The 72,089-nt window shown below is 49.3% G+C and overlaps 1 protein-coding gene across 2 annotated transcripts; it reads right to left on the bottom strand.

Moving 5' to 3' along the window:
* Positions 1–18,355: 18,355 nt before the first annotated feature.
* LOC142243796 (lymphocyte antigen 6E-like) lies at positions 18,356–60,617 on the bottom strand. 2 transcript variants are annotated; one of them, XM_075315998.1, is made up of 4 exons: positions 60,414–60,617; positions 23,252–23,394; positions 18,761–18,880; positions 18,356–18,604 (listed from the first exon to the last, which is right to left on the bottom strand). In XM_075315998.1, exons 2-4 carry the CDS (start codon positions 23,301–23,303, stop codon positions 18,405–18,407), a joined length of 372 nt encoding a protein of 123 aa, XP_075172113.1. In that variant the 5' UTR covers positions 23,304–23,394; positions 60,414–60,617; the 3' UTR covers positions 18,356–18,404. The 2 variants fall into 2 exon arrangements, with proteins under 2 accessions (XP_075172113.1, XP_075172112.1); XM_075315997.1 differs by lacking the exon at positions 60,414–60,617 and adding an exon at positions 53,337–53,399.
* Between the last annotated feature and the right edge of the window lie 11,472 nt (positions 60,618–72,089).

Here is a 72,089-nt window from a genome sequence, read left to right as displayed (position 1 = left end):
CCACTGCAATAATACAACACAAGGTAAGGGAATCAGATGAGGGAAATAGACACAAAAAGGAGAACACTCAAAGTTTCTTCAATGCAGCAATACACTGCAACTGCTACAGTCACGACACATCAGCTTCTTCCAAAGACAGGCGCCTTCCAAAGTTATAAGAATAAGATTCTATAATCGGCATCAGATGATAAGACATGTGACTTTTTATGACAAAGGAGAGTGGCCTCAACAGAGCTGCAGCTATGATTAAAGCTACAAAGGAAATCCACATAGGAGAGAGTCCTTAACCCTTACAGCACTAAAAGAAATACCAAAGAAAAATTTTGGGGGAAAACTTTAAAAATGACTATGATCTTTATTGAACAATCATTAAAAATACATAAAAAAGAACGGCAGAATAAATACAGAAGGTACAAAGGGGCAGGAAATCATACATGTAATATTCAGACACACTTAGTTTGCATACGTAACCGCCCACCTGTTGTATCAGTGTGCTCTGCGTTCTGTGCCGTGGCACTGGGTTTCCAGGGCATTGCTTCCTTTTAGCCTTGCGTGTCCAGGCTCCTCTCTCTGACATGGAGGCAGTGCCGGATAAATTAATGCCCCTGGGGCTGCAGGACTACTTATAGCCCTGACACAAACCACCCACTTATATTCCTCATGAAGAAACAATAAGCGAAACGCGCGTCAAGGGACATGGTACGTGTGGCTAGACTCTACATTGGTATTTACTAATTTTTTATCACTTGTCCACTTTGGGATCGTTTTATATATTATTTTGGTTTAGGTTTGCTGTTATGTTATCTGTCTATGGATAAACACCGATTCTTATTAGGAATTTTTCCCATTTGCAGGTATATGGGATTTTTCGAGATTTACAGAAACATACTGTATTTTTGGTGTTGGTTATTTCTTTTAATTAATTAATTTATTTAGGGAATTTGTTCTTTTCTATATATATACAGTACAGACCAAAAGTTTGGACACACCTTCTCCTCTCTAGAACAACTGTTAAGAGGAGACTTTGTGCAGCAGCCTTCATGGTAAAATAGCCGCTAGGAAACCACTGCTAAGGACAGGCAACAATTAGAAGAGACTTGTTTGGGCTAAAGAACACAAGGAATGGACATTAGACCAGTGGAAATCTGTGCTTTGCTCTGATGAGTCCAAATTTGAGATCTTTGGATCCAACCACCGTGTCTTTGTAGAAGAGGTGAATGGATGGACTCTACATGGCTGGTTCCACCGTGAAGCATGGAGGAGGAGGTGTGATGGTGTGGGGGGGGCTTTGCTGGTGACACTGTTGGGGATTTATTCAAAATTGAAGGCATACAGAACCAGCATGGCTACCACAGCATCTCGCAGCGGCGTGCTATTCCATCCGGTTTGCGTTTAGTTGGACCATCATTTATTTTTCAACAGGACAATGACCCCAAACACACCTCCAGGCTGTGTAAGGGCTATGTGACTAAGAAGGAGAGTGATGGGGGCTACGCCAGATGACCTAGCCTCCACAGTCACCAGACCTGAAACCAATCGAGATGGTTTGGGGTGAGCTGGACCGCAGAGTGAAGGCAAAAGGGCCAACAAGTGCTAAGCACCTCTGGGAACTCCTTCAAGACTGTTGGAAAACTATTTCCGGTGACTACCTCTTGAAGCTCATCAAGAGAACGCCAAGAATGTGCAAAGCAGTAATCACAGCAAAAGGGGGCGACTGAAGACCCTAGAATATAAGACATATAGTCAGTTGTTTCGCACTTTAAGTATTTCATTCCACATATTCTAATTCATAGTTTTGATGCCTTCAATATGAATCTACTGTGACGCCCTGGACTAGCCAGGTTGTCACAGATAACACTCACACCCCCCCCACCCCCCAGACAGTAACATTAGCCAAACAAAAACCCTTGTTGCCTCCCTCCAGGGTCTGATGTCCACACCAGGTGGGGCGGAGCCAAGCGGTTGGCCCCACCCACTGAGGAGTTCACAGGCCTGGAGGCGGGAAAAGTGTGAGATCAAGTTTGGAGGTTGAAGTGAGAGGAGTGAGCACTTGGGTGTCTGGGTTTGTGGCCCAGGCACTGACAGCAAGGTTGGCAGACGATGGTGGCCGTCTGCAGGAGTGGTGAATCGACGCGGAACCGTAGGACCGGGGTCGGGCGTTGGCCCGCCGGTACCGACCGGGAAGCGAAGTGAAGCCAGCACACACAGGCAGGGCCATCGGGCCCCGACCAGGCTTGGAGCCACCGGCAATAGTCAAATCCAAATGTAACCCGAACCCTAAGGGTTTCCTAACAACCAAAGACCCGATAGAAGGCAACCGCCCACACCGTGAGGGTATACAGCTACCGCCTAAGGCTAGAGACCCAAGGGCCAGCGCCTGCGGGCAAACGGGCTCCTCCGGCATCCATACACCTTGGAGCGGACTACCGTTGGGAATCCATCGTAGTCTAGATTACAATATTGCACTCTCAAAAAAAAGAAGAACAAGATTTTTTCTTTGCAATTCTTGTATTTTTATTTATATAGAAACGTGACAGGGGAACGTTTCGGCCCAATAAGGCCTTTCTCACGCCTAGTCACTAGGATGAAGAGAAAAATGGTAATCAGTTTTATACAATAATATACAATATTTACATATATACAAATAAATAACACAAAAACCACAAAAAGTATGGTCTTGATGCATTTGAGACAACGAAAAGAGATAAAAGAGAAAACAATATGTATAGAAAGGAATAAGTAAATAGCTTAGTCTGAGAGAAGAATGAAAGAAAGAATGAAACAAAATTTGGGGGAAGGGGGGAGGGGAAAGAGAGGGGAGAGACGAACAGTACGGGGCCTAGGCATACCTTCAAGTAGGAGATTTGGCTTATATGGAGCAGATTGTGCTAGATGCAGGGGTAAGTAAAATAGAAGAGGTCCACCAAAATATAGCAAGGTTGAGCTGACTGTACACAATTTCTGTAAATAAATGTAATATGGACATATGATTGGTCGTGTACATGACTCATGTATAGAATCTTCAGTATGTGTGTCAGATACCTGTTCTGTTGCTTATAAAGGGTTTATGTATCCCAGGAGCTTTAAAAGGATATAGTATATGTGGCGCCTAGAAAATATAGACTACACGAGAGCCATATGTAACATACATTTATTTCTACATCCGTCTGGTCAATTACCTTAGATCTCCTGCAAATATAGGAAATAGTTTCTAGTGTGATTCTAGCTATATAGCAAAAAGAAGAGGAATTTCCATCTGAAACATATTAATATAGATGAGCAGATTTCAGCAGTGAGGTCTGTATGACATGGTATAGGGGTATGGAGAAGTGAAGCATCATAGTGGCCAGGGACAACTCATAGTATAAACTTGCAAGACTGATATTCAGTCTGTCTATAGCAAAGAAGCTGCCATACCTGCGGCTTGTATATCAGATATTATACTGCTGTGGTGGACTGGGTCCTCTAAAGAAAAAAAGATCGCAGCTTGTTTTAAAAGCTTGTGCTGCAATCTAATGGTTCTCACTCAAAGCGCTGTAGACGTACCTTGTTGCCTCCTTCCCAGGATGTGGCCGAATGCAGTGTGTGTCAGGTTTAGACGGCTATTTAACGCCGTTAACCGGAAGTGCCTGGCGCCCACCGCGCATGCGCGCTAGGAGTTTGAGTCAGTATTAGATTAAATGTGGTACCGCTAAGTCTAGAAGAGAGGTGCCCGCGCATGCGCATTGCGTTGTATTAAGGACATAGAATAGAAACGCAGCACTAGAAATGTGCTGACTACATATATCTGGAATTAAGTACAGTAGTAGAAGGAAGGCAGGTGAAGAGAGGGAAGCGCAACATTCATATCGCTAAGGTGAGGGTTACAACCGTATATGAGCAATCTGTAAGAGTCGAACAACATGATTATTACGTTGTTATTATAGGAGTATCACAGAGCCAGGGCTCAGAGAAGTAGTGTAGTATATATACATCTCCAATTACCAAGAGAAACACCAGACAGTAAAAGCATTGCATGTTTAGTAATAAACGTCTTTCTTATTCCAAGAGGACCCGGAGGAGAGTTGGAGCTGTAAAAAATGCTCATTTAAATGCATACAATTTCATCTTTTTCTATTTAATCACTGTTTATATGATATTACTATATATAAGTGGCAAAGGGTCCCAATATACTACCAGGTGGGTTATTGAATTATATGATTATATAGAAGTGCCGATTTATACTTTACCATCTATTGGAAGGTGTGCGATGGAAGAAGAGAGACAGATGGCAGAAATGCCTATTTTCAGGGTTTCTGTAAATAATATACATTAGTTAGTATATAGATAGGAGAAAAACACATGCTGGAAAAGGAAAAATGAAGTTAATCATAAAGGCCAATCAATTTCCCTATTGAGGCCTTTGGGAGAAAGTGTCTGCAGTTTATGTATCCAATAACTCTCCCTTCTTTTGAGTAATTCAACATGGTTGCCACCCCGTCTAGGTCTATGCACTTTCTCGATCACTTGGTAACGCAATTGAGCTACCATATGCTTAGCCTCATTGAAGTGATGGGGGATTGGTAACCATAGTTTGCCACACCTGATTGTGGATTAGTGGCTAGCAATGCGTGCACCCACATGCTGAATTGTTTCCCCGACATAAAGAAGACCGCATGGACATTTAATAAGGTAGATTACAAAATTACTCTCGCAGGTAAAATATTCATTGATACGGAAACTCTTGCCTGACCTTGGATGAGTAAAGTGGTCGCCCTTTATGACGTTGGAGCAGGCGGGACAATTTAAACATGGAAAGGTGCCCGTGCGTCTTGTTGCCAAAAAAGTCTGTGTGTCGGGTTTAGTATTACTCCCTATGTCAGCTTTAACCAAAGAGTCTTTTATGTTCCTGGGTCTTTGGTTACACATGAGAGGTGGGAGCATAAACGGCACAATTTGTGGGTAAGCTTTTTTTAAAAGAGGCCAATGTCGAGTAATAATATTATAAATTTTGGGCATTGATGGGTGATAGGTGTGAACAAAAGGAATTCTCTCTGTTGGTGTCATGTTTCTGTCAATTGAGGTAGAGGCAGTTGCTACTTCTTTTTCCGTTTTTAATAATGTGTTAGGATATTTTCGCTCTCGAAATCTATCTGTCATTTCATCTAGTCTGTCTCGCTGAGTGGTTATGTCGGATACAATCCTGGTTACCCTTTTAAATTGGGACCTGGGTAGACTATTTTTAGTTGATCGTGGGTGGCAGCTACTGTACAACAACATGCAGTTGCGATCTGTCGGTTTTCGGTATAGGTCTGATGACAACTGGCCAGATGCATCCATTTCTATACTGGTATCTAAGAAGTTAATTTTGTCACGACTATGGTTAAGTGTAAATTTCAGTTCTGGCCATATGGTATTGATATGTCTGTCAAACGCTAATAGGCTATCCATGTCACCTCGCCAGATGCAGAACACGTCATCTTTGTATCGGACCCATAGATGAGACAGTTGATCAAAAGATGGATAGGAATAGATGTAACGTCCTTCAAAGTAGTCCATGTATAAATTAGCATACGCCGGGGCCATGTTCAAACCCATAGCGGTCCCTTGTGTCTGTACATAGAAATCGTCCCCAAAAAGGAAGTAGTTCTCATGTAAAACTAGGTTAAGAAGGCCTATTGTGAAATCAATCGATTCCTGATTCAGTTTAGAACTGTTGAGGGCTAGTTTGGTGGCCCTAATACCCTTCTCATGTGAAATTGACGTGTACAGGCTGCTGACATCCCATGTACACAGGATACTGTTAGGGGGGATACGTCCCAATTCTCTAATTTTTTGTAAAAAATTATTGGTGTCCAAAATGTATAATCTGGTGTTTTTTGTTAATGGGGTCAAAATCTTCTCCAAATAAATGGAGAGTGGTGCTAGAACTGAATCTGTCGAGGCGACAATTGGTCGGCCAGGAGGGTTTGTGAGTGATTTATGAATTTTGGGTAGGATATACAATACTGGGGTTATGGGATGTGATTTGGTCAGGAAGGTACATGTAGTGTTATCAATGGTACCCTTGTCTAAATAGGCCGATAGAAAGTCTTTGATTTTCTGCTGAATTTTGAAAATAGGGTCAGCGGAAATTTTCTGATAGGTGGTTGTGTCCTCTAATTGGCGTTTGATTTCCTTGACGTAGTCACAAGTATTCATAACCACAATAGCTCCCCCTTTATCCGCCGGTTTAATCGTGATTTCCTTATTGTTTTTTAGGGAATCAATGGCCATTCTTCCAGATGTATTGAGATTATTATGTGTAGGAAAAAAGCCAAGTGCATGCTCATGAATATTATCCTTTATGTCTCGATGTACCCAATCTATGAATGTTTCTACTGCATGGTGTGTCTTAGGAGGCATAAAGTGACTCTGGTTTCGTAGCCCTAATGTTTTAATGCTTGTTTCTTTAGGTGGTGTGGAAGAATCTGTAGTTTGGTTAGGGTTCAGACCAAAATGTGTTTTTAATCTCACTAGTCTATAAAATTTCTGTAGATCATTTTGTAGAGAAAAAGCGTCCCACTTAGGCGTGGGGCAAAAGGTGAGACCCTTATTTAAGACAGAAAGCTCATTAGGTGCCAAGGTGTAATTTGATATATTAGCCACTAAATTGGGACCCTCACCTGTGAACGAAGGGTCATTCCCCAGTCTCCTCCTCCTCGACCTCCTCGTGGGTTGCCTCTTTTTCTCTCGCGACCTAAAAAAGAAGTGGAATTTACTCTGCTGCCGCTGGACTCGCTCCCTGAGCTTGGTGATTGGTTGTAAGCACTTTGTCTTTGCCATTGTCTTGGGGCACTGAATGATCGGTCGTTCCACCTATATACTCGGTTGTGTAAATAGTCCTCGGTATCCCTTTGGAACTTTTGTCTTTTTTTATCTTCAAGATTTTTCTTAAACTCTTTTAGTGTTTCTTCTGTTTTGTTCTTGAGAGTGGTTAAATCACTAGGGGTCAGGCTATCAGCTAGCTGTGTTTCAATAGTAAGAATCTTTTCTTTAGATTCTTTGATGGCAGTCTGCAGATATTCGATAGTAAGGACTATTAGGTCCAATGAGCATTTATTCAAAATTTGCTGATATTTTTTGCAGTATTCATCAATATTGGCAAAGAGTGTGGGTTTCAGGTTGCTTCTCAGACCCCTAGGAATCCGGTTTTGTCTGTGGTATTCCGCTAACGTTGTACAGTGTAAATCCAAGGATATGAACGTGCGGTTCTCTCTTTCCCAATCCCTTGATCTGACCTCCCGGATTGGGGTTTTTAGGAATTCTGTGGAATTGGTGACTTGTGCCAAAATATTATGGCTTGTTGAATCGTCATATGCAAAAGTATCCGATGACATGGGTAGGCTGGTGCAACAACCAAGAAAAATACAATTTAGGAGAGCTATGGTGTGCACACGGCCAGTCAAGGAGGTTGAGGTGCAGATGTGAGGACCAAAGTCCAGTAATATAGTCTAGATTACAACATTGTACTCTCAAAAAAAAGAAGAACAAGATTTTTTCTGTGCAATTCTTGTATTTTTATTTATATAGAAACATGACAGGGGAACGTTTCGGCCCAATTCTAAACTGAATCAGGAATCGATTGATTTCACAATAGGCCTTCTTAACCTAGTTTTACATGAGAACTACTTCCTTTTTGGGGACGATTTCTATGTACAGACACAAGGGACCGCTATGGGTTTGAACATGGCCCCGGCGTATGCTAATTTATACATGGACTACTTTGAAGGACGTTACATCTATTCCTATCCATCTTTTGATCAACTGTCTCATCTATGGGTCCGATACAAAGATGACGTGTTCTGCATCTGGCGAGGTGACATGGATAGCCTATTAGCGTTTGACAGACATATCAATACCATATGGCCAGAACTGAAATTTACACTTAACCATAGTCGTGACAAAATTAACTTCTTAGATACCAGTATAGAAATGGATGCATCTGGCCAGTTGTCATCAGACCTATACCGAAAACCGACAGATCGCAACTGCATGTTGTTGTACAGTAGCTGCCACCCACGATCAACTAAAAATAGTCTACCCAGGTCCCAATTTAAAAGGGTAACCAGGATTGTATCCGACATAACCACTCAGCGAGACAGACTAGATGAAATGACAGATAGATTTCGAGAGCGAAAATATCCTAACACATTATTAAAAACGGAAAAAGAAGTAGCAACTGCCTCTACCTCAATTGACAGAAACATGACACCAACAGAGAGAATTCCTTTTGTTCACACCTATCACCCATCAATGCCCAAAATTTATAATATTATTACTCGACATTGGCCTCTTTTAAAAAAAGCTTACCCACAAATTGTGCCGTTTATACTCCCACCTCTCATGTGTAACCAAAGACCCAGGAACATAAAAGACTCTTTGGTTAAAGCTGACATAGGGAGTAATACTAAATCCGACACAGACTTTTTTGGAACAAGACGCACGGGCACCTTTCCATGTTTAAATTGTCCAGCCTGCTCCAACGTCATAAAGGGCGACCACTTTACTCATCCAAGGTCAGGCAAGAGTTTCCGTATCAATGAATATTTTACCTGCGAGAGTAATTTTGTAATCTACCTTATTAAATGTCCATGCAGTCTTCTTTATGTCGGGGAAACAATTCAGCATGTGGGTGCACGCATTGCTAGCCACTAATCCACAATCAGGTGTGGCAAACTATGGTTACCAATCCCCCATCACTTCAATGAGGCTAAGCATATGGTAGCTCAATTGCGTTACCAAGTGATCGAAAAAGTGCATAGACCTAGACGGGGTGGCAACCATGTTGAATTACTCAAAAGAAGGGAGAGTTATTGGATACATAAACTGCAGACACTTTCTCCCAAAGGCCTCAATAGGGAAATTGATTGGCCTTTATGATTAACTTCATTTTTCCTTTTCCAGCATGTGTTTTTCTCCTATCTATATACTAACTAATGTATATTATTTACAGAAACCCTGAAAATAGGCATTTCTGCCATCTGTCTCTCTTCTTCCATCGCACACCTTCCAATAGATGGTAAAGTATAAATCGGCACTTCTATATAATCATATAATTCAATAACCCACCTGGTAGTATATTGGGACCCTTTGCCACTTATATATAGTAATATCATATAAACAGTGATGAAATAGAAAAAGATGAAATTGTATGCATTTAAATGAGCATTTTTTACAGCTCCAACTCTCCTCCGGGTCCTCTTGGAATAAGAAAGAAGGGCAGTGAGCCCCATAGGGGTGAATAGGCCCCATGACGATCGGGAGGGTTCAGGGTAGGAAAGGGTTAAGGTATATGGCTAGAAGGTTGTATATGGGGCTTTTGGATTGGTGGGAGAAATGGCAAAGGGGATTGGGGGATAGACTGGAAGGGGTGGGGTGTTGCAGGGGGTATAAAAGGGGACGTGCATAGGTCACTGCCTCTTTGTCCTACAACCAATGTGTCCCACCTGTGCTGCTGCCTCGCTGACCTGCAAGATGGCGGCCCTGGCTGCACTGCTGGTGGGGCCTCTGAAGTCAGTGAAGGGGACACGCTGCAGGAGCAGCTGGCGGCGGTCTGGTGGCTGGAGCGGTTAGGCCTGCTGCTTCTGCTCCCGGGCCGGCGCTGCGCGCTCGGCGGGCGCGACCGCCGGAGCGCTACTCCCCTGGCGGGGGGAGGAGGAATAGATCTGGGAGCCCCCCCCTTGGGGACCCTCCGGGGCAGCGGAGCTCTCCTCACCTGTCTGGAGAGTCACCAGCCGCCGGGAGGAATCCTCGCCGGAGATCCCGTAGGCCGGAAGTGGGCGGAGCTTCGGCAAGGCCTACTTCCGGTTTGCGGCCTGCACGGCCCCGGACCGGAGCGACGGCAGCCCCCAGTGAAGAGCTGGCTGGGGGTGGTGCCCAGCGTGGTGGAGCGGGAGCGGAGAGCTCCTGCAGGCGGCAGGGCAGCGATTGTTGCGTGAGGGGCGGCGCGGATCAGAGCGGCAGCCGGAGAGGACCGGGAGCAGGGCCCTGCAGTCCACAGGGCCGGATGCTCCGGTCAGTAATAACGGTCCCCCCCCAGCAAGGATCCGGCTGGGGGGAGTTCCCTGCATACGTCGGAGTGGCACGGCCTCCCTGCAGTCGGCAGGGAGGGAGACCCATACAAATGACTGAAAGGGGGGGATGGCGCAGCAGGCAGGAGTGGAGGCAGCGAAGAAGAACGGCGGCAGGAAGCCGCGTAGCATAAAGACAGAGGCCCAGCAGGAGACGCCCGGAGGAGCAGGGTTAGGTGACCGTGGGGGTTGACGGCCGCTGGAGGCAGGCTGTCCCCCTCGCTGGTCCCCCCCTGTGGAATTCAGCGGCGTTTCTGAAGCCGGCGAGGAAGAAGGATTGGAGGAGGCGGCTGAATGGATGGAGCGGCAGCAGAACGTTTCGTGTTACGGCTGCTCGGTTCAGAGGCAGCTCGGTAAGAGGACGACCACTATTGTTTGATGTTGTGGGTAGCGGGGATGGGGGTTCCTCTGCGGGGGGTAGTATGCTGGGGGCGGTCAGTCGGTCGGTGTTACCCGGGGCGGAATTTTTGGGCTTAGCTGTTGGGGGGTATTGCAGGGGTTGTTGGTGGAACGGTTAGGTCAGAGTGGGCCTGGGTCCGACGGGGGGGCTTCGGGTGTGTTGCCGGTGGTGCCGGTGCGCGAGGTAGAGGCTCAGGAAATTGTGCTGGGTCAGGCGGACGGCGTGGCGGCTGAGGCGGTGGTTAGCAAGGACATGGAACAGACAAAAGGAAAGAAGGACGAGGTTGCGCGTTTGGGCGATAGGGCACGGAGTGCAGTAGCAGTATACGTGGGTGTTGGAAGTCCGTTGGGGGTACAGTAAAAAAAAAAAAAAAAAAGAGGTAAGGGAGAAGATACGAAAAGGGGAGTATGTGAAAAAATTTTCCCTGCTTCCCTTGGAAAAGTTTAACGTGGACAAAGGAAGTGAGTGATTCCAAGAAGGAAAAGGAGGAGGAGGGGAAAAGGAAGTATAGGTTGCTCATTGTTACTAACGGGCTACAGTCCTTTGTGGCCCTAGCCAGGGTGATTGAGAAAAAGGAGCCGGAGCGTTCCACCCCCCCCCCCCTTTTTCCGGTTACATGGACTCGATCGGCGAGGCTAACGGAGGGTATGGGGGGTTTAGGCTGGCTGTGATATGATGCGCAGTTCCGGCAACGGAAGGCTCTGCGGCCTGGCATCCGGTGGGACCGCAAAGATATTTCTTTGTGGATGCGGTTAATGACGGCCTCGGCCCAGCCCTTTCGAGGGGGTGCCGGGAGCTCGGGGGGCGAGCGGCGAGTCCCCGGCTGGTCAGAAATAGGTCCAGGCTGGCAATTTAATGAGGGGCAAGTGAGTTTGGGGGCGTCGTGTCGGTTACAATACGAGTGTTCCGGGTGTGGAGGCTCCCGCTCTTTGGCCAGGTGTTTCGACCAAGGTTAAGGAGAAGTTGGGGGAGGGGTCTGGAAAGGGAGGCCGCCAGTGAGGGTAGAGGCGATGCGCCCCTATTTAAATAGATATCCGTATGTTCGGGCGGTGGAGCTGTTGGCGACAGGTTTTAGGGAGGGTTTACGGATTCCGTTTGAATCCGAGGCGCCGGTGTTTCGCCCGGGTAATTTGAGGTCCGCTAAGAAACATCTGGAGGTGGTAGGGGGAAAAGCTGCAGAAGGGGGTGGAGTTGTGGATGATGGCGGGCCTGTTCAAGGACCCGCCATTCTACAGCTTGAGGATTTCGTTACTTGGGATGGTGCCCGGGAAGGAGCCGAACACCTTTTGGCTCATTCATCATTATCCTATCCGGCAGAGTTGTCAGTGAACGATGGGTTTTCACCTGAGTTGTCTGTGGTCTGCATGTCTCGTTTGACACGGCATGGGAGTCACTGCGGGTAGCCCGGCAGGGGGGGCCCTGATGGCCAAGGCGGATGTGGAAGCAGTTTTGGTTAATTCCGGCATCTGGAGAATTTTCAGCTTTCAGGGTGCAGGTGGGATGGTGAATACTATGTGGATCGGTGCCTGCCCATGGGGTTGTTCCAGTTCATGTGTTTATTTTGCAGCGTTAGTTCTTTTGTGGAATTGGTATTCAGGGATGTGGCAGTAGTCCATGCGGTGATTCACTATTTGGTTGATTTCTTTACGTTGGCCCGGTGGGCTCCTTAGTTTGTTCCTTGTTGATATTTACGTTAGAGCGGATAGCGGGAAGCCTAGGTATTCCGTTTGCAAAGAAAAAGCGGGAGGGCCAGTGATGGCTCAGGGTTTTCGGGCAACGGAATGGATACGGGGGCTATGGAACGCCGATTGCCGGTGGGGCAAGCTGCGTGATTTGAAGGCGTCAGTGCAGTTTTGTCTTAGGCTGGGAAGGTGCGGTTGCGGGATTTGCAGTCAGTGCGTAATAAATTGAATTTTGCTTGTCGCATTATGCCGATGGGGCAAATAGTTAATAGGCGATTGGCGAGCGCAGCTACAAGGGTGACTGCTTCGGATCATTTTTGTCATAGTGACGAAGGGATGAAAGGAGATCTGCTGGTGTGGGATGCATTTCTTGACCAATACAATGGAAAGATGTTAGGGATGGGCAATGGCATTGTCAAATAAACAGCTGGAATTCTTTACGGACGCGGGGGGGCGTCGGGTTTGGGGCAATTTTTCAAACACATTGGTGCGTTGAAAATGGCCACGGCTTTGAGTAAAAAAAAAAAAAAAAAAAAAAGGGGCTTGTAAAGAATCTTGCGCTGCTGGAATTGTTTCCCATCTTAGTGGCAGTGGAGTTGTGGGGCCCCGAATTTGGAGGCAAGAAGCTTGGCATGTATGGTGATAACATGGCGGTGGTGCATTCTAGCAATTCACTGTCGGCTAAATCACCTCCAGTAGTGGGGCACTTGAGGCAGCTATTGTTGCGTTGCTAGGCGCTTAACATTGGGGTGGTGGCGCGGTATGTGCCGGGGTTCAAAATGAAGTGGGTGATGCGCTATCTCGTTTGCAGTAGCACAGGTTCCGGTGACTGTGACGGGAGCAGACGAGGATGGAGTGCTATGCCCGTAATGGCTGTGGTACCTGGTGTCGGTGTAGCATTTGAGGGAATTAGGAGATCGGTGTCCGAGGCTACTGGTTGCCGGTATCAGTCGGTGTGGCAGAAAGGGGTAGAGTTGGTGAAGGCGGATGGGATGGAGCCTGGTTACACGGGAGGAACGTTGGGGGTTTTTTGTCGTTGATTAGTGGGGAATTTTCTGCAGGTCGGTATGTTCGGCCATAGGTTACAAGTTGGAGGCGTGGGCTTTCTTGTTTGAAATGCAAGGGGTCGGGACGCGACAAAGGTTTTTCTGGAACGGCAGGCGATGAAGGGGTGTTCGAAAGGGGGTGCGGTCGCGGGTCACAAGGCGGCCTATAGCGTTCCCATTGTTGGTTCGTTTGGTGGGGTGTTGTGGGGATATATGCTCGTTTCCTTATTAATGAGCCTTGTTCACGGTGGCCTTCGTATTGGCGTTCTTTGGGCCTTTCGCATCGGAGAATTGGTTAGCCCGGCTGGGCAAGCAGGAGGCGGACTGTTGGTGGAGGGTGTGATGCTTGGGATGGATAGAGCGGAATGCTGGCTACGGTTTTCAATGACAGATCAAGTGGGCCGGGGATGCCTGGTGGTGTGTTTGAATTTCCAGGGCACCGGCTATGCCCGGTGGTACAAGTGAAGGAGTTTTTTGAAGGTGGGGTGGTTACCCTGTTGTTTTCCTTAGGCATGGGGATGGATCCGCTTTATAGCGATTCCAGTTTATCGCAGTGCTGAAGACGGCTTTAGTACGGGTGTGGGAGGAGACAAGGGATTGAGGGTCCCACTCCTTCCGGATTGGGGCAGCGACTGAAGCCGTTAGGTGAGGTCTGAGTGAAGAATGGTTTCGGCAGATTGGGAGATGGTGGGAAGCTTTGCGGGCGGATGGCACCGGGACGGTCGGCAGTTTGGAGTGGCGAAGACGGAAGCCCGTCTGAAATGGCTCGGAAATTGGTCATGACCTGGGGGAGAGTTCGCCTTGAGGTGGTGTTTTATAGCTGTATTGATCAGGAACCGGATGCGTTAATTCAGCATGTGGGAGGGAATGACCTTGGAGTGAGGGTGGCGACAGAGTTGAAGAGGGATATCAAGTTTGACTTGTTTTAATTGTGGAAGGCGTTCCCTGGTATTTTGATTGTAGGGTCCGGTATAATAGCCGAAAGCAGTGGCGTTTCGCGAGGTCGGTGGATCATATTAACAGGGCCCGGGTACAAAAATTGAACCGGGCATTGGCAGGGTCGGAGCGCGAAATTGAGGATTGGTGGTCCGACAGGGAGAGCTGGAGGAGTCCACCGAGCATTATTTGAGGCGAGATGGGGTTCATCTCACGGGCAGAGGTTTGGATTTGTGGATGTTGGTTTTGAAGGATGGCTTAAAGCAAACAATGGGGGTGTGGAGGGCCCGGGCCAAGTAAGGTGTCACTTGGCCGGTCTGTGGCGGGGTGATAGGTCCGTTCAGAGAGGTTGGAAGTACCGACAGTCGGTTTGTTGGTATGAAGCCACTCAGGGGGAGTGGCTTCGGTTTGGATGGGAACTTGTGGGCGGAGGTCCTGCAGGTTCTGGGGAGGGGTAATTAACGATGGAACGTTATTACCCCACATCTCGGGTCGGTTGGTCACGGCCGAGGTGGTCCTCTGGGCTGGTTGGAGGTTACGGCCGGGGGATAGGAATGATGGTTTGGCCTCTCGGACGGATCTATCAGGTGTGTTTTGTGGAGAATAAGTATATATGTACAGGTTATGTGTTATTAATGGGTGGCATGTGGAGCCACGAGTTTGGGTACATATATACTGTTAAATAAAGCTGTGGCCATTCGTGCAATAAAGTCGTAGTCTGTGTCATTATTTTAGGTACGGTTGTTAAGGGAAGTTTTACATTGGAGACCCGCTTATCCCTATAGATACGTCAAGACGTTTATTACTAAATATGCAATGCTTTTACTGTCTGGTGCTTATCTTGGTAATTCGAGATGTATATATACTACACTACTTCTCTGAGCCCTGGCTCTGTGATACTCCTATAATAACAACGTAATAATCATGTTGTTCGACTCTTACAGATTGCTCATATACGGTTGTAACCCTCACCTTAGCGATATGAATGTTGCGCTTCCCTCTCTTCACCTGCCTTCCTTCTACTACTGTACTTAATTCCAGATATATGTAGTCAGCACATTTCTAGTGCTGCGTTTCTATTCTATGTCCTTAATACAACGCAGTGCGCATGCGCGGGCACCTCTCTTCTAGACTTAGCGGTACCACATTTCATCTAATACTGACTCAAACTCCTAGCGCGCATGCGCGGTGGGCGCCAGGCACTTCCGGTTAACGGCGTTAACTAGCCGTCTAAACCTGACACACACTGCATTCGGCCACATCCTGGGAAGGAGGCAACAAGGTACGTCTACAGCGCTTTGAGTGAGAACCATTAGATTGCAGCACAAGCTTTTAAAACAAGCTGCGATCTTTTTTTCTTTAGAGGACCCAGTCCACCACAGCAGTATAATATCTGATATACAAGCCGCAGGTATGGCAGCTTCTTTGCTATAGACAGACTGAATATCAGTCTTGCAAGTTTATACTATGAGTTGTCCCTGGCCACTATGATGCTTCACTTCTCCCCTATACCATGTCATACAGACCTCACTGCTGAAATCTGCTCATCTATATTAATATGTTTCAGATGGAAATTCCTCTTCTTTTTGCTATATAGCTAGAATCACACTAGAAACTATTTCCTATATTTGCAGGAGATCTAAGGTAATTGACCAGACGGATGTAGAAATAAATGTATGTTACATATGGCTCTCGTGTAGTCTATATTTTCTAGGCGCCACATATACTATATCCTTTTAAAGCTCCTGGGATACATAAACCCTTTATAAGCAACAGAACAGGTATCTGACACACATACTGAAGATTCTATACATGAGTCATGTACACGACCAATCATATGTCCATATTACATTTATTTACAGAAATTGTGTACAGTCAGCTCAACCTTGCTATATTTTGGTGGACCTCTTCTATTTTACTTACCCCTGCATCTAGCACAATCTGCTCCATATAAGCCAAATCTCCTACTTGAAGGTATGCCTAGGCCCCGTACTGTTCGTCTCTCCCCTCTCTTTCCCCTCCCCCCTTCCCCCAAATTTTGTTTCATTCTTTCTTTCATTCTTCTCTCAGACTAAGCTATTTACTTATTCCTTTCTATACATATTGTTTTCTCTTTTATCTCTTTTCGTTGTCTCAAATGCATCAAGACCATACTTTTTGTGGTTTTTGTGTTATTTATTTGTATATATGTAAATATTGTATATTATTGTATAAAACTGATTACCATTTTTCTCTTCATCCTAGTGACTAGGCGTGAGAAAGGCCTTATTGGGCCGAAACGTTCCCCTGTCACGTTTCTATATAAATAAAAATACAAGAATTGCAAAGAAAAAATCTTGTTCTTTTTTTTGAGAGTGCAATGTTGTAATCTAGACTATATGGCTATGTGTCCACGGTAGAATGTACCTGCGGATTTTTCTGCCTGAAAATCCGCGATTTTCGCAGCAAATCCGCGAATTTACCGCGGATTTTGATGCGGATTTTTTTTTTTTTTTTCCCCATTCAAAACCAAAAATCCGCACCAAATCTGCACCAAACAATTGACATGCTGCAGATTTTTCCGGATCAAAATCCGCGGCAAATCCGCAGCGGAAAAATCCGCAGCATGGACACAGCATTTCCAAAATGCCATTGAAATGGCTTGGAAGTGCCGCTGCTGCAGATTTTCGGGAAATCCGCGGCAATCCGCGGCAAATCTGCGGCAAAATCTGCGTTAAATCCGCAGAGTGGGCACATAGCCTATTACTGGACTTTGGTCCTCACATCTGCACCTCAACCTCCTTGACTGGCCGTGTGCACACCATAGCTCTCCTAAAGGGAATCCATCGTAGTCAAACAAGTACATCAAGGTGCAGGGAAAGCCTCCACCATCACCTGTCCGGGGAGAGACACTGCAGCCGGCTGCGGGACCCGTCCATCCAGCCATTTGGTTTACCGAGGACTTCGTGCATCTCTTACTGAGTGAGTACACCCGTGCCATCCGGCACCACGCCGCGCTGTCCCTGCAACCCTGCACCTCACCAACCCTGCCTCCCCATCACACCACCGGGCCCCAGGTCCACCAACCCCTACCCACGGAGGGGGGAAAACAACATCCTAGCTGCTCCCTACCATCGCTCTCGGGATCCCCGTCACCAGCAGCGGTGGTGCCCATCTTCACCACGACCCGTGGGTGGCGTCACGGACTAAATCCCCCAAACCAAACCACCCCTTTCACTCACGGGCGAGGAGCGCTGCTCGAGTCCCCGGATCCGGCCCACCGCTCGAGCCACCGAGCAGCAGCTGCGGCAGCGCCGGACCCGAGCGTTAGCGAGCGTGCGGCGGCGGCGTCCTCCCCGCCCGCGACACTACAATTTTCAGTCATGAAAATAAAGAAAACTCATTGAATGAGAAGGTGTGTCCAAACTTTTGGTCTGCACTGTGTGTGTGTATATATATATGTATGTGTTTTTATGCATGTAGCACTTGTCACTATTTTTGCACTGCACACAATAGTATTTATTTTTTTTGTTTTTTTGACACATTAAGGTTTATTTTTGATCGTCACCTAGTAGGATCTATCCAAGTGATCTGTGAAAACAGGCTCTGTAGGGGAAGTGAGGGAAAACAGGCTCTGTAGGGGCCTCTTGTTAAATTTGTTGCTCTGGGGGGGAACTGCAACAATCTTGGCTGTGTTGGTGTACTCTAAAACAGGATATGTAGGGTATCTCTTAAAATTTTGAGTTTCTTCAATTACAAGCTATGTAACCATGATTGTTTACCTGACAGAAGCCCTTTTCCTTCTTTTCCCTTCTCACATTTGTGTGCAGGGCAATTGTCCTGCTCTTACCCCCATTTTGCCTCCTTTTGCAGCCCCCCTAGCCCTTACAATGCCCATTCTACAGCACAGATATTTGGGTCTCCATTGATTTATATGGGGTTCAGGGTTCAGGGTCAAGTTCAGATTCCGAACCAAACGTTTTTTTGAAGTGCAGCCAAGTCTGGTGAAAACAAACAACAACGTGTCGCTCTTCACTGCCCTGCTGTCCTGAGAGTTTGTTACAATGTATCAGTGCAGGTATTAGTCTGTTTCTGCACGATACGATTGTCACAATCCCTCAGTGGTAACAATTATTAGGTCTTTAGTTTCTAAACAACAATATTTCCATTCACTGTCAGCAAGCAGAGATCTTGGGAGGAATAATGAAACGTGTGTCGGGGAGTTACAATCTCTTTATTTGTGTATTCTGCGCTCGTGTTACATCTGCGGTTACAGGACTGAGCTCTTCAGGATTGTCAGCAGCGCTCCCAGCGCCAGTATGATGGGGACACAGCTGGCGGTGATGCTGGCGCCCGTGCCGCTGACGTTACACAGGTCAGTGCTGCAGCAGGAGACGCTGGTGGAGAATCCTCTGATCTTCGAGCAGAAGGAAGCACAAGCCTTTGTATAGGTTGATGTGTAGGTCCCGGCTGCAGGGAAGAAAACCAACGTGATCATCCGATTGTCCCTGGTCATGTAAGTGATCAGTGACAAAGGGGCGGGGCAAAAACCTGTCAGTCATTATCAGCTGTAGCTGAACGAGTGACTACAACTCCCATAATCATAAAACACGATGAGGATCTCACCGATCTTGAATGTTTCCATTGTCGTCTTACAATGCGATTCTCCATCCGGGCAGATCTCTGGAGTCAGACACTGAGCATTGCTGATCTGTGACATACAGGTGTAGCACCTGAGCGAGTGCGCTGCGGGTGAGAGAAGATCATATATAGCTGCATCTAATCCTACAGTGTGGGATACTGTGTGCTGAGCCATGTATCTAATCCTCTCCTGTGTGATACTGTCTGCTGAGCCGTGTATCTAATCCCCTCCTGTGTGATACTGTCTGCTGAGCTGAGTATCTAATCCTCTACTGTGTGATACTGTCTGCTGAGCTGTGTATCTAATCCTCTCCTGTGTGATACTGTGTGCTGAGCCGTGTATCTAATCCTCTCCTGTGTGATACTGTCTGCTGAGCCATGTATCTAATCCTCTCCTGTGTGATACTGTCTGCTGAGCTGTGTATCTAATCCTCTCCTGTGTGATACTGTGTGCTGAACCGTGTATCTAATCCTCTCCTGTGTGATACTGTCTGCTGAGCTGTGTATCTAATCCTATCCTGTGTGATACTGTCTGCTGAGCCATGTATCTAATCCTCTCCTGTGTGATACTGTCTGCTGAGCTGTGTATCTAATCCTCTCCTGTGTGATACTGTCTGCTGAGCTGTGTATCTAATCCTATCCTGTGTGATACTGTCTGTTGAGCTGTGTATCTAATCCTCTCCTGTGTGATACTGTGTGCTGAGCCGTGTATCTAATCCTCTCCTGTGTGATACTGTCTGCTGAGCTGTGTATCTAATCCTATCCTGTGTGATACTGTCTGCTGAGCCATGTATCTAATCCTCTCCTGTGTGATACTGTCTGCTGAGCTGTGTATCTAATCCTATCCTGTGTGATACTATCTGTTGAGCTGTATATCTAATCCTCTCCTGTGTGATACTGTCTGCTGAGCTGTGTATCTAATCCTCTCCTGTGTGATACTGTGTGCTGAGCCGTGTATCTAATCCTCTCCTGTGTGATACTGTCTGCTGAGCTGTGTATCTAATCCTCTCCTGTGTGATACTGTCTGCTGAACCATGTATCTAATCCTCTCCTGTGTGATACTGTCTGCTGAGCGGTGTATCTAATCCTATCCTGTGTGATACTGTGTGCTGAGCCATGTATCTAATCCCCTCCTGTGTGATATTGTCTGCTGAGCTGTGTATCTAATCCTCTCCTGTGTGATACTGTGTGCTGAGCCGTGTATCTAATCCTCTCCTGTGTGATACTGTCTGCTGAGCTATGTATCTAATCCTATCCTGTGTGATACTGTGTGCTGAGCCATGTATCTAATCCTCTCCTGTGTGATACTGTCTGCTGAGCTGTGTATCTAATCCTCTTCTGTGTGATACTCTCTGCTGAGCTGTGTATCTAATCATATCCTGTGTGATACTGTCTGCTGAGCCGTGTATCTAATCCTCTCCTGTGTCATACTGTCTGCTGAGCTGTGTATCTAATCCTCTCCTGTGTGATACTGTCTGCTGAGCTGAGTATCTAATCCTCTCCTGTGTGATACTGTGCTGAGCTGTGTATCTAATCCTATCCTGTGTGATACTGTCTGCTGAGCTGTGTGTCTAATCCTCTCCTGTGTGATACTGTCTGCTGAGCTGTGTATCTAATCCTCTCCTGTGTGATAGTGTCTGCTGAGCTGTGTATCTAATCCTCTCCTGTGTGATACTGTCTGCTGAGCTGTGTATCTAATCCTCTTCTGTGTGATACTCTCTGCTGAGCTATGTATCTAATCATATCCTGTGCGATACTGTCTGCTGAGCTGTGTATCTAATCCTCTCCTGTGTCATACTGTCTGCTGAGCTGTGTATCTAATCCTCTCCTGTGTGATACTGTCTGCTGAGCCGTGTATCTAAACCTCTCCTGTGTGATACCGTCTGCTGAGCTGAGTATCTAATCCTCTCCTGTGTTATACTGTCTGCTGAGCTGTGTATCTAATCCTGTCCTGTGTGATACTGTCTGCTGAGCTGTGTATCTAATCCTATCCTGTGTGATACTGTCTGCTGAGCTGTGTGTCTAATCCTCTCCTGTGTGATACTGTCTGCTGAGCCGTGTATCTAATCCTCTCCTGTGTGATACTCTGTGCTGAGCCGTGTATCTAATCCTCTCCTGTGTGATACTGTCTGCTGAGCCGTGTATCTAATCCTCTCCTGTGTCATACTGTCTGCTGAGCTGTGTATCTAATCCTCTCCTGTGTGATACTGTCTGCTGAGCTGTGTATCTAATCCTCTCCTGTGTGATACTGTCTGCTGAGCTGTGTATCTAATCCTCTTCTGTGTGATACACTCTGCTGAGCTGTGTATCTAATCCTATCCTGTGTGATACTGTCTGCTGAGCCGTGTATCTAATCCTCTCCTGTGTGATACTGTCTGCTGAGCTGTATATCTAATCCTCTCCTGTGTGATACTGTCTGCTGAGCTGTGTATCTAATCCTCTCCTGTGTGATACTGTCTGCTGAGCCGTGTATCTAATCCTCTCCTTTGTGATACTGTCTGCTGAGCTGTGTATCTAATCCTCTCCTGTGTCATACTGTCTGCTGAGCTGTGTATCTAATCCTCTCCTGTGTGATACTGTCTGCTGAGCTGTGTATCTAATCCTATCCTGTGTGATACTGTCTGCTGAGCTGCGTATCTAATCCTCTCCTGTGTGATACTGTCTGCTGAGCCGTGTATCTAATCCTCCCCTGTGTGATACTGTCTGCTGAGCTGTGTATCTAATCCTCTCCTGTGTGATACTGTCTGCTGAGCTGTGTATCTAATCCTCTCCTGTGTGATACTGTCTGCTGAGCTGTGTATCTAATCCTATCCTGCGTGATACTGTCTGCTGAGCTGTGTATCTAATCCTCTCCTGTGTGATACTCTGTGCTGAGCCGTGTATCTAATCCTCTCATGTGTGATACTGTCTGCTGAGCCGTGTATCTAATCCTCTCCTGTGTGATACTGTCTGCTGAGCTGTGTATCTAATCCTATCCTGTGTGATACTGTATGCTGCGCCGTGTATCTAATCCTCTCCTGTGTGATACTGTCTGCTGAGCCGTGTATCTAATCCTCTCCTGTGTGATACTGACTGCTGAGCCGTGTATCTAATCCTCTCCTGTGTGATACTGTCTGCTGAGCTGTGTATCTAATCCTATCCTGTGTGATACTGTATGCTGCGCCGTGTATCTAATCCTCTCCTGTGTGATACTGTGTGCTGAGCGGTGTATCTAATCCTCTCCTGTGTGATACTGTCTGTTGAGCCGTGTATCTAATCCTCTCCTGGGTGATACTGTCTGCTGAGCTGTGTATCTAATCCTCTCCTGTGTGATACTGTCTGCTGAGCTGTGTATCTAATCCTATCCTGTGTGATACTGTATGCTGCGCCGTGTATCTAATCCTCTCCTGTGTAATACTGTGTGCTGAGCTGTGTATCTAATCCTCTCCTGTGTGATACTGTCTGCTGAGCCGTGTATCTAATACTCTCCTGTGTGATACTGTCTGCTGAGCCGTGTATCTAATCCTATCATGTGTGATACTGTCTGCTGAGCCGTGTATCTAATACTCTCCTGTGATGATACTGACTGCTGAGCCGTGTATCTAATCCTCTCATGTGTGATACTGTCTGCTGAGCCGTGTATCTAATCCTCTCCTGTGTGATACTGTCTGCTGAGCTGTGTATCTAATCCTATCCTGTGTGATACTGTATGCTGCGCCGTGTATCTAATCCTCTCCTGTGTGATACTGTGTGCTGAGCGGTGTATCTAATCCTCTCCTGTGTGATACTGTCTGTTGAGCCGTGTATCTAATCCTCTCCTGGGTGATACTGTCTGCTGAGCTGTGTATCTAATCCTCTCCTGTGTGATACTGTCTGCTGAGCTGTGTATCTAATCCTATCCTGTGTGATACTGTATGCTGCGCCGTGTATCTAATCCTCTCCTGTGTAATACTGTGTGCTGAGCTGTGTATCTAATCCTCTCCTGTGTGATACTGTCTGCTGAGCCGTGTATCTAATACTCTCCTGTGTGATACTGTCTGCTGAGCCGTGTATCTAATCCTATCCTGTGTGATACTGTCTGCTGAGCTGTGTATCTAATCCTCCCCTGTGTGATACTGTCTGCTGAGCCGTGTATCTAATCCTCTCCTGTGTGATACTGTCTGCTGAGCTGTGTATCTAATCCTCTCCTGTGTGATACTGTCTGCTGAGCCATGTATCTAATCCTCTCCTGTGTGATACTGTCTGCTGCGCCGTGTATCTAATCAATCCTCTCCTGTGTAATCCTGTGTGCTGAGCTGTGTATCTATTCCTCTCCTGTGTGATACTGTCTGCTGAGCCGTGTATCTAATCCTATCCTGTGTGATACTGTCTGCTGAGCTGAGTATATAATCCTCTCCTGTGTGATACTGTCTGCTGAGCTGTGTATCTAATCCTATCCTGTGTGATACTGTGTGCTGAGCTGCTGTATCTCAGCTGTCCCCAGTGCTGGGGTGTTACCTGTGGCTGCGCAGAGGGCGATCACCAGGAGGAGGCTTGTGTGCACTGCCATTGTGCGGAGTGATCGGGGGTCTCTGCCTTCTTTATACACTGGAGATTGTGGGGTCTTCTGGGGTCTTTTTCAGCAGATGTTTCCCTCCGCTCTGGAGGAAGAAATGATGTACAGATTGTAGGTGACCGCGATGTACACGTGTGTGAACGACATCGGCCCCCCGGAACCAGCAGGTCAGTCTTGAATTTGGGGAGCGATCATTCCTCAGCCCCAGGATGTAAGGCATATGCCTGCAAGACACAGGCACAGGTGAACAGAATGGTGGAGGCGGGAGCCATCAGATCAGATGTAGAGGACCAGTAATGGGAAAGGACACTGGGATAAGTGTAATGAGTGAGTGTGCGCCACTATGACGACATCATCTGTGTGTGGGGGGAATGTACTGTGAGGATATCATACTGTGTGTGGGGGGAATGTACTGTGAGGATATCATACTGTGTGTGGGGGGAATGTACTGTGAGGATATCATACTGTGTGTGGGGGGAATGTACTGTGAGGATATCATACTGTGTGTGGGGGGAATGTACTGTGAGGATATCATACTGTGTGTGGGGGGAATGTACTGTGAGGACATCATACTGTGTGTGGGGGGAATGTACTGTGAGGACATCATACTGTGTGTGGGGGAATGTACTCTGTGTGGGGGAATGTACTGTGAGGACATCATACTGTGTGTGGGGGAATGTACTCTGTGTGGGGGAATGTACTGTGAGGACATCATACTGTGTGTGAGGGAATGTACTGTGAGGACATTATACTGTGTGTGAGGGAATGTGCTGTGAGGACATTATACTGTGTGTGGGGGGGAATGTACTGTGAGGACATCATACTGTGTGTGGGGGGAATGTACTGTGGGGACATCATACTGTGTGTGGGGGAATGTACTGTGAGGACATCATACTGTGTGTGGGGGAATGTACTGTGAGGACATCATACTGTGTGTGGGGGAATGTACTGTGGGGACATTATACTGTGTGTGGGGGGAATGTACTGTGAGGACATCATACTGTGTGTGGGGGAATGTACTGTGAGGACATCATACTGTGTGTGGGGGAATGTACTGTGAGGACATCATACTGTGTGTGGGGGAATGTACTGTGGGGACATTATACTGTGTGTGGGGGGAATGTACTGTGAGGACATCATACTGTGTGTGGGGGGAATGTGCTGTGAGGACATCATACTGTGTGTGGGGGAATGTACTGTGGGGACATCATACTGTGTGTGGGGGAATGTACTGTGGGGACATCATACTGTGTGTGGGGGGAATGTACTGTGAGGACATCATACTGTGTGTGGGGGAATGTACTGTGAGGACATCATACTGTGTATGGCGGATGTACTGTGAGGATATTATACTGTGTGTGGGGGAATGTACTGTGAGGACATCATACTGTGTGTGGGGGGAATGTACTGTGAGGACATTATACTGTGTGTGGAGGAATGTACTGTGAGGACATCATACTGTGTGTGGGGGAAATGTACTGTGAGGACATCATACTGTGTGTGGGGGGAATGTACTGTGAGGACATTATACTGTGTGTGGGGGAATGTACTGTGAGGACATCATACTGTGTGTGGGTGGAATGTACTGTGAGGACATTATACTGTGTGTGGGGGAATGTACGGTGAGGACATCATACTGTGTGTGGGGGGAATGTACTGTGAGGACATTATACTGTGTGTGGGGGAATGTACTGTGAGGACATCATACTGTGTGTGGGGGGAATGTACTGTGAGGACATTATACTGTGTGTGGGGGAATGTACTGTGGGGACATTATACTGTGTGTGGGGGGAATGTACTGTGAGGACATTATACTGTGTGTGGGGGAATGTACTGTGAGGACATCATACTGTGTGTGGGGGGAATGTACTGTGAGGACATCATACTGTGTGTGGGGGAATGTACTGTGTGTGGGGGGAATGTACTGTGAGGACATCATACTGTGAGTGGGGGGAATGTACTGTGAGGACATCATACTGTGTGTGGGGGGAATGTACTGTGAGGACATCATACTGTGTGTGGGGGAATGTAGTGTGAGGACATCATACTGTGTGTGGGGGAATGCACTGTGAGGACATCATACTGTGTGTGGGGGAATGTGCTGTGAGGGCATCATACTGTGTGTGGGGAAATGTACTGTGAGGACATCATACTGTGTGTGGGGGGAATGTACTGTGAGGACATCATACTGTGTGTGTGGGGGGAATATACTGTGAGGACATTATACGGTGTGTGGGGATAATCTGCTGTGGGGACATCATACTGTGTGTGGGGGAATGTACTGTGGGGACATTATACTGTGTGTGGGGGAATGTACTGTGAGGACATCATACTGTGTGTGGGGGTAATCTGCTGTGGGGACATCATACTGTGTGTGGGGGGAATGTACTGTGAGGACTTCATACTGTGTGTGGGGGAATGTACTGTGAGGACATCATACTGTGTGTGGGGGAATGTACTGTGGGGACATTATACTGTGTGTGGGGGAATGTGCTGTGAGGGCATCATACTGTGTGTGTGGGGGAATGTACTGTGGGGACATCATACTGTGTGTGGGGGGAATGTACTGTGAGGACATCATACTGTGTGTGGGGGAATGTGCTGTGAGGGCATCATACTGTGTGTGGGGGAATGTACTGTGAGGACATCATACTGTGTGTGGGGGAATGTACTGTGGGGACATTATACTGTGTGTGGGGGAATGTACAGTGGGGACATTATACTGTGTGTGGGGGAATGTACAGTGGGGACATTATACTGTGTGTGGGGGAATGTACAGTGGGGACATTATACTGTGTGTGGGGGAATGTACAGTGGGGACATTATACTGTGTGTGGGGGAATGTACTGTGGGGACATCATACTGTGTGTGGGGGGAATGTATTGTGTGTGGGGGAATGTACTGTGGGGACATCATACTGTGTGTGGGGGGAATGTACTGTGAGGACATCATACTGTGTGTGGGGGGAATGTACTGTGGGGACATCATACTGTGTGTGGGGGAATGTACTGTGAGGACATTATACTGTGTGTGGGGGAATGTACTGTGAGGACATTATACTGTGTGTGGGGGAATGTACTGTGAGGACATCATACTGTGTGTGGGGGGAATGTACTGTGGGGACATTATACTGTGTGTGGGGGAATGTACTGTGGGGACATTATACTGTGTGTGGGGGAATGTACTGTGAGGACATTATACTGTGTGTGGGGGAATGTACTGTGAGGACATTATACTGTGTGTGGGGGAATGTACTGTGAGGACATTATACTGTGTGTGGGGGAATGTACTGTGGGGACATTATACTGTGTGTGGGGGAATGTACTGTGGGGACATTATACTGTGTGTGGGGGGAATGTACTGTGGGGACATTATACTGTGTGTGGGGGAATGTACTGTGAGGACATCATACTGTGTGTGGGGGGAATGTACTGTGAGGACATCATACTGTGTGTGGGGGGAATGTACTGTGGGGACATTATACTGTGTGTAGGGGGAATGTACTGTGAGGACATTATACTGTGTGTAGGGGAATATACTGTGGGGACATTATACTGTGTGTGGGGGGAATGTACTGTGAGGACATTATACTGTGTGTGTGGGGAATGTACTGTGGGGACATCATACTGTGTGTGGGGGGAATGCACTGTGAGGACATCATACTGTGTGTGGGGGGAATGTACTGTGAGGACATCATACTGTGTGTGGGGGAATGTACTGTGGGGACATTATACTGTGTGTAGGGGGAATGTACTGTGAGGACATTATACTGTGTGTGGGGGAATGTACTGTGGGGACATTATACTGTGTGTAGGGGGAATGTACTGTGAGGACATCATACTGTGTGTGGGGGGAATGTACTGTGGGGACATTATACTGTGTGTGGGGGAATGTACTGTGAGGACATTATACTGTGTGTGGGGGGAATGTACTGTGAGGACATTATACTGTGTGTGCGGGGAATGCACTGTGAGGACATCATACTGTGTGTGGGGGAATGTACTGTGGGGACATTATACTGTGTGTGGGGGAATGTACTGTGGGGACATTATACTGTGTGTGGGGGAATGTACTGTGAGGACATCATATTGTGTGTGGGGGAATGTACTGTGGGGACATTATACTGTGTGTGGGGGAATGTACTGTGAGGACATCATACTGTGTGTGGGGGAATGTACTGTGGGGACATTATACTTTGTGTGGGGGAATGTACTGTGAGGACATTATACTGTGTGTGGGGGGAATGTACTGTGAGGACATTATACTGTGTGTGGGGGGAATGTACTGTGAGGACATCATACTGTGTGTGGGGGGGAATGTGCTGTGAGGACATTATACTGTGTGTGGGGGAATGTACTGTGGGGACATTATACTGTGTGTAGGGGGAATGTACTGTGAGGACATCATACTGTGTGGGGGGGGAATGTACTGTGGGGACATTATACTGTGTGTGGGAGAATGTACTGTGAGGACATCATACTGTGTGTGGGGCAATGTACTGTGAGGACATCATACTGTGTGGGGGGGGAATGTACTGTGGGGACATTATACTGTGTGTGGGGGGGAATATACTGTGAGGACATTATACGGTGTGTGGGGATAATCTGCTGTGGGGACATTATACTGTGTGTGGGGGGAATGTACTGTGAGGACATTATACTGTGTGTGGGGGAATGTACTGTGGGGACATTATACTGTGTGTAGGGGAATGTACTGTGGGGACATTATACTGTGTGTGGGGGAATGTACTGTGGGGACATTATACTGTGTGTAGGGGAATGTACTGTGGGGACATTATACTGTGTGTGGGGGGAATGTACTGTGGGGACATCATACTGTGTGTGGGGGGAATATACTGTGAGGACATTATACGGTGTGTGGGGATAATCTGCTGTGGGGACATTATACTGTGTGTGGGGGGAATGTACTGTGAGGACATTATACTGTGTGTAGGGGAATGTACTGTGGGGACATTATACTGTGTGTGGGGGGAATGTACTGTGGGGACATCATACTGTGTGTGGGGGGGAATATACTGTGAGGACATTATACGGTGTGTGGGGATAATCTGCTGTGGGGACATCATACTGTGTGTGGGGGGAATGTACTGTGGGGACATTATACTGTGTGTGGGGGGAATGTACTGTGAGGACATCATACTGCGTGTAGGGGGAATGTACTGTGAGGACATCATACTGTGTGTGGGGGGGAATATACTGTGAGGACATTATACGGTGTGTGGGGATAATCTGCTGTGGGGACATCATACTGTGTGTGGGGGGAATGTACTGTGGGGACATTATACTGTGTGTGGTGGAAATGTACTGTGAGGACATTATACTGTGTGTGGGGGGAATGTACTGTGAGGACATTATACTGTGTGTGGGGGAATGTACTGTGGGGACATTATACTGTGTGTGGGGGAATGTACTGTGGGGACATTATACTGTGTGTGGGGGAATGTACTGTGAGGACATTATACTGTGTGTGGGGGAATGTACTGTGGGGACATTATACTGTGTGTGGGGGAATGTACTGTGAGGACATTATACTGTGTGTGGGGGAATGTACTGTGGGGACATTATACTGTGTGTGGGGGGAATATACTGTGAGGACATTATACGGTGTGTGGGGATAATCTGCTGTGGGGACATCATACTGTGTGTGGGGGGAATGTACTGTGGGGACATTATACTGTGTGTGGTGGAAATGTACTGTGAGGACAGTATACTGTGTGTGGGGGGAATGTACTGTGAGGACATTATACTGTGTGTGGGGGAATGTACTGTGAGGACATTATACTGTGTGTGGGGGAATGTAGTGTGGGGACATTATACTGTGTGTGGGGGAATGTACTGTGGGGACATCATACTGTGTGTGGGGGAATGTACTGTGGGGACATTATACTGTGTGTGGGGGAATGTAGTGTGGGGACATTATACTGTGTGTGGGGGGAATGTACTGTGGGGACATTATACTGTGTGTGGGGGAATGTAGTGTGGGGACATTATACTGTGTGTGGGGGAATGTACTGTGGGGACATTATACTGTGTGTGGGGGAATGTAGTGTGGGGACATTATACTGTGTGTGGGAGTAATGTAGTGTGAGGACATTATACTGTGTGTGGGGGTAATGTACTGTGAGGACATCATACTGTGTGTGTGGGGGAATGTACTGTGAGGACATCATACTGTGTGTGGGGAATGTACGCCAATGGAGGTGGATTGGGTGCATCCGGCAAAGCTCCATTGAGTGGTCCGTTGCACCGGGGAGGGGTGCTTCTACTGTGAAAGTCCTTCTCACCTCATCCAGTTCTGTCTTAGAAAGATGGGCGACGTCCAGTCCAGGGTGCGTGGCAGAGGCTACCCGAGGTGAAGGCGAGTCCTCTTCACCCTTAACCATGGACGTGTCCATGTCATGTGGCAATGCCTGGTTCACTGGGTCAGGCTTTCTGGACTCTGGCCCTGCCTAGAACCTATACGTCAGGCCATTGTGGACTGGCACCGGACTGCCATCCCTTGCCTTCATTTTCCCATAGTGGCGATGTTTGCGGGTGGACAGCCTGTGACAGAGGCTTCGGGTGGTAATGCTGCCCAAAGAGACAATGGCTTTCCACCTGTTACCAGGGATGTGGCAGCCTCTGCTATGGGGTCTCCCGTGGCTTCAGGACTGGAGATCTGGTGACGGGGTCACTCCTGTCATGAGAAGGGCCTCTCTCCGGTCCCTTTGTGATGACCGCCAATCTTTCGGGCCTGCCATCTTCCTACTGGGTGTACACAGATGTGTTTGACAAGGAGGCTGAGACAACCACCGCATGGGCCATACCATTGCCCAACCTAGGTCCCTGTTCCTCACCTCCACGGGGCGAATGTACCCTCTGTCAAAGGCGGAGACCCTCGCCATGTGTAGATACATCCAGGCGATGCTGGCGAGGGGCTTCATGCAGACGTCCTCCACACCGACAGGAGCTAGGCTCGCCTTTGCTCCCTGCACCCCTGTGTGGTCTATAGAGGCCTCAGCCAGGTCATGGTCAAGAAGACAAATTTGCATCCTGCGTCTCCGAGGTTCAAGAATCTTCTCCAAGCGCGACCGCTAGGAATCCTCCAATGCTGTCTGTGTACACTCGGGAGACGAGTGGAAGACGGCCTTTAACCCCTATATGGCCAAGGACATAACTGTACGTCCTTAGTCACGTTGGTGTGATCACCGCCGGCTGCTGTGGTGAGCCAGTGATACATGCACATGTCTGCTGATTTATACATGTGATCCACCCACGCCTGTTAACCCCTTAGATCGTGCTGTCAAAATGTGATAGCGCGATTTAAATAGCCGTGTTGGGGAGTGCGCCATTTCCTGCTGCCATTAGAGGCCTTGTGACGCAATCACAGGGTGCCATCGGTTGCTATGGTAGCAATGGGTCATGTGATGACGCCTGACACTATCATGGTGTAGTTCCTGTTACAGCCGGCAGGGAAGCATCTGTAACAGGAGAGCAGCATTTCTGCTGATCAGAGCTGCGCTGCTCTGATCAGGAGAAACGAATGAGCGATCAGACAACTGATCCTTATAGTCCTCCAGGGAGACTAGTAAAATACAAAAATGTAAAAAAAAAAAAAAAGTTTTAAAAAATGACAAAAAAAACCCCACAAAAACCTCAAATTACCCTTCTTTCACCCCATTGAAAATAAAACAGTTAAAAAAAATATATATAATCATATTTGTTATTTCTGCGTTCAGAAATGCCCGATCTATCAAAATCAAATTATCTGATTAATATACGGCGTGGCAAGAAAAAAATTCCAAATGCCAAAATTATGTTTTTTGTTCTCCGCCTATAATGTTTAAAATGCAATAACAGGCGATCAAAGCGGCGCAAATAATGGAATAATTAAAACCATCAAAAAATAAGCCGCCTGATCCCGAAAAATGAGACGCTACGGGCGCAGAAAGTGGCCACAAAAACACAATTCTTTTTTTGGACAAACTTCTGAATTTTCTTTAACCCATTAAATAAACGTTAACCTATTCATGTTTAGTGTCTATGAACTCGCACCGACCTCAGGCATCGCACCCACACATCAGTGTTACCATACAGTGAGCACCGTGAACAAAGTATCCCTAAAACTTTCACGCAACTGCACTTTTTTTGCAGTTTCACAAGACTTGGAATTTTTCCCTATTTTCCAGTGCACTATTGTGGCGCCTCGGAGGGTCAGGGGCCACGGGGTACTACAGCTAACCCCGGATTCATGGAAGACCCACACACACACAATCCACCCCTTCTCCCCAGACTGGGTCACAGGCTAGAGATGGACCTGACGGGTGGCCACCGATTGGCTGGGACGCATCCAATCCACTAGTCAGAGACCTGGGAGGAGGAGGGGCTAGGGAGTGAAGTGGTCGGACGACCAACATCTTGTGAGGAGAGAGTCTAAGGAAGGAGAGAAGAGTCTGTCAGCAAGTGTAAAGTGACTGAGTAGAAAGGAGTACAGTCGCTGAGAGAGTACGTGTGAGTACTCACAGGACCGAGCACCGACGGGGTGCAGAGCCCTAGTTCAGGAGGACGCTTCAGGCTCATCTGATAAATCTGTCCGGTGAGGGGACCATCAAGGACCTCACCAACATTAGTGTCCAGGGCACAGCAGAGAGGGAACCTGGGAACGGGGACAAAGGTCCGATCCAAGAGAGGTTCAAGCTGCCTGCCATACAGGCCAAGATGGAGACACCAGGAGGGGACCCCAAAATGCTCCAAGCCACGGGGACCACCCACTACAGACGGGTGCAAGGAAGAACAGCTCAGCAGGTCACCACACCGGCACTGGAACAGGGAATACCGGATCAGTAGAGACCAGCAGCAGCCGGGGGGCAGCCACTGCAAACCAAAGCACAAGGTACACCGGACCCCTGTGTGCTCTGACGTCTTCCTGCACCTCTGCATCTACAGACTACAACCACCATCATCCTCCGCTGGGGCCTAGCTCCACCCGCGGAGAGCCATCACACCTAAGCTGCCCAATACCACCAGCCCCAGCAGCGAGACCGTGCAGCGGCGGCTTTCCCCATATACCGCAAGAGGCGGCACCAAAAACTCTATATTTATTATTCCCTTGTACAAATCCCCCTTTAAAACGACTCCCAGTGTGCAGTGTATAGCGGTGTGTGCAGTGTATAGCGGTGTGTGCAGTGTATAGCGGTGTGTGCAGTGTATAGCACTGTGTGCAGTGTATAGCAATGTGTGCAGTGTATAGCAATGTGTGCAGTGTATAGTGATGTGTGCAGTGTATAGCAGTGTGTGCAGTGTATAGCAGTGTGTGCAGTGTATAGCAGTGTGTGCAGTGTATAGCGATGTGTGCAGTGTATAGCAAAGTGTGAAGTGTATAGTGATGTGTGCAGTGTATAGCAATGTGTGCAGTGTATAGCAGTGTGTGCAGTGTATAGCAGTGTGTGCAGTGTATAGCAGTGTGTGCAGTGTATAGCGATGTGTGCAGTGTATAGCAAAGTGTGAAGTGTATAGTGATGTGTGCAGTGTATAGCAGTGTGTGCAGTGTATAGCGATGTGTGCAGTGTATAGCAGTGTGTGCAGTGTAGAGCGGTGTGTGCAGTGTAGAGCGGTGTGTGCAGCGTATAGCAGTGTGTGCAGCGTATAGCGGTGTGTGCAGTGTATAGCGGTGTGTGCAGTGTATAGCGATGTGTGCAGTGTATAGTGATGTGTGCAGTGTATAGCGATGTGTGCAGCGTATAGCGGTGTGTGCAGTGTATAGCGGTGTGTGCAGTGTATAGCGATGTGTGCAGTGTATAGCGGTGTGTGCAGTGTATAGCGGTGTGTGCAGTGTATAGCGATGTGTGCAGTGTATAGTGATGTGTGCAGTGTATAGCGGTGTGTGCAGTGTATAGCGGTGTGTGCAGTGTATAGCAAAGTGTGAAGTGTATAGTAATGTGTGCAGTGTATAGCGATGTGTGCAGTGTATAGCGATGTGTGCAGTGTATAGTGATGTGTGCAGTGTATAGTGATGTGTGCAGTGTATAGTGATGTGTGCAGTGTATAGCAATGTGTGCAGTGTATAGCGGTGTGTGCAGTGTATAGCAGTGTGCGCAGTGTATAGCAGTGTGTGCAGTGTATAGCGGTGTGTGCAGTGTATAGCAGTGTGTGCAGTGTATAGCGATGTGTGCAGTGTATAGTGATGTGTGCAGTGTATAGTGATGTGTGCAGTGTATAGCGATGTGTGCAGTGTATAGCGATGTGTGCAGTGTATAGCGATGTGTGCAGTGTATAGTGATGTGTGCAGTGTATAGCAGTGTGTGCAGTGTATAGCGATGTGTGCAGTGTATAGCAATGTGTGCAGTGTATAGCGGTGTGTGCAGTGTATAGCAAAGTGTGAAGTGTATAGTAATGTGTGCAGTGTATAGCGATGTGTGCAGTGTATAGCGATGTGTGCAGTGTATAGTGATGTGTGCAGTGTATAGTGATGTGTGCAGTGTATAGTGATGTGTGCAGTGTGTGCAGTGTATAGCGATGTGTGCAGTGTATAGTGATGTGTGCAGTGTATAGCAATGTGTGCAGTGTATAGCGGTGTGTGCAGTGTATAGCAGTGTGTGCAGTGTATAGCAGTGTGTGCAGTGTATAGCGGTGTGTGCAGTGTATAGCAGTGTGTGCAGTGTATAGCGATGTGTGCAGTGTATAGTGATGTGTGCAGTGTATAGCGATGTGTGCAGTGTATAGCGATGTGTGCAGTGTATAGTGATGTGTGCAGTGTATAGTGATGTGTGCAGTGTATAGCAGTGTGTGCAGTGTATAGCGATGTGTGCAGTGTATAGCAATGTGTGCAGTGTATAGCGGTGTGTGCAGTGTATAGCAAAGTGTGAAGTGTATAGTGATGTGTGCAGTGTATAGCGATGTGTGCAGTGTATAGTGATGTGTGCAGTGTATAGCAGTGTGTGCAGTGTATAGCGGTGTGTGCAGTGTATAGCAGTGTGTGCAGTGTATAGCGGTGTGTGCAGTGTATAGCGATGTGTGCAGTGTATAGTGATGTGTGCAGTGTATAGTGATGTGTGCAGTGTATAGTGATGTGTGCAGTGTGTGCAGTGTATAGCGATGTGTGCAGTGTATAGTGATGTGTGCAGTGTATAGCAATGTGTGCAGTGTATAGCAATGTGTGCAGTGTATAGCGGTGTGTGCAGTATATAGCAATGTGTGCAGTGTATAGCGGTGTGTGCAGTGTATAGCAAAGTGTGAAGTGTATAGTGATGTGTGCAGTGTATAGCAGTGTGTGCAGTGTATAGCGATGTGTGCAGTGTATAGTAATGTGTGCAGTGTATAGCGATGTGTGCAGTGTATAGTGATGTGTGCAGTGTATAGCGGTGTGTGCAGTGTATAGCGGTGTGTGCAGTGTATAGCAAAGTGTGAAGTGTATAGTGATGTGTGCAGTGTAAAGCGGTGTGTGCAGTGTATAGCGGTGTGTGCAGTGTATAGCAATGTGTGCAGTGTGTAGCGGTGTGTGCAGTGTATAGCGGTGTGTGCAGTGTATAGCAATGTGTGCAGTGTGTAGCGGTATGTGCAGTGTATAGCAATGTGTGCAGTGTATAGCGGTGTGTTCAGTGTATAGCGGTGTGTGCAGTGTATAGCAATGTGTGCAGTGTGTAGCGATGTGTGCAGTGTATAGCGATGTGTGCAGCGTATAGTGATGTGTGCAGTGTATAGCGGTGTATAGTGGTGTATAGCAATGTGTGCAGTGTATAGTGATGTGTGCAGTGTATAGCAATGTGTGCAGTGTATAGCAATGTGTGCAGTGTATAGCGGTGTATAGCAATGTGTGCAGTGTATAGCGGTGTATAGCAATGTGTGCAGTGTATAGCAATGTGTGCAGTGTATAGCGGTGTATAGCAATGTGTGCAGTGTATAGCGGTGTGTGCAGTGTATAGCGGTGTATAGCAATGTGTGCAGTGTATAACGGTGAGTGCAGTGTATAGCGGTGTATAGCAATGTGTGCAGTGTATAGCGGTGTATAGTGGTGTATAGCAATGTGTGCAGTGTATAGCAATGTGTGCAGTGTATAGCGGTGTGTGCAGTGTATAGCGGTGTATAGCAATGTGTGCAGTGTATAGCGGTGTGTGCAGTGTATAACAATGTGTGCAGTGAATAGCGGTGTATAGCAATGTGTGCAGTGTATAACGGTGTGTGCAGTGTATAGCGGTGTATAGCAATGTGTGCAGTGTATAGCGGTGTGTTCAGTGTATAGCGGTGTGTGCAGTGTATAGCAATGTGTGCAGTGTGTAGCGATGTGTGCAGTGTATAGCGATGTGTGCAGCGTATAGTGATGTGTGCAGTGTATAGCGGTGTATAGTGGTGTATAGCAATGTGTGCAGTGTATAGTGATGTGTGCAGTGTATAGCAATGTGTGCAGTGTATAGCAATGTGTGCAGTGTATAGCGGTGTATAGCAATGTGTGCAGTGTATAGCGGTGTATAGCAATGTGTGCAGTGTATAGCAATGTGTGCAGTGTATAGCGGTGTATAGCAATGTGTGCAGTGTATAGCGGTGTGTGCAGTGTATAGCGGTGTATAGCAATGTGTGCAGTGTATAGCGGTGTGTGCAGTGTATAGCGGTGTATAGCAATGTGTGCAGTGTATAACGGTGAGTGCAGTGTATAGCGGTGTATAGCAATGTGTGCAGTGTATAGCGGTGTATAGTGGTGTATAGCAATGTGTGCAGTGTATAGCAATGTGTGCAGTGTATAGCGGTGTGTGCAGTGTATAGCGGTGTATAGCAATGTGTGCAGTGTATAGCGGTGTGTGCAGTGTATAACAATGTGTGCAGTGAATAGCGGTGTATAGCAATGTGTGCAGTGTATAACGGTGTGTGCAGTGTATAGCGGTGTATAGCAATGTGTGCAGTGTATAACGGTGTGTGCAGTGTATAACAATGTGTGCAGTGTATAGCGGTGTGTAGCAATGTGTGCAGTGTATAGCGGTGTGTGCAGTGTATAAAAGTGTGTGCAGTGTATAGCGGTGTATAGCAATGTGTGCAGTGTATAACGGTGTGTGCAGTGTATAGCGGTGTATAGCAATGTGTGCAGTGTATAGCGGTGTGTGCAGTGTATAGCGGTGTGTGCAGTGTATAGTGGTGTATAGCAATGTGTGCAGTGTATAACGGTGTGTGCAGTGTATAGCGATGTATAGCAATGCGTGCAGTGTATAACGGTGTGTGCAGTGTATAGCGGTGTGTGCAGTGTACAGCGGTGTGTGCAGTGTATAGTGGTGTATAGCAATGTGTGCAGTGTATAACAGTGTGTGCAGTGTATAGCGGTGTATAGCAATGTGTGCAGTGTATAGCGGTGTGTGCAGTGTATAGCAATGCGTGCAGTGTATAACGATGTGTGCAGTGTATAGCGGTGTATAGCAATGTGTGCAGTGTGTAGCAGTGTATAGTGGTGTATAGCAATGTGTGCATTGTATAGCGGTATATAGCAATGTGTGCAGTGTATAGTGGTGTATAGCGGTGTATAGCAATGTGTGCAGTGTATAGCGGTGTGTGCAGTGTATAGCGGTGTATAGCAATGTGTGCAATGTATAGCGGTGTGTGCAGTGTTTAGCGGTGTATAGCAATGTGTGCAGTGTATAGCGGTGTGTGCAGTGTATAGCGGTGTGTGCAGTGTATAGCGGTGTATAGCAATGTGTGCAGTGTATAACAGTGTGTGCAGTGTATAGTGGTGTGTGCAGTGTATAGCGGTGTATAGCAATGTGTGCAGTGTATAGCAGTGTATAGAGGTGTGTGCAGTGTATAGCAATGTGTGCGGTGTATAACGGTGTGTGCAGTGAATAGCAATGTGTGCGGTGTATAACGGTGTGTGCAGTGAATAGCAATGTGTGCGGTGTATAGCGGTGTGTGCAGTGTATAACAATGTGTGCAGTGTATAGCGGTGTATAGAAATGTGTGCAGTGTATAACGGTGTGTGCAGTGTATAGCGGTGTATAGCAATGTGTGCAGTGTATAGCGGTGTGTGCAGTGTATAGCGGTGTATAGCAATGTGTGCAGTGTATAGCGGTGTATAGCGGTGTATAGCAATGTGTGCAGTGTATAGCGGTGTATAGCAATGTGTGCAGTGTATAGCCACGTGTGCAGTGTATAGTGGTGTATAGTGGTGTATAGCAATGTGTGCAGTGTATAGCAGTGTATAGCAATGTGTGCAGTGTATAGCGGTGTGTGCAGTGTATAGCGGTGTATAGCAATGTGTGCAATGTATAACGGTGTGTGCAGTGTATAGTGGTGTATAGCAATGTGTGCAGTGTAAACGGTGTGTGCAGTGTATAGCGGTGTATAGTGTAAGGATGCAATGTGTGCAGTGTATAGCGGTGTGTGCAGTGTATAGCGGTGTATAGCAATGTGTGCAGTGTATAACGGTGAGTGCAGTGTATAGCGGTGTATAGCAATGTGTGCAGTGTATAGCGGTGTATAGTGGTGTATAGCAATGTGTGCAGTGTATAGCAATGTGTGCAGTGTATAGCGGTGTGTGCAGTGTATAGCGGTGTATAGCAATGTGTGCAGTGTATAGCGGTGTGTGCAGTGTATAACAATGTGTGCAGTGAATAGCGGTGTATAGCAATGTGTGCAGTGTATAACGGTGTGTGCAGTGTATAGCGGTGTATAGCAATGTGTGCAGTGTATAGCGGTGTGTTCAGTGTATAGCGGTGTGTGCAGTGTATAGCAATGTGTGCAGTGTGTAGCGATGTGTGCAGTGTATAGCGATGTGTGCAGCGTATAGTGATGTGTGCAGTGTATAGCGGTGTATAGTGGTGTATAGCAATGTGTGCAGTGTATAGTGATGTGTGCAGTGTATAGCAATGTGTGCAGTGTATAGCAATGTGTGCAGTGTATAGCGGTGTATAGCAATGTGTGCAGTGTATAGCGGTGTATAGCAATGTGTGCAGTGTATAGCAATGTGTGCAGTGTATAGCGGTGTATAGCAATGTGTGCAGTGTATAGCGGTGTGTGCAGTGTATAGCGGTGTATAGCAATGTGTGCAGTGTATAGCGGTGTGTGCAGTGTATAGCGGTGTATAGCAATGTGTGCAGTGTATAACGGTGAGTGCAGTGTATAGCGGTGTATAGCAATGTGTGCAGTGTATAGCGGTGTATAGTGGTGTATAGCAATGTGTGCAGTGTATAGCAATGTGTGCAGTGTATAGCGGTGTGTGCAGTGTATAGCGGTGTATAGCAATGTGTGCAGTGTATAGCGGTGTGTGCAGTGTATAACAATGTGTGCAGTGAATAGCGGTGTATAGCAATGTGTGCAGTGTATAACGGTGTGTGCAGTGTATAGCGGTGTATAGCAATGTGTGCAGTGTATAACGGTGTGTGCAGTGTATAACAATGTGTGCAGTGTATAGCGGTGTGTAGCAATGTGTGCAGTGTATAGCGGTGTGTGCAGTGTATAAAAGTGTGTGCAGTGTATAGCGGTGTATAGCAATGTGTGCAGTGTATAACGGTATGTGCAGTGTATAGCGGTGTATAGCAATGTGTGCAGTGTATAGCGGTGTGTGCAGTGTATAGCGGTGTGTGCAGTGTATAGTGGTGTATAGCAATGTGTGCAGTGTATAACGGTGTGTGCAGTGTATAGCGATGTATAGCAATGCGTGCAGTGTATAACGGTGTGTGCAGTGTATAGCGGTGTGTGCAGTGTACAGCGGTGTGTGCAGTGTATAGTGGTGTATAGCAATGTGTGCAGTGTATAACAGTGTGTGCAGTGTATAGCGGTGTATAGCAATGTGTGCAGTGTATAGCGGTGTGTGCAGTGTATAGCAATGCGTGCAGTGTATAACGATGTGTGCAGTGTATAGCGGTGTATAGCAATGTGTGCAGTGTGTAGCAGTGTATAGTGGTGTATAGCAATGTGTGCATTGTATAGCGGTATATAGCAATGTGTGCAGTGTATAGTGGTGTATAGCGGTGTATAGCAATGTGTGCAGTGTATAGCGGTGTGTGCAGTGTATAGCGGTGTATAGCAATGTGTGCAATGTATAGCGGTGTGTGCAGTGTTTAGCGGTGTATAGCAATGTGTGCAGTGTATAGCGGTGTGTGCAGTGTATAGCGGTGTGTGCAGTGTATAGCGGTGTATAGCAATGTGTGCAGTGTATAACAGTGTGTGCAGTGTATAGTGGTGTGTGCAGTGTATAGCGGTGTATAGCAATGTGTGCAGTGTATAGCAGTGTATAGAGGTGTGTGCAGTGTATAGCAATGTGTGCGGTGTATAACGGTGTGTGCAGTGAATAGCAATGTGTGCGGTGTATAACGGTGTGTGCAGTGAATAGCAATGTGTGCGGTGTATAGCGGTGTGTGCAGTGTATAACAATGTGTGCAGTGTATAGCGGTGTATAGAAATGTGTGCAGTGTATAACGGTGTGTGCAGTGTATAGCGGTGTATAGCAATGTGTGCAGTGTATAGCGGTGTGTGCAGTGTATAGCGGTGTATAGCAATGTGTGCAGTGTATAGCGGTGTATAGCGGTGTATAGCAATGTGTGCAGTGTATAGCGGTGTATAGCAATGTGTGCAGTGTATAGCCACGTGTGCAGTGTATAGTGGTGTATAGTGGTGTATAGCAATGTGTGCAGTGTATAGCAGTGTATAGCAATGTGTGCAGTGTATAGCGGTGTGTGCAGTGTATAGCGGTGTATAGCAATGTGTGCAATGTATAACGGTGTGTGCAGTGTATAGTGGTGTATAGCAATGTGTGCAGTGTAAACGGTGTGTGCAGTGTATAGCGGTGTATAGTGTAAGGATGCAATGTGGTAGATGGCCGGTATGTGTCACAGAGGGGGAAATCCTCTGTGATCTGAACCTGGAATGTTTCTCTGGGACTTGTAGTTCCATGAGGATTGTTGTACACATTCAGGGCTGGGTTCATGCGATGGTCAGAAGTGATGGGCGGGACTGACCATCCACATACCTCCCATACGTAGGTGTGTCTCATGGGATTTAATGGAGCTGTCGTTTGTCACATGATCTCTGTGTGCTGGTGGGAGCCATCTTGGTTGGAGCACATGTGCAGGAGATCCTGTGCACACAGAGCTACTGAGGGCTCTGAAATGTCAGGGAGCTGCAGAATCCACTGAGGCTGTGAGGAATTGGAACGTGTCCATGGGCCGGGATGGTGAGCCCAGTGTGAGAGTCTCCCTGGACTGGATGGAGGCAGACTGACAGCCTGCAATCCTACTGGCAGGTAACACCCCAGAAAGGGGACTATACTGGCTGATGCCAGAGAATGAACTGTATGAACAATCAGCAGTTTAAACAGACAGTGAGACATTGTCCTGCGGGAAAGTGGCTGTGGCCCATTACACTGCGTGGTTTATGAGAATGTGAATAAATCACCGAGATTGTTTAAGTGACAAAGTGCTTGTGTGTGTCTTGATCCCGCTGCCAGACGTGTGCCCCAAGACGTTCAGGGCCCAGGTCGTCACATTATGGTGGAGAACGCAGGCATATGGCCTGGTTGCTAGGGGCAACGCAGCCTGGTTGCTAGGGGCAACACAGCCTGGTTGCTAAGGGCAACGGCCTAGGACATATTCTTGTGGATACGGACTGCTTGCTGTGGATCGGCGGGTCCACGAAAAATTTTTTTGAAGCGGTTTGCGGTGGATCGGCGGGTCCACGAAAATTGACGGCGCACTCAAGCAGCTTGCGGTGGATCGGCGGGTCCACGAAGTTCCGGGAAAGCTGAGCGACCATGAGTGGAGCCGCAAGCCTGGACGTTATGGAGGAGCTGTACCAGTTCCTTGTGTGTGGACAGCAGGAGCTGTCAGTGCGCAGAGATGTGGCAGCAGTGGACCAGTTTGTGAATTCCCTTCTGGGGCCAGTACGGGCACAGGGTACCCAGGGAGATAAAGGGGAACGGTGTGAACTGGGATCTAAGGACACTGCAAGGAAGCCACAGAAAGCCCATAAAGGGGTGGTTGCCCATAAAGGGGTGGTTGCCCATAAAGGGGTGGTTGCCCATAAGGGGGTGGAGTCCCATAAGGGGGTGGAGTCCCATAAAGGGGTGGTTGCCCATAAGGGGATGGAGTCCCATAAAGGGGTGGATGCCCAAAAGGGGGAGGAGTCCCAGAAAGCGGTGGTCCCCCAAAATGGTGCAGAGCATCCCAAATCCAAGGGTGAAGTGGCGCAGATGGACTGTAGCCAGGGACAACAGTGTTCATGCCACAAGTGCCCGGTTTGCGGTATAGACCACCCATCCGACGAGAAGCCACGTCTGTGTTCCGTGGAAGTGGATGGGGAATCTGTAACAGGGGTCGTAGACTCAAGGAGCTTGGTGACTCTGGTGAGGGCCACCTCTGATGTCCACTTGATTCCTGGAAGGAAGATCCACGTCGGCTGCACCCACAATAATGAGACAGAATACCCAGTATCCAGCGTGGTCATAAAGACAGCCAGGGACAGTGGTTCTCATGATGTTGGTGTAGTCTCAGATTTACTGCACCCAATTATTATAGGTTGGGACTCTAAATTATTTGTGCACTTGTGGAAGCAGGGGGACGTATACGGTTGCTTGTGTAAGAGCCAGAACAGCCCAAAGGAAACCCCACCACATTGGGAGGTGAAAAGGGGTCCTTGTTGTGCAGTTATGTGTGGTAAGGAGGAGATAGCACCTCCTAAAATTGACTGTCCTAAGTTAGGGGTGACCAAAGAAAATGGACGGACCCAACTTGGTGACATAAGGACTAAGTGAATAACCGATAGTGTGACCGTTAAAAACGGGGTAGCTCCAGAAAGGGAGGCAGATATCTGGTTAAGTGGGGACGTGTTAGTCCAGGACACCAGGGGGAGTGATGATGACTCCAGTAAAGACACTGACTCCAGAAAGGTGACAAGCAAGTACAGTGAGGTACAGAAGTGTGAGAAGGGGAAAACTTCCTCCCGACGCCGAAGACGTAATAAGCGCCGAGAGGTGGCACAGTGTATGTCGCCTGAGGCTGCAGAGAAAGTGAAATACCTGGGTAATGAAAACACGTTGCCAGTAGCAACTGCTACGGTAGAGTCTGACAGTGATATCCTACAAAAGAAAGAGGAATCAAAGACTGAACTGACACATTGTCACGACAAAAATCAGCAGGGTGAAATTGCAGGGAAGGAACCGACCAAAGAAGTAATGGCGGTGTCTCCTATAATTTCCATGCATAAAGCTGGAGGTCTGTTGGATGATAGCGCTGTACGAGATGACATCCTACAGAATAATATAGGAGAAGGAATCCAGGGCAGTGTTGGTGGAGTACAAATCCCCAAAGGTCATGGTGAGCAGACTGGTAAGCTACCCAGTGGTGAAGTGATGAATGTTGAAAATGGGGCCAAGGTTCTAAGAAGAACAGAGTACCGTGCTGAAGGGCATAACACCCTGGTAGAAGGCGATGCTGTAAATGCCCAAGAGAAGGCAGAGGGTGACACTGCAGAGACCCAAGTGGAAGTTGGAGGGAATGCAGTGAAGTCCCAAGACACAGCTGGTGCTGTAAAAGTGGAAAGAGCCTCTGAGGAAGAGGTGAAGTCTGGACGTGAGGTCTCATCAGAAGCTGAGAGCCTGACTGACTCAGTGGGTAAGACCAAGATCGCAGACAAGAAGATTGGCTCAGCTAAGAGCCTGAAACCCGAAGGCTCTGAGGCCGGGACGGAACATGAGGCGTGTGTAACTCAACAGGTGAAGCCTTTGGCGGAGAATATGGAGGAAGGCAAGAGACCTGAGAAACAGTCTAGTGTCCTTGACACTGAAGGAAGCAGACCAGTCTTCAAGTACCGGATAGACGTGCCGGAAGACTTAAGAGAAGCCTGTGCCAGTGAGAAGGTGCATGAGAGATTCCAGAAGGCAGTAGGGGCCTGTGAAGTGTACTTTGCCCCAGAGACTTGTCGGTTGGTGGTATGCTCTGCCAGTAATGTCACAAAGAAGCGGGTGGCTATCCTGAGTGACATGCACCTGCAGTGTCTTCGCACGAAATGGCTCATCTCGGCACAGATGGAAGAAGACACCAGACGCTTGGAGTGTATGAAGCAGCTCACTGCAGAATTTCAGGAAGTTGTGGTGGTGAAGAAATCATTAATTGGGCTCGCATTAAGAGCGCTGAAAAGTAACATTCAGCAAGCCAGGAAGGTTCCAGGTATTACAGCGATTGAATTAGAAGAGCACAGTGGAACATTCCAAATCTATGGGAAAACTGAAGAAGCAGTGAAAACAGCTCGAAGGCTGTTGGACTTTGTGGAAGAGGTCACACAAGTGCCCGGAGAACTTGTCAAGAAACTGATTGGCAGAAATGGAAGAGTCATGCAGGAGATGGTTGATACATCCGGTGTGACGAGAGTAAGACTTAAGGTTTATCATAAAGCCAGGTTACCCTGTGAAGTTAGTATGGTTCCATGTGTCATGGCGGGAACAAAGGAGTGTGTTGAAAACGTACGAGTTCTCCTAGAATACCGCCTGGGATACCTGGAAGAACTAAAGCAAATGGATCTTGAAAGACAGAAGATTGCAGAGACACTTTGTCAAGTGAGTTTGAGGTCACGACCGCTTTCGGGCCAGGGCCCAGAGAAGAAGTGTGGTCCACCTGATGAACGTGTTGCCTTCACTGGCAAGGAAAGTAGGTCCTGTAGGGAAAGGAGCCAAGGTCATAGAAGACCTACCTATAAATCAGGCTATGGCACAGACTCTGAAGGGTCCAAGCCCTCTAAGACAAAATCTGAAAGAAAAGATGGAGGGAGTGACTGGTCCATAGCCAAAAGTGGTGGTGGGAAAAGGCGGAGATGGAAAGGTGACCTAAGACGTCATAAGAGAAGAGGCCATAGTAGATTGGCAAACAGAGAGTGTGCAGGGTCTAGTTGTGGGAGATCTCCTGTCGGCTCGGTTGTGAGGTACCTGGACAAGAGCCCCTCTAGTGGACTGGTTAGCACAGAGTCAGGCCGCACGGTAGTTTTGACTGATGGGGTGTCTCACTACCACACTGACCGTTGGAGACAGTTATGGAACGATATGTCGGACCGGCGGACGTGTCTGAGAAGAGGGTTCACTGAGGAGGGTTTGGTGACAGTGGCGGATGGTCGGTCAGGAGCAGAAACTCCAAGTTTTCGTAGAGGGCCCATTCGACTGGTAGGGTATGGTTTCCCTAATGCCCTGTCTCAGGGTCACTGTAGGTTGTCGAGTGTTCCACCCTACAAGTTGGAACAGAGGGGGGGGATATGTAAGGATGCAATGTGGTAGATGGCCGGTATGTGTCACAGAGGGGGAAATCCTCTGTGATCTGAACCTGGAATGTTTCTCTGGGACTTGTAGTTCCATGAGGATTGTTGTACACATTCAGGGCTGGGTTCATGGGATGGTCAGAAGTGATGGGCGGGACTGACCATCCACATACCTCCCATACGTAGGTGTGTCTCATGGGATTTAATGGAGCTGTCGTTTGTCACATGATCTCTGTGTGCTGGTGGGAGCCATCTTGGTTGGAGCACATGTGCAGGAGATCCTGTGCACACAGAGCTACTGAGGGCTCTGAAATGTCAGGGAGATGCAGAATCCACTGAGGCTGTGAGGAATTGGAACGTGTCCATGGGCCGGGATGTTGAGCCCAGTGTGAGAGTCTCCCTGGACTGGATGGAGGCAGACTGACAGCCTGCAATCCTACTGGCAGGTAACACCCCAGAAAGGGGACTATACTGGCTGATGCCAGAGAATGAACTGTATGAACAATCAGCAGTTTAAACAGACCGTGAGACGTTGTCCTGCGGGAAAGTGGCTGTGGCCCATTACACTGCGTGGTTTATGAGGATGTGAATAAATCACCGAGATTCTTTAAGTGACAAAGTGCTTGTGTGTGTCTTGATCCCGCTGCCAGACGTGTGCCCCAAGACGTTCAGGGCCCAGGTCGTCACAATAGCAATGTGTGCAGTGTATAGCGGTGTATAGCAATGTGTGCAGTGTATAGCGGTGTATGGCGGTGTATAGCAATGTGTGCAGTGTATAGCAATGTGTGCAGTGTATAGCAATGTGTGCAGTGTATAGCAATGTGTGCAGTGTATAGCGGTGTATGCAGTGTATAGTGGTGTATAGCGGTGTATAGCAATGTGTGCAGTGTATAGCAATGTGTGCAGTGTATAGCGGTGTATAGCAATGTGTGCAGTGTATAGCGGTGTATAGCAATGTGTGCAGTGTATAGCGGTGTATGCAGTGTATAGTGGTGTATAGTGGTGTATAGCAATGTGTGCAGTGTATAGCAATGTGTGCAGTGTATAGCGGTGTGTGCAGTGTATAGTGGTGTATAGCAATGTGTGCAGTGTATAGCGGTGTATAGCGGTGTATAGCAATGTGTGCAGTGTATAGCGGTGTATAGCAATGTGTGCAGTGTATAGCGGTGTGTGCAGTGTATAGTGGTGTATAGTGGTGTATAGCAATGTGTGCAGTGTATAGTGGTGTATAGCGGTGTATAGCAATGTGTGCAGTGTATAGCGGTGTGTGCAGTGTATAGCGGTGTGTGCAGTGTATAGCGGTGTGTGCAGTGTATAGCGGTGTATAGCAATGTGTGCAGTGTATAGCGGTGTATAGCAATGTGTGCAGTGTATAGCGGTGTATGCAGTGTATAGTGGTGTATAGTGGTGTATAGCAATGTGTGCAGTGTATAGCAATGTGTGCAGTGTATAGCGGTGTATAGTGGTGTATAGCAATGTGTGCAGTGTATAGCGGTGTATAGTGGTGTATAGCAATGTGTGCAGTGTATAGCGGTGTATAGCAATGTGTGCAGTGTATAGTGGTGTATAGCAATGTGTGCAGTGTATAGCAGTGTGTGGAGTGTATAGCGGTGTATAGCAATGTGTGCAGTGTATAGTGGTGTATAGCACTGTGTGCAGTGTATAGCGGTGTACAGCAATGTGTGCAGTGTATAGTGGTGTGTGCAGTGTATACCAATGTGTGCAGTGTATAGCAGTGTGTGGAGTGTATAGCGGTGTATAGCAATGTGTGCAGTGTATAGTGGTGTATAGCACTGTGTGCAGTGTATAGCGGTGTACAGCAATGTGTGCAGTGTATAGTGGTGTGTGCAGTGTATACCAATGTGTGCAGTGCATAGCAGTGTGTGGAGTGTATAGCGGTGTATAGCAATGTGTGCAGTGTATAGTGGTGTATAGCAATGTGTGCAGTGTATAGCGGTGTATAGCAATGTGTGCAGTGTATAGTGGTGTGTGCAGTGTATAGCAATGTGTGCAGTGTATAACAGTGTGTGCAGTGTATAGTGATGTATAGCAATGTGTGCAGTGTATAACGGTGTGTGCAGTGTATAGCGGTGTATAGCAATGTGTGCAATGTATAGCGGTGTGTGCAGTGTATAACGGTGTGTGCAGTGTATAGCGGTGTATAGCAATGTGTGCAGTGTATAGTGGTGTATAGAAATGTGTGCAGTGTATAACGGTGTGTGCAGTGTATAGCGGTGTATAGCAATGTGTGCAGTGTATAACGGTGTGTGCAGTGTATAGCGGTATATAGCAATGTGTGCAGTGTATAGCTGTGTATAGCAATGTGTGCAGTGTATAGCTGTGTATAGCAATGTGTGCAGTGTATAGCTGTGTATAGCAATGTGTGCAGTGTATAGCTGTGTATAGCAATGTGTGCAGTGTATAGCGGTGTATAGTGGTGTGTGCAGTGTATAGCGGTGTATAGCAATGTGTGCAGTGTATAGCGGTGTATAGCAATGTGTGCAGTGTATAGCAATGTGTGCAGTGTATAACGGTGTGTGAAGTGTATAGCAATGTGTAGCGGTGTGTGCAGTGTATAACAATGTGTGCAGTGTATAGCGGTGTATGGCGGTGTATAGCAATGTGTGCAGTGTATAGCAATGTGTGCAGTGTATAGCGGTGTATGCAGTGTATAGTGGTGTATAGCGGTGTATAGCAATGTGTGCAGTGTATAGCGGTGTATAGCAATGTGTGCAGTGTATAGCGGTGTATAGCAATGTGTGCAGTGTATAGCGGTGTATGCAGTGTATAGTGGTGTATAGCAATGTGTGCAGTGTATAGCAATGTGTGCAGTGTATAGCGGTGTATAGCGGTGTATAGCAATGTGTGCAGTGTATAGCGGTGTATAGCAATGTGTGCAGTGTATAGCGGTGTGTGCAGTGTATAGTGGTGTATAGTGGTGTATAGCAATGTGTGCAGTGTATAGTGGTGTATAGCGGTGTATAGCAATGTGTGCAGTGTATAGCGGTGTATAGCAATGTGTGCAGTGTATAGTGGTGTATAGCAATGTGTGCAGTGTATAGCGGTGTGTGCAGTGTATAGCGGTGTGTGCAGTGTATAGCAATGTGTGCAGTGCATAGCAGTGTGTGGAGTGTATAGCGGTGTATAGCAATGTGTGCAGTGTATAGTGGTGTATAGCAATGTGTGCAGTGTATAGCGGTGTATAGCAATGTGTGCAGTGTATAGTGGTGTGTGCAGTGTATAGCAATGTGTGCAGTGTATAACAGTGTGTGCAGTGTATAGTGATGTATAGCAATGTGTGCAGTGTATAGTGGTGTATAGCAATGTGTGCAGTGTATAGCGGTGTATAGCAATGTGTGCAGTGTATAGTGGTGTATAGCAATGTGTGCAGTGTATAGCGGTGTGTGCAGTGTATAGCGGTGTGTGCAGTGTATAGCAATGTGTGCAGTGCATAGCAGTGTGTGGAGTGTATAGCGGTGTATAGCAATGTGTGCAGTGTATAGTGGTGTATAGCAATGTGTGCAGTGTATAGCGGTGTATAGCAATGTGTGCAGTGTATAGTGGTGTGTGCAGTGTATAGCAATGTGTGCAGTGTATAACAGTGTGTGCAGTGTATAGTGATGTATAGCAATGTGTGCAGTGTATAACGGTGTGTGCAGTGTATAGCGGTGTATAGCAATGTGTGCAATGTATAGCGGTGTGTGCAGTGTATAACGGTGTGTGCAGTGTATAGCGGTGTATAGAAATGTGTGCAGTGTATAACGGTGTGTGCAGTGTATAGCGGTGTATAGCAATGTGTGCAGTGTATAACGGTGTGTGCAGTGTATAGCGGTATATAGCAATGTGTGCAGTGTATAGCGGTGTATAGCAATGTGTGCAGTGTATAGCGGTGTATAACGGTGTGTGCAGTGTATAGCGGTGTATAGTGGTGTGTGCAGTGTATAGCGGTGTATAGCAATGTGTGCAGTGTATAGCGGTGTATAGCAATGTGTGCAGTGTATAGCAATGTGTGCAGTGTATAACGGTGTGTGAAGTGTATAGCAATGTGTAGCGGTGTGTGCAGTGTATAACAATGTGTGCAGTGTATAGCGGTGTATAGCAATGTGTGCAGTGTATAGCGGTGTGTGCAGTCTATAGTGGTGGATAGTGGTGTATAGCAATGTGTGCAGTGTATAACGGTGTGTGCAGTGTATAGCGGTGTATAGCAATGTGTGCAGTGTATAGCGGTGTATAGCAATGTGTGCAGTATATAGCGGTGTATAGCAATGTGTGCAGTGTATAGCAATGTGTGCAGTGTATAACGGTGTGTGAAGTGTATAGCAATGTGTAGCGGTGTGTGCAGTGTATAACAATGTGTGCAGTGTATAGCGGTGTATAGCAATGTGTGCAGTGTATAGCGGTGTGTGCAGTCTATAGTGGTGGATAGTGGTGTATAGCAATGTGTGCAGTGTATAACGGTGTGTGCAGTGTATAGCGGTGTATAGCAATGTGTGCAGTGTATAGCGGTGTATAGCAATGTGTGCAGTATATAGCGGTGTGTGCAGTGTATAGCGGTGTATAGCAGCAATGTGTGCAGTGTATAATGGTGTGTGCAGTGTATAGCGGTGTATAGCAATGTGTGCAGTGTATAGTGGTGTATAGCAATGTGTGCAGTGTATAGCGGTGTATAGCAATGTGTGCAGTGTATAGTGGTGTATAGCACTGTGTGCAGTGTATAGCGGTGTACAGCAATGTGTGCAGTGTATAGTGGTGTGTGCAGTGTATACCAATGTGTGCAGTGCATAGCAGTGTGTGGAGTGTATAGCGGTGTATAGCAATGTGTGCAGTGTATAGTGGTGTATAGCAATGTGTGCAGTGTATAGCGGTGTATAGCAATGTGTGCAGTGTATAGTGGTGTGTGCAGTGTATAGCAATGTGTGCAGTGTATAACAGTGTGTGCAGTGTATAGTGATGTATAGCAATGTGTGCAGTGTATAACGGTGTGTGCAGTGTATAGCGGTGTATAGCAATGTGTGCAATGTATAGCGGTGTGTGCAGTGTATAGCGGTGTGTGCAGTGTATAGTGGTGTATAGAAATGTGTGCAGTGTATAACGGTGTGTGCAGTGTATAGCGGTGTATAGCAATGTGTGCAGTGTATAACGGTGTGTGCAGTGTATAGCGGTATATAGCAATGTGTGCAGTGTATAGCTGTGTATAGCAATGTGTGCAGTGTATAGCTGTGTATAGCAATGTGTGCAGTGTATAGCTGTGTATAGCAATGTGTGCAGTGTATAGCTGTGTATAGCAATGTGTGCAGTGTATAGCGGTGTATAGTGGTGTGTGCAGTGTATAGCGGTGTATAGCAATGTGTGCAGTGTATAGCGGTGTATAGCAATGTGTGCAGTATATAGCGGTGTGTGCAGTGTATAGCGGTGTATAGCAGCAATGTGTGCAGTGTATAATGGTGTGTGCAGTGTATAGCGGTGTATAGCAATGTGTGCAGTGTATAGTGGTGTATAGCAATGTGTGCAGTGTATAGCGGTGTATAGCAATGTGTGCATTGTATAACGGTGTGTGCAGTGTATAGCGGTGTATAGCAATGTCTGCAGTGTATAGTGGTGTATAGTGGTGTGTGCAGTGTATAGCGGTTGTAACTGGCAGACAGGTGTAATATTGGACAGAGTATATGTCTCCTAGGTCGGTTCCCTGGTGAGATATTGCTGCAGGGGGTGAGGCACCGAATCACAGCCACATACAGAAATCCTGCAGTAGAGGAGACGCCTGAGGAGGAGCGTGCTGCTCTGGGTGGGGCAGAATCGGGCAGGGTCGGGTTGGGCAGGGTCGGGCAGAATCGGGCAGGGTTCGGGTCGGGCAGGGTCGGGCTGGGCCGGGTCGGTCCGGTCGGGCAGGGTCGGGTCGGGCAGGGTCGGGCCGGGCCAAGTCGGGCAGGGTCGGGTCGTGTCGGGCTGGGCCGGGTCGGGCTGGGCCGGGTTGGGCAGGGTCGGGCAGGGTCGGGTTGGGCTGGGCAGGGTCGGGCCGGGTTGGGCAGGGTCGGGCAGGGTCGGGTTGGGCTGGGCAGGGTCGGGTCGGGTTGGGCAGGGTCGGGCAGGGTAGGGCAGGGTAGGGCAGGGTAGGGCTGGGCCGGGTCGGGCAGGGTAGGGCAGGGTAGGGCAGGGTAGGGCAGGGTCGGGCAGGGTCGGGCAGGGTCGGGCAGGGTTGGGCAGGGTCGGGTCGGGTTGGGCAGGGTCGGGCAGGGTAGGGTAGGGCAGGGCAGGGCAGGGTCGGGCTGGGCAGGGCCGGGTTGGGCTGGGCCGGGTCGGTTTGGGTTGGGCAGGGGGTCGCACATTTTCAGTCAGGAAGGAATTTTTTTCCCCATTGGAACTTGTTTGTCACATTGGGTTTTTTTTTGCCTTCCTCTGGATACACATGTTAGGCTACGGGGTGAACTAGATGGACTTAGGCTATGTGCGCACGTTGCTTTTTTGCTGCTTTTTCAACTGCAGCGTTTAATGCCAAAATGGTTGTGTTCTGCTTTTCAGGCAAAGTCTATGGGAATTTGGGTTTCTTGTCCGCACTGTGCAGACAGGTCAATTGTTTTTGCCATTTGGGTTTTGCAAAGCAGAGTTTTTGACCAAAGTTCTGCAACAAAAAGGCTGCAGTTTACACTGCAAAGTGCGGACAAGAAACCCAAATTCCCATAGACTTTGCCTGAGAAGCAGAACACAACCATTTTGGCATTAAACAGCGCAGAAGAAAAAGCAGCAAAAAAGCAGGTAAAAAGCAACGTGCGGACAAAGCCTTAGAGTCTCCCTTCAACCTTAAAAACTATGATACTATGATACTATGATACATTTTTAAAGATTGCTTATTGTTATTTTGCGGAGTGGTGGCGGGCGGTGTCTGCAGCCTCAGGTGAGGGGAGTCAGGGCCGTCTCTGCCATCTATGCCCTGGGCAGCATTACCACAGCATCTAGACTGCTGCCCTCATCACTGGCTCCACCCACAGCCATCCCCCGACCCGACCGCCATCCCCCGACCCGACCGCCATCCCCCGACCCGACAGCCATCCCCCGACCCGACAGCCATCCCCGACCCGACAGCCATCCCCGACCCGACAGCCATCCCCCGACCCGACAGCCATCCCCGACCCGACAGCCATCCCCCGACCCGACAGCCATCCCCCGACCCGACAGCCATCCCCCGACCCGACCGCCATCCCCCGACCCGACAGCCATCCCCCGACCCGACCGCCATCCCCGACCCGACAGCCATCCCCGACCCGACAGCCATCCCCCGACCCGACCGCCATCCCCCGACCCGACAGCCATCCCCCGACCCGACCGCCATCCCCGACCCGACCGCCATCCCCCGACCCGACAGCCATCCCCCGACCCGACAGCCATCCCCCGACCCGACAGCCATCCCCCGACCCGACAGCCATCCCCCGACCCGACAGCCATCCCCCGACCCGACAGCCATCCCCCGACCCGACAGCTATCCCCCGACCCGACAGCCATCCCCGACCCGACCGCCATCCCCCGACCCGACCGCCATCCCCCGACCCGACCGCCATCCCCCGACCCGACAGCCATCCCCCGACCCGACAGCCATCCCCCGACCCGACAGCCATCCCCCGACCCGACAGCCATCCCCCGACCCGACAGCCATCCCCCGACCCGACAGCCATCCCCCGACCCGACAGCCATCCCCGACCCGACCGCCATCCCCCGACCCGACCGCCATCCCCCGACCCGACCGCCATCCCCCGACCCGACCGCCATCCCCCGACCCGACCGCCATCCCCCGACCCGACCGCCATCCCCCGACCCGACCGCCATCCCCCGACCCGACCGCCATCCCCCGACCGCCATCCCCCGACCCGACCGCCATCCCCCGACCCGACCGCCATCCCCCGACCCGACCGCCATCCCCCGACCCGACAGCCATCCCCCGACCCGACAGCCATCCCCCGACCCGACAGCCATCCCCCGACTTGTTGCTCATGTTTGTTCTACAGTGCATGGGAGGGGGAGCAACAACAAACAGAGTGGGGGGAACAAAGTACAGTGCGGGGGGGGACGAGGTACAGTGCGGGGGGGGACGAGGTACAGTGCGGGGGGGGACGAGGTACAGTGCGGGGGGGACGAGGTACAGTGCGGGGGGGGGGGGACGAGGTACAGTGCGGGGGGGGGACGAGGTACAGTGCAGGGGGGGGGACGAGGTACAGTGCGGGGCAGGGGACGAGGTACAGTTCAGAGGGGGCGAGGTACAGTGCGGTGGGACGAGGCACAGTGCGGGGGAGGGGACGAGGTACAGTGCAGGGGGGGGACGAGGTACAGTGCGGGGCAGGGGACGAGGTACAGTTCAGAGGGGGCGAGGTACAGTGCGGTGGGATGAGGTACAGTGCGGGGGGGGGACGAGGTACAGTGCGGGGGGGGACGAGGTACAGTGCGGGGGGGACGAGGTACAGTGCGGGGGGGGGGGGACGAGGTACAGTGCGGGGGGGGGGACGAGGTACAGTGCAGGGGGGGGACGAGGTACAGTGCGGGGCAGGGGACGAGGTACAGTTCAGAGGGGGCGAGGTACAGTGCGGTGGGACGAGGCACAGTGCGGGGGAGGGGACGAGGTACAGTGCAGGGGGGGGACGAGGTACAGTGCGGGGCAGGGGACGAGGTACAGTTCAGAGGGGGCGAGGTACAGTGCGGTGGGACGAGGCACAGTGCGGGGGAGGGGACGAGGTACAGTGCAGAGGGGGCGAGATACAGTGCAGAGGGGGCGAGGTACAGTGCGGGGGAAGGGACGAGGCACAGTGCGGGGGAAGGGACGAGGCACAGTTACCATGCAGAGATCGCTCAGCAGTCGGCAGGAATCTGACAGTTGGTCCGCGCAGGACGTCCTCCTGCCAGTCTGTGGCTACTGCTCCTCCAATCAGAGCAGCTCATTATCCAGCTCCTCCCCCTTGCTGGAGCCAGCACCCCTCCCCCATCACCGGAGGCGCGGCCTGTAAGAGGAGGAGCTGAAATAAAGAGGGATTTTTTCTGCCATTTGTCACTTCTGTTCATTTCTCCATCTTCTTGCACTGAACGATTCCCCGCAATGTCCCAGATACAGAGCGGCGGCCTCCCTCCCGTCACCCACGGCGGCCTCTCTCCCGTCACCCACCCACGGCGGCCTCCCTCCCGTCACCCACGGCGGCCTCTCTCCCGTCACCCACGGCGGCCTCCCTCCCGTCACCCACGGCGGCCTCCCTCCCGTCACCCACGGCGGCCTCCCTCCCGTCACCCACGGCGGCCTCCCTCCCGTCACCCACGGCGGCCTCCCTCCCGTCACCCACGGCGGCCTCCCTCCCGTCACCCACGGCGGCCTCCCTCCCGTCACCCACGGCGGCCTCCCTCCCGTCACCCACGGCGGCCTCCCTCCCGTCACCCACGGCGGCCTCCCTCCCGTCACCCACGGCGGCCTCCCTCCCGTCATCCACGGCGGCCTCCCTCCCGTCATCCACGGCGGCCTCACCGGAGCACAGAGAGCAAACACACAAGGGGTCAGCAAAAACCGGATCTACTGTACATACCACAGAGGGATATGCTCCCAGAGAGGCCCATAGGAACTGCCCCAGAGCATGGCACCACTCCCCACCCCCACAGTACATTCCCCACACACAGTATGATGTCCCCTCAGCACATTCCCCCCACACACAGTATAATGTCCTCACAGTACATTCACCCCACACACAGTATAATGTCCCCTCAGCACATTCCCCCCACACACAGTATAATGTCCTCACAGTACATTCACCCCACACACAGTATAATGTCCCCACAGTACATTCCCCCCACACACAGTATGATGTCCCCACAGTACATTCCCCCCACACACAGTATGATGTCCCCACAGTACATTCACCCCACACACAGTATAATGTCCTCACAGTACATTCCCCCACACACAGTATAATGTCCTCACAGTACATTCACCCCACACACAGTATAATGTCCCCACAGTACATTCCCCCCACACACAGTATGATGTCCCCACAGTACATTCACCCCACACACAGTATGATGTCCCCACAGTACATTCCCCACACACACAGTATGATGTCCCCACAGTACATTCCCCCCACACACAGTATGATGTCCCCACAGTACATTCACCCCACACACAGTATAATGTCCTCACAGTACATTCCTCCCACACACAGTATAATGTCCTCACAGTACATTCCCCCCACACACAGTATAATGTCCTCACAGTACATTCCCCCCCCCACACAGTATAATGTCCTCACAGTACATTCCCCCCACACACAGTATAATGTCCTCACAGTACATTTCCCCACACACAGTATAATGTCCTCACAGTACATTCCTCCCACACACAGTATAATGTCCTCACAGTACATTTCCCCACACACAGTATAATGTCCTCACAGTACATTCCCCCACACACACAGTATAATGTCCTCACAGTACATTCCCCCCACACACAGTATAATGTCCCCACAGTACATTCCCCCCACACACAGTATAATGTCCTCACAGTACATTCCCCACACACACTATGATGTCCTCACAGTACATTCCCCCCCACACACAGTATAATGTCCCCACAGTACATTCCTCCCACACACAGTATGATGTCCTCACACTACATTCCCCCCCCCCACACAGTATAATGTCCTCACAGTACATTCCCCCACACACAGTATGATGTCCTCACAGTACATTCCCCCCCACACACAGTATAATGTCCCCACAGTACATTCCTCCCACACACAGTATAATGTCCTCACAGTACATTTCCCCACACACAGTATAATGTCCCCACAGTACATTCCCCCACACACAGTATAATGTCCTCACACTACATTCCCCCCCCCCACACAGTATAATGTCCTCACAGTACATTCCCCCAGATGAAGAAAAGCTGTATTTCTTTGGAATAGGGAACTGAAAATCAGAAAAATGTCCTTACAGAGGATGACATTTTTGCAGCAGAATAATGGTGAGGCACCGGGAGCTGCAGAGGTGCGAATATTTATTGGAAACTCATCAAGAACATCCCCTTCATCCTCCTGATTGGATGAAACGAATCATCTTACATTTGGCTCTATTTCTCATCCTTCCTGTCCATCGGTGTCTGGATGATGAGTATTCAAATTGTCTCTCCAGTAAAGGAGACAAACTCTAGCACAGCGCCACCTATTGGAAGTAGCGATCCTAAAAGTCACAAGTGGATTTTTGACAATCCTTTGCAATATGACTCAGGATATATAAGCCAGATCAGAATCCCAATTTGCAGACACGGTGTTTCGGGGTGCTTGCCCCTCGTCAGTGCAAAGTATGGGGGTGTCTGATCTGGCTCATGAGAAAGCTATGTGGGGACCACGGGGGAACACTATTCTCCTTAAGGAGACTTTGCAAGCCAGTCTGGCTGCCAGGTAAGGGGACTTATAGCTGCAATGCCCCTAAAATTCCACGGGGGAACACTATTCTCCTTAAGGAGACTTTGCAAGCCAGTCTGGCTGCCAGGTAAGGGGACTTATAGCTGCAATGCCCCTCTGGGAAATATTCAAATTGTCTCTCCAGTAAAGGAGACAAACTCTAGCACAGCGCCACCTATTGGAAGTAGCGATCCTAAAAGTCACAAGTGGATTTTTGACAATCCTTTGCAATATGACTCAGGATGATGAGTAGAGATGAGGGAACCTGTGCGGTGAAGATTCGCCATTCTCACATTCGGTACGAGCCTTACCCTCATTGCTACGGGGGTCGGTGACCCGGGGTCTTTCCCAAATGTCGTCAATGCTCAGTCACTGATGGCGTTTTCTAATAACATTTGGCTTCTGGATAGGCTTGTGCTGCTGTATGATGAATCAGGGGGGGGGGGGGGGGGTGTAATGAGAGGGGGAACTCGGGAGAAGACAGAGGCGCGCTGCGCCATTTTATTTTTTCATAAGTTTATTTGCGGTTTGCGGATGCTCCTGCAGCCAATCAGAGCACAGCAGCCAACATCCACAAGGTTCAAACATAAGGGCTTGATGGGTCGGGGTGCGATGGAGCATCAATTTCTTAGTTTTCCCTTCTGGAGACTCCTCATCGCCTGTATCCGGGGGCCGCGCTGCACAGATTCATGTGATCAGTGTATTTGATTGATCTCCCCTGAGTCTTAAGGGTGCTTTACACACTGCGACATCGCTATCGATATATCGTCGGGGTCACGTCGTTAGTTCCGCACATCCGGCGCCGTTAGCGACATCGCAGCATGTGACAGCTAGGAGCGACGATCAACGAGCACAAAAACGGCGAAAATCGTTGATCGTTAACACGTCGCTCCTTTTCATAATATCGTTGGTGGGGCATGCCGCTGGTTATTCCTCGTTCCTGCGGCATCAGACATCGCTGTGTGTGACACCGCAGGAACGAAGAACATCTCCTTACCTGTGACCGCCGGCAATGCGGAAGGAAGTAGATGAGCGGGATGTTATGTCCCGCTCATCTACGCCCCTCCGCTTCTATTGGCCGCCTGCCGTGTGGCGTCGCTGTGACGCCGAACGCACCGCCCCATTGAAGGAGGGATTGTTCGGTGGTCATAGCGACGTCGCAGAACAGGTATGTGCGTGTGACGCTGCCGTAGCGATAATGTTCACTACAGCAGTGATCACACAATATCGCACCAATGACGGGGGCGGGAGCTATTGCGCTCGACATCGCTAGCCAAGATCCGCTCTCCACCCACTCCAAAATCGGGGTACAAACGCAAGGAGGGGGATACGGTCCAAGAAATCCCAAGCGTGAACCCTGAGAGTAAGCTCCCTCAGTTAGCCATAGTGGGGAGCGGGACTTGAGTAGTTTCAGGGTATAGGGGCCAACTAAGAAGAGAACAAGGTGCCAAGGGTCACAGATCATCAGGCAACACCGGCGGGAACGGCACCCAAATGTGCTACCCCGAGCGGCAGCGAAGTCCAGAACTTTGCTTTATCAAGTTGTCGATGTCAGCTTTATGAACTGAGTAAATATGCAAGTGACCCCTATCTCCACAACGGCACCTCCCTGTTACCACCACCGAGTCCCGGGGCATCCCCCTACCCGTGGAGGGGTTAAACACCTGACTGCCCACTCCATCGCCACCGGGTACTCCCAGCCGCAGCGGTGGTACTCCACCTTACCATGCACCACGGGTGGCGTCACAAACTTTAACCGTACAGCCCCATGTAAATACCCCCTTTTTATTTGAGTGGCCACACGACCACGATCCCTGGGTCCGGACGCCCCTCGAGCCACCGCGGATCCGGATCCGAGCAGCCCGGCTGCTGATGCGGGGGCGGCTCAGATTTATCCCTCCCCTCCCCCTTTGCTGGATTTTTTTCATTTGATTTTCATGCATAGCTCATTGTCGCCATCTTGTGGGCTTCTTTGGTATTGCATTCTGAATCACATTTTGCTCACATTTGTGGTTAGTAAACCAGGTATTGGTTCTTTTGGCAGTGTGGACAGGGGCCAAGTCCTGAAAATAACATTTCCAGAGAGGGAAGCATGAAGTGCTGTACAATGTCCTGGTAGACGCTGCGCTGACTCTGGTCTTGATAACACACAGTGGAGCTACACCAGCAGATGACATGGCCCAAACCAGCAGTGATTGTGGAGACTTCACACCAGACCTCAGCAGCTTGGATTGTGGTCTCCGCTCTTCCTCCAGACGCTGGGACCGCGATTTCCAAATAATATGCAAAATGTACTTTCATCTGAAAACAGCACCTCATACACTGAGAACAGGCCAGGTCCTTTCTCCTTGGCCAGGTAAGAGGCTTCTGGTGTTGTCCATTGGTCATGAGTGGTGACAGCCCGTCTTCTCCTCTTCTGGTACTATATGGAGATAAGGTATGCGCACCAGTGACTATGTAAGGGGAATACATGGAATAGCAGACACTGCTGTGTGAATACTGACATGAAAAATCCAATAGCTATATGCAAGAGTGAAAATGTGAAAAATGGAATCTGCATTACTGCCATGAACATATGAATCAAGAGAAATTTAGCTACTGAATTAATCAATGCAATAGAGCCCCAACACTACGCCAAAGTATTTCTCTACGTTGGGGTCCCGAGCTTTTGTGTGTCCTCTCATGCAGGTAAAAAACTTACCGTGTATGGGAAGCTGAGACTCCGGCTATATATGTATAATGTGGACTGGTGATAGGTGTGAGAAGCTGAGACCCCGGCTATATATGTATAATGTGGACTGGTGATAGGTGTGGGAAGCTGAGACCCCGGCTATATATGTATAATGTGCACTGGTAATAGGTGTGGGAAGCTGAGACCCCGGCTATATATGTATAATGTGGACTGGTGATAGGTGTGGGAAGCTGAGACCCCGGCTATATATGTATAATGTGGACTGGTGATAGGTGTGGGAAGCTGAGACCCCGGCTATATATGTATAATGTGGACTGGTGATAGGTGTGGGAAGCTGAGACCCCGGCTATATATGTATAATGTGCACTGGTAATAGGTGTGGGAAGCTGAGACCCCGGCTATATATGTATAATGTGGACTGGTGATAGGTGTGGGAAGCGGAGACCCCGGCTATATATGTATAATGTGCACTGGTGATAGGTGTGGGAAGCTGAGACCCCGGCTATATATGTATAATGTGCACTGGTGATAGGTGTGGGAAGCTGAGACCCCGGCTATATATGTATAATGTGGACTGGTGATAGGTGTGGGAAGCTGAGACCCCGGCTATATATGTATAATGTGCACTGGTGATAGGTGTGGGAAGCTGAGACCCCGGCTATATATGTATAATGTGGACTGGTGATAGGTGTGGGAAGCTGAGACCCCGGCTATATATGTATAATGTGGACTGGTGATAGGTGTGGGAAGCTGAGACCCCGGCTATATATGTATAATGTGGACTGGTGATAGGTGTGGGAAGCTGAGACCCCGGCTATATATGTATAATGTGGACTGGTGATAGGTGTGGGAAGCGGAGACCCCGGCTATATATGTATAATGTGGACTGGTGATAGGTGTGGGAAGCTGAGACCCCGGCTATATATGTATAATGTGGACTGGTAATAGGTGTGGGAAGCTGAGACCCCGGCTATATATGTATAATGTGCACTGGTGATAGGTGTGGGAAGCTGAGACCCCGGCTATATATGTATAATGTGGACTGGTGATAGGTGTGGGAAGCTGAGACCCCGGCTATATATGTATAATGTGGACTGGTGATAGGTGTGGGAAGCTGAGACCCCGGCTATATATGTATAATGTGGACTGGTGATAGGTGTGGGAAGCTGAGACCCCGGCTATATATGTATAATGTGGACTGGTGATAGGTGTGGGAGGCTGAGACCCCGGCTATATATGTATAATGTGGACTGGTGATAGGTGTGAGAAGCTGAGACCCCGGCTATATATGTGTATAATGTGCACTGGTGATAGGTGTGGGAAGCTGAGACCCCGGCTATATATGTATAATGTGGACTGGTGATAGGTGTGGGAAGCTGAGACCCCGGCTATATATGTATAATGTGGACTGGTGATAGGTGTGGGTGACTCGCCCACCCCAGGGCTGTGGGACACTCGGTGCCGGGCCGGACTAGTCCGGTGGTAGTCAGTGGTGGCTGGGCCCGGCTCCGTGGCCCTGGTGGGTGTCAGTTGAATATGTGGCTGATGACTTTAATGTTTGTGTTCGTGACGCCACCTGTGGTATGCGGCTATTAAGCCGCCGCTGCTGTGTGAGGCCACCGGGATGATGTTATGGCAGCAATGTTAGTACTGCTCCCCACAGGTGGAGCAATGCCCGGGGCACAGTTGGTGCTTGTGGAAGTCTATGGTGCTGCGTGACTAACACGGTGCAGGGCCGACAAGCAATGAAAGAAACAGGCACAAACAGTAGTCTCTTTACCTTCTCCTCTTTTACTCGGCAGAAACTTAGTCCAGGGAGACCGTCACAGATGGTAAAGATGATCCGGCCGGCCTGGAAGTGCCTGGGGTGATCTTTGGCCAGTTGAGTATGAGGCCTACTCCTTAATCTTTCTCTGCTGTTTTAGGACACTGCACTTTGGGTTCGCAATTGCCCTCTTGCTGCTGGGACTTGTTGTTCGTCCCCTTTTCTGTGTGGTAGACTGCGCAGGCCCTCTCTGGTGCTTCTCTGCTGGAGCCCACACCAGGCCCTTGGGATGCAGTTGTACCTTCAGATTGCTTCTGGGACAGGGGGCTTACAGCTCTCCTGCCCTCCGGATTCAGCTACCAGGGATGGATTTTATGCCCTGGCAACTACAGACTCCGATGTCCGAGTCTCTGCTGTGCCTCTCTGCTCCCCTTGCTTCACTGGGCCAAGCTATCCCAGCTCTAGGCCCCAGTTTACAAGGCAGCACTACTCTGCGTCTGCACTCTTTCACTCCTGTCTCCAGACTAACTAACACTTCCTCCTTCCAGCCAGACTTAAGGAATGCTCCCTGAAGTTCCAGGTTCAGAGCTCCCCCTGCTGGCCGGAGGGAGAACTGTGTTGAGTGTTAACTTACTGGCCAATAGATCTCCCAATTACCTCCAGGCTCAGCATTAACCCTTTTGGGAGGGCAATGCTGTTGTGGCGACCAGGTCCTGGGGCGCCACACTCCCCCTTAGTTAAATTCAGTACTCCCGGACTGTAGAGACAAACATGACATGTTAGAACATTTCATCCCATTATGGGAGGCGCAATTACTTTAACGTTACAACCTTAAACATTACTATAAGAGTCCAGTGTGGCTCCCTGCCGGGTGTCCATTACACTGCTCCATGGGGGACCCGCCGCGTTCAAACCCCCAACGTAGGCTCTGGGCGTGCGTCAGAGCATTGATGACCCCACTCTATGCACGCCGGACGGGTTTTTCTTCAGGGGTGTTGAGCACACTGGTGCTAACTATGAACAATTTAGGTGTTGGCCACCCATAGTCCATTTTCGCAATCAAAGAAAAAGAAAACATTTTGTACACAACATGACAGACATTTTGCATAACTATTTACATCCTAATAAGTACTCTTTCCCTTATACAGTTGACTCCCTATACCTTAGAGGGGGTTGTCCCCGAGTGCTGCGCTGGGACCTACGTAGCTCTGGTGTTTGCCCCTGACTACGTGGTGCGTCTTCTATCTCAGCACTACAGGTGGGCCTAACCCCCATAGGTAAGCGTGATGGTTGCCTTTGTGATCTAGGAGTCGCCAAGGGTATGACAGTTTCACCACTGACAGGGGGTCGATCCTCCTGTTCCACTGCTGGCGTGTCATCTCGTGCTGGAGCGGACGATTCTTTAGGTGGATCCGGAACCTTTTCTGTTTCTGGCTCGACCAACTGCGGAAACGTCAAAACTGGTACCACTATGGCATTGTTTATTCGGGTCCAAGTTTTGGGGAACTTTCCAAGGATGGTTTGAATCATCTCCCCTCCTTTCTCTTGACTTTGGGGACTTCCTTGTACTCCTTCCATTTCTCTTTGGATTCTGCACCGTTCAGGGCACGCTTTCAGGCGGTCTCGGGAAATTGCTTGATAGGTCTTGCCTTCATCTTTGCTTATGAGGCATACCTTACTATTGTCAAAGTTGGAGGGGATAATGGTGTAGGGCTCGTTTTCCCACTGATCATCCAATTTATGCGTCTTCCGCTTCTTCTTGAGGACTTGTTCTCCAGGTGCTAAGGGAGTTGCTGGGGCTGTTTGATTGTAATGCTGTTCTTGTCTCGTTCTTGCTTGAGACAGGCTCCTCTCTACGCACTCCTGGACCTTACGGTACCGCTGCTGCCGTTCTGTATCCCAATCCTCTATTTCTTGAACCGCCTCAGGCGACACAGTCCCCATCTCAAAGTCTACAGGCAACTTGCCTGGTCTGGCTCGCATCAGGTAATCGGGGCTGCAGTTGGTCGAATTCACTGGGATGTGGTTGTACAGGTCTACCAGATCTGGCAACTTTTCTGGCCATTGGTTCCTTTCCTCCAGCGGTAGGGTCTTCAGCATATCAATAACCACATGGTTCATTTTCTCGCACAGTCCATTGGTTTGGGGGTGGTACGGTGTGGTTCGGATTTTCTTACAACCGTACATGTTACAGAACTCTTGGAACACTTCAGCCTCGAATGCAGGACCCTGATCAGTCAGTACCCTTTCCGGATAACCGTGAGGTCGACAAAAGGATGCCTGGAACGCTCTAGCTGCCGTCCTGGCTGTCTGGTCCTTCACAGGCACTACTACCAGGAAGCGAGAGTAATGGTCCACAATGGTGAGGGCGTACACATAGCCTGACCGGCTTGGTGTTAACTTCACGTGGTCCAGGGCCACCAACTCCAGGGGCTGCTTTGTGACAATTGGCTGTAGGGGAGACCTTTGGCTGGCATCGTCTTTCCGCCTCAGGTTACACGGGCCACAGTCTCGGCACCACTTCTCGATCATCTTTCTCATGTGCACCCAATAGAACCGATCACGGAGTAGGGCTTCCAACTTCTTCCACCCGAAGTGTCCTGCGTTATCATGATACGCTGCTAGGACCATTGGAGCATCTCTCTGCGGAACCACTATCTGCCAGACAAGTTCATTTGTTCGATAGTTGACATATCTCTTGCAGAGCTTGCCTTGGTAGGTGAACAGTCGTCCCCTCTCCTTCCACAGCTGCTGGGCTTCCTCTGGAGCGTCTGGGCCAAGATGGGTCTCAGCTTGCGCTAGCTTCTCTTTGACCAATCGCACGGCCGGGTCACCGTTCTGTGTTTCTTCCCAATTATGGTGGAGTAAGGGGTTGACCGAGACCCCGTGCTGGCTTGAGCGCTTCACTCCTACAGCATGCTCACACTGGGAAACACCTTGGTGATGGAAAGCCGGTAACTCTATCTCTTCGAGTTCATCCATGTCTTCTCCAGACTCGGGCAAGTGAGGCATTCTGGACAGCGCATCAGCATTGTTATTCTTCTTGCCAGCCCGATACTTGATGGTAAAGTCAAAGTTAGACAGCCGGGCCATCCATCGCTGTTCCATCGCACCTAACTTGGCTGTTGCCAGGTGTGTCAACGGATTGTTGTCCGTGAAGATGGTGAACTTGGCCGATGCCAGATAGTGCTTGAAGCGTTCAGTCACTGCCCAAACAATAGCGAGGAACTCCAGCTTGAAGGAACTGTAGTTTTCTGGATTCCTTTCTGTGGGCCGAAGCTTCCTACTGGCGTACGCTATCACCCTCTCTCTGCCTCCCTGTACCTGGGACAGAACTGCTCCCAGTCCCACGTTGCTGGCGTCTGTATACAGTACAAACGGTTGGCTGTAGTCAGGGTAGGCCAGAATTTCTTCTCCCGTGAGAGCCCCTTTCAGCCGGACAAAGGATGTTTCCAGTTGGCTGCTCCATTCAAATGGAGGGCTCTGCTTCTTAGCCTGCTTTGGCTGGCCCACCAGGAGATCTTGAAGGGGCGCTGCTATCTTGGTGAAACCGTCAATGAACCTTCGGTAGTAGCCCACCAGTCCAAGGAACTGCCGCACCTCCTTCACTGTGGTGGGTCTTGGCCAGTCCTTGATTACAGTGACTTTCTCCGGATCAGGTGCCACACCTTCTGCGCTGACCACATGACCCAGGTACTGTACCTTTGGCTTCAAGAGGTGACATTTGGACGGCTTGATCTTCAGGCCATATTTCGACAAGGATTCAAACACTTCTGCTAAGTGCTTCAGGTGGTCCTCATAAGTCTTGGAGTAGACTATTACGTCATCCAGGTACAACAGCACGGTTTCAAAGTTGTGATGGCCCAAGCAGCACTCCATCAACCTTTGGAATGTCCCTGGGGCGTTGCAGAGCCCGAATGGCATACAATTGAACTCACAGAGGCCCATTGGTGTCGTGAATGCAGTCTTCTCCTTGTCCGCCTCTGCCACGGGAACCTGCCAATACCCACTGGTGAGATCCAAGGTGGAGAAATAGTTAGCTGACTTTAAGGCTGTTAGTGACTCCTCTATTCTGGGCAGTGGATAAGCATCTTTATGTGTAATGCGGTTAATTTGCCTGTAATCTACACACATTCTCATTGTACCATCTTTTTTCTTTACGAGCACTAGTGGAGCTGCCCAGGGGCTACAACTATCTCTGATAACCCCAGCCTCCTTCATTTCCCGTAACATTTCCTTGGCACACTGATACTGTGCGGGGGGTACAGGGCGGTATCTCTCTTTAATGGGATGATGATCACCCGTGGGGATTTGATGTTTAACCCCTTTCACCTGCCCAAAATCTAGGGGGTGTTTGCTGAAGACCCGCTCGTACTCCTGTACCACCCGGTAAACCCCATGCTTTTGGTGCGAGGGGGTGGAGTCGGTGCCTACATGTAATTTTTGGCACCAGTCTTCCGGCTGCCCCTTGGAGCCATTGTCTTCCGCCTGGTCGGACGGGATCAAGGGTTCCACTGCTTTAATGGTATTGTTACTGACAGTGTACAGTTTTGCTACAGTGGCGTACCGGGGCAATTTGGCCTCCTCCTCCCCACAATTCAGGACACGGACGGGCACTCTCCCCTTGCGGACGTCCGCTACCCCTCTGGCTATCAGGACTCCAGGCCTACTGTCTGAATACACTGGTTCTACCAAGGCATGGTAATCCTGACCCTTGAGGCCTATTGCTGCCCGACACCATATCAACATTTCACTTCTTGGGGGTATTGCAATGGGGAGGGGGTCACTTACCCTCACACTGCCAATTTCTCCTCCGGCCAGCTCTACCTGCTGCCTCCTCATCAGGGCTCTGATCTCCCTCTGTAGGGCACGCTGCTGCCCGGAGCTGGCGGTTTCAGACGCCTGTTGCAACAAAATTATCACTTCGGCAAGTTAATTTTCCATCACATTTGTACCAAGGGTTAGCAGTGGGTCAGATTCTTTGCGATCTATATCTACAATTATCATCCCCTGACATGGCAATTCCACCCGCCCCACTTTAATGGTTACTTCTTTGTACCCAATTTGAGGTAAGGGCTGACCATTACTGGCCACAATTGTTAAATCATCATCTGGGCCATGGTCAATGTCTGAATCAGCCCAATATCTTTTGTACAGTTTGTGGGGGATGGTTGTTACCTGGGACCCCGTATCCAGGAGGGCATTCAAAGGGATCCCATCCAGCACAATGGGAAGGACCGGGCGTCCTCCCACATACTTGCTGCGGCTGGGGTTTGAGCCGGGCTTCCTTACACCTGGGGGTTGGCTCCTGGCCCCAGGCTCGGCCCATTTAAAGGACAGCGTCGTGCAATGTGGCCCGCCTGGTTGCAGTGGCGGCAGATCGGTTGTCCTGTTGAATCGTACCGGTCTGTGTCTCTGCCTCGGGTCGGTGGAATCCTCCTCTGTCGCATCCATGGGACGTCTTCTGGGCTGGAGGCCAACTCGATTTTTGCAGGCGAGGGGGTCATTTGTAGAGACTGCACGGTCTTGGCAAGGGCAGCCACAGTCTTGGTCAGCTCCTGGACCTGCTGTCTGAGCTCTGCAGCGGGATCCTTATCCAGGGACTGCGCCTCAGCCCCTGCAGTGGCTCGTGTTGCAGGCACCACCCCGGGGTACGTGATAGCAAGAGGCCGGAGGGGTACTGGGTCATTCGGTGTAGATTCTCTCAGTACCCTGATGGCCTGGTCCTTAAACTTTGCAAAGTCCAGAGCAGGGTTCTGCAGGACCATGATACGCAGCTGTGTCCTGTGGGCATCTGACAGGAGCCCCTCTATGAACTGCTCAGTTAGGAGTTTGTCTTCTTCACGTACACTCTCTGGGTCCACCTGTTTAACTGCTTTCAGGGCCTCCTGCAAGTTTAAGGCATAGTCCCTTATGCTGTCTGTGGCCCGCTGCTTACACCCGAAGAATCTCATCTTTATCTCTGCTGCGGTGCGGGTGTCAAAAGTACTCTTTAGCTTGGCCAGTATCTGGGCTGCTGTCCCTTTATCTGTATCAGGCCAGGACTTCACTTCACGCTGGGCCGCGCCGGCTAGCTGCCCCATTAATATGCCCACCTTCTGGCTCTCAGTCAGCGGATACACCCGGAACAAGCTGTGCAGCCTTTCTCTGAAGTCGCTCAGGGTATGGGACTCCCCGGAGTACTGCGGCAGCCATTCTGCTCCCGGTATGTACGGCATGGTGATCGGCATTACCGGCGCTACAGTGGGGGCCGGGGCGACGGCGACTGGGACTACTTCGGCCGGTGCTGCGGCGCCCTGGGCGATGGCAGCCACCTGCTCTCCCTCGGAGTCGGACATCTTCCTCCCCCTTGGTGAACCTTACCAGGCTCCGTTCACTTTTCAAATTTTCTTCCGGGTCGCGCGGGGTTAACAGCGCTCTGCTCTGATGGCGCGCTCCCTTCGCGCTCTTTGTCAGGCACGCCCCCCTTCTTCCTGCGCTCGGCGCGACTAATGGCGGCGGCAATTTACAACCAGTACACAGTCTTTTACACAGTTCTTCAGGCGCACAGTACCCGGTGTGACCGGGCACGAAATCCTGTTCGTGACGCCAAAAGTTGACTCGCCCACCCCAGGGCTGTGGGACACTCGGTGCCGGGCCGGACTAGTCCGGTGGTAGTCAGTGGTGGCTGGGCCCGGCTCCGTGGCCCTGGTGGGTGTCAGTTGAATATGTGGCTGATGACTTTAATGTTTGTGTTCGTGACGCCACCTGTGGTCTGCGGCTATTAAGCCGCCGCTGCTGTGTGAGGCCTCCGGGATGATATTATGGCAGCAATGTTGGTACTGCTCCCCACAGGTGGAGCAATGCCCGGGGCACAGTTGGTGCTTGTGGAAGTCTATGGTGCTGCGTGACTAACACGGTGCAGGGCCGACAAGCAATGAAAGAAACAGGCACAAACAGTAGTCTCTTTACCTTCTCCTCTTTTACTCGGCAGAAACTTAGTCCAGGGAGACCGTCACAGATGGTAAAGATGATCCGGCCGGCCTGGAAGTGCCTGGGGTGATCTTTGGCCAGTTGAGTATGAGGCCTACTCCTTAATCTTTCTCTGCTGTTTTAGGACACTGCACTTTGGGTTCGCAATTGCCCTCTTGCTGCTGGGACTTGTTGTTCGTCCCCTTTTCTGTGTGGTAGACTGCGCAGGCCCTCTCTGGTGCTTCTCTGCTGGAGTCTACACCGGGCCCTTGGGATGCAGCTGTACCTTCAGATTGCTTCTGGGCCAGGGGCTTGCAGCTCTCCTGCCCTCCGGATTCAGCTACCAGGGATGGATTTTATGCCCTGGCAACTACAGACTCCGATGTCCGAGTCTCTGCTGTGCCTCTCTGCTCCCCTTGCTTCACTGGGCCAAGCTATTCCAGCTCTAGGCCCCAGTTTCACAAGGCAGCACTACCCTGCGTCTGCACTCTTTCACTCCTGTCTCCAGACTAACCCACACTTCCTCCTTCCAGCCAGACTTAAGGAATGCTCCCTGAAGTTCCAGGTTCAGAGCTCCCTCTGCTGGCCGGAGGGAGAACTGTGTTGAGTGTTAACTTACTGGCCAATAGATCTCCCAATTACCTCCAGGCTCAGCATTAACCCTTTGGAAGGGCAATGCTGTTGTGGCGACCAGGTCCTGGGGCGCCACATGGGAAGCTGAGACCCCGGCTATATATGTATAATGTGGACTGGTGATAGGTGTGGGAGGCTGAGACCCCGGCTATATATGTATAATGTGCACTGGTGATAGGTGTGGGAGGCTGAGACCCCGGCTATATATGTATAATGTGCACTGGTGATAGGTGTGGGAAGCTGAGACCCCGGCTATATATGTATAATGTGCACTGGTGATAGGTGTGGGAAGCTGAGACCCAGGCTATATATGTATAATGTGGACTGGTGATAGGTGTGAGAAGCTGAGACCCCGGCTATATATGTATAATGTGCACTGGTGATAGGTGTGGGAAGCTGAGACCCCGGCTATATATGTATAATGTGGACTGGTAATAGGTGTGGGAAGCTGAGACCCCGGCTATATATGTATAATGTGGACTGGTGATAGGTGTGGGAAGCTGAGACCCCGGCTATATATGTATAATGTGGACTGGCGATAGGTGTGGGAAGCTGAGACCCCGGCTATATATGTATAATGTGGACTGGTGATAGGTGTGGGAAGCTGAGACCCCGGCTATATATGTATAATGTGGACTGGTGATAGGTGTGGGAAGCTGAGACCCCGGCTATATATGTATAATGTGCACTGGTGATAGGTGTGGGAAGCTGAGACCCCGGCTATATATGTATAATGTGGACTGGTGATAGGTGTGGGAAGCTGAGACCCCGGCTATATATGTATAATGTGGACTGGTGATAGGTGTGGGAAGCTGAGACCCAGGCTATATATGTATAATGTGGACTGGTGATAGGTGTGGGAAGCGGAGACCCCGGCTATATATGTATAATGTGGACTGGTGATAGGTGTGGGAAGCTGAGACCCCGGCTATATATGTATAATGTGGACTGGTAATAGGTGTGGGAAGCTGAGACCCCGGCTATATATGTATAATGTGCACTGGTGATAGGTGTGGGAAGCTGAGACCCCGGCTATATATGTATAATGTGCACTGGTGATAGGTGTGGGAAGCTGAGACCCCGGCTATATATGTATAATGTGGACTGGTGATAGGTGTGGGAAGCTGGGACCCCGGCTATATATGTATAATGTGGACTGGTGATAGGTGTGGAAAGCTGAGACCCCGGCTATATATGTATAATGTGGACTGGTGATAGGTGTGGAAAGCTGAGACCCCGGCTATATATGTATAATGTGGACTGGTGATAGGTGTGGGAAGCTGAGACCCCGGCTATATATGTATAATGTGGACTGGTGATAGGTGTGGGAAGCTGAGACCCCGGCTATATATGTATAATGTGGACTGGTGATAGGTGTGGGAAGCTGAGACCCCGGCTATATATGTATAATGTGGACTGGTGATAGGTGTGGGAAGCTGAGACCCCGGCTATATATGTATAATGTGGACTGGTGATAGGTGTGGGAAGCTGAGACCCCGGCTATATATGTATAATGTGGACTGGTGATAGGTGTGGGAAGCTGAGACCCCGGCTATATATGTATAATGTGGACTGGTGATAGGTGTGGGAAGCTGAGACCCCGGCTATATATGTATAATGTGGACTGGTAATAGGTGTGGGAAGCTGAGACCCCGGCTATATATGTATAATGTGGACTGGTAATAGGTGTGGGAAGCTGAGACCCCGGCTATACATGTATAATGTGCACTGGTGATAGGTGTGGGAAGCTGAGACCCCGGCTATATATGTATAATGTGGACTGGTGATAGGTGTGGGAAGCTGAGACCCCGGCTATATATGTATAATGTGGACTGGTGATAGGTGTGGGAAGCGGAGACCCCGGCTATATATGTATAATGTGCACTGGTGATAGGTGTGGGAAGCTGAGACCCCGGCTATATATGTATAATGTGGACTGGTGATAGGTGTGGGAAGCTGAGACCCCGGCTATATATGTATAATGTGCACTGGTGATAGGTGTGGGAAGCTGGGACCCCGGCTATATATGTATAATGTGGACTGGTGATAGGTGTGGGAAGCTGAGACCCCGGCTATATGTGTATAATGTGCACTGGTGATAGGTGTGGGAAGCTGAGACCCCGGCTATATATGTATAATGTGGACTGGTAATAGGTGTGGGAAGCTGAGACCCCGGCTATATATGTATAATGTGGACTGGTGATAGGTGTGGGAAGCTGAGACCCCGGCTATATATGTATAATGTGGACTGGTGATAGGTGTGGGAAGCTGAGACCCCGGCTATATATGTATAATGTGCACTGGTGATAGGTGTGGGAAGCTGAGACCCCGGCTATATATGTATAATGTGGACTGGTGATAGGTGTGGGAAGCTGAGACCCCGGCTATATATGTATAATGTGGACTGGTGATAGGTGTGGGAAGCTGAGACCCCGGCTATATATGTATAATGTGCACTGGTGATAGGTGTGGGAAGCTGAGACCCCGGCTATATATGTATAATATGGACTGGTGATAGGTGTGGGAAGCTGAGACCCAGGCTATATATGTATAATGTGGACTGGTGATAGGTGTGGGAAGCTGAGACCCCGGCTATATATGTATAATGTGCACTGGTGATAGGTGTGGGAAGCTGAGACCCCGGCTATATATGTATAATGTGCACTGGTGATAGGTGTGGGAAGCTGAGACCCCGGCTATATATGTATAATGTGGACTGGTGATAGGTGTGGGAAGCTGAGACCCCGGCTATATATGTATAATGTGCACTGGTGATAGGTGTGGGAAGCTGGGACCCCGGCTATATATGTATAATGTGGACTGGTGATAGGTGTGGGAAGCTGAGACCCCGGCTATATATGTATAATGTGGACTGGTAATAGGTGTGGGAAGCTGAGACCCCGGCTATATATGTATAATGTGGACTGGTGATAGGTGTGGGAAGCTGAGACCCCGGCTATATATGTATAATGTGGACTGGTGATAGGTGTGAGAAGCTGAGACCCCGGCTATATATGTATAATGTGGACTGGCGATAGGTGTGGGAAGCTGAGACCCCGGCTATATATGTATAATGTGCACTGGTGATAGGTGTGGGAAGCTGAGACCCCGGCTATATATGTATAATGTGGACTGGTGATAGGTGTGGGAAGCTGAGACCCCGGCTATATATGTATAATGTGCACTGGTGATAGGTGTGGGAAGCTGAGACCCCGGCTATATATGTATAATGTGGACTGGTGATAGGTGTGGGAAGCTGAGACCCCGGCTATATATGTATAATGTGGACTGGTGATAGGTGTGGGAAGCTGAGACCCAGGCTATATATGTATAATGTGGACTGGTGATAGGTGTGGGAAGCTGAGACCCCGGCTATATATGTATAATGTGGACTGGTGATAGGTGTGGGAAGCTGAGACCCAGGCTATATATGTATAATGTGCACTGGTAATAGGTGTGGGAAGCTGAGACCCCGGCTATATATGTATAATGTGGACTGGCAATAGGTATGGAAAGCTGAGACCCCGGCTATATATGTATAATGTGCACTGGTGATAGGTGTGGGAAGCTGAGACCCCGGCTATATATGTATAATGTGGACTGGTGATAGGTGTGGGAAGCTGAGACCCCGGCTATATATGTATAATGTGCACTGGTGATAGGTGTGGGAAGCTGAGACCCCGGCTATATATGTATAATGTGCACTGGCGATAGGTGTGGGAAGCTGAGACCCCGGCTATATATGTATAATGTGGACCGGTGATAGGTGTGGGAAGCTGAGACCCCGGCTATATATGTATAATGTGGACTGGTGATAGGTGTGAGAAGCTGAGACCCCGGCTATATATGTATAATGTGGACTGGTGATAGGTGTGGGAAGCTGAGACCCCGGTTATATATGTATAATGTGGACTGGTGATAGGTGTGGGAAGCTGAGACCCCGGTTATATATGTATAATGTGGACTGGTGATAGGTGTGGGAAGCTGAGACCCCGGCTATATATGTATAATGTGGACTGGTGATAGGTGTGGGAAGCTGAGACCCCGGCTATATATGTATAATGTGGACTGGTGATAGGTGTGGGAAGCTGAGACCCCGGCTATATA

The sequence above is a fragment of the Anomaloglossus baeobatrachus genome, chromosome 6 (genome assembly GCF_048569485.1).
Source record: "Anomaloglossus baeobatrachus isolate aAnoBae1 chromosome 6, aAnoBae1.hap1, whole genome shotgun sequence".
Taxonomy (NCBI): Eukaryota; Metazoa; Chordata; class Amphibia; order Anura; family Aromobatidae; genus Anomaloglossus; species Anomaloglossus baeobatrachus.
This window is presented reverse-complemented; position numbering and strand designations above follow the sequence as displayed.

Bases quoted from the DNA above. Each gene is read 5' to 3' on its own strand.
- LOC142243796 (XM_075315998.1), bottom strand. From the start codon at position 23,303: ATGGCAGTGCACACAAGCCTCCTCCTGGTGATCGCCCTCTGCGCAGCC. The intron at 18,881-23,251 runs GTAACACCCCAG...TCTCACCCGCAG, and splicing joins CGCCCTCTGCGCAGCCACAG to CGCACTCGCTCAGGTGCTAC. The intron at 18,605-18,760 runs GTGAGATCCTCA...TCTTCCCTGCAG, and splicing joins AATGGAAACATTCAAGATCG to CCGGGACCTACACATCAACC.